Source organism: Rutidosis leptorrhynchoides, chromosome 6 (assembly GCF_046630445.1).
Source record: "Rutidosis leptorrhynchoides isolate AG116_Rl617_1_P2 chromosome 6, CSIRO_AGI_Rlap_v1, whole genome shotgun sequence".
In the NCBI taxonomy this organism is placed as follows: Eukaryota; Viridiplantae; Streptophyta; class Magnoliopsida; order Asterales; family Asteraceae; genus Rutidosis; species Rutidosis leptorrhynchoides.
In genome coordinates, this window is record NC_092338.1 from 428,000,033 (window position 1) to 428,072,121 (window position 72,089).

The following is a 72,089-nucleotide window of genomic DNA, read 5'->3' on the forward strand; positions in this document are numbered from 1 at the left end:
TATTCAATTTTAAATGAATTCTAACATTTTGGGTTGTTTCTCAATTTATGTCTTTTTCGAGGTAACAATAATTTCGGTGTTAACACCTAGTTTTATCGTTCATAAATATGTATAAACATGATTTTGAATTCATTTATTTGAAAATTTTACTAGAATTGGGTAGTTAGTATATAAGACTAGGGCTGTTCTTTATTATCAGAGAGCACTAGATTCTAATACAACTACTGCGTTACTAGTATTTCTAATGGTAACCAAGTGTTTAAATTAAAATTTTTTAAAATCCGAAAGAATTTAACCCCTTCCCACACTTAAGATCTTGCAATGCCCTCATTTGCAAGAAATCAGTAGCAATTTAAATTATTGAGGGTGAGTAGCGTAGAAAAATGATTAAATTTTACCAAAGTTTCCAAACATATTGGCGTTTTTTTTTGTCATACTTTAGATCAATAAGATTAAAAATAATGATAATAAAATTTCTCGTCCCGCCCTCGGGTAAAGTAATTTCGGTTCAACGACCTAGTTTTCAACTCACGACGAATTTTAAAAATTATATTTTTAACTTAGTGAAATAAAGTAAATTTTTGTTTTTAAATTCACACCAAACTTAAAAAAAAATGCATAAAATTAAAAATTCATATTATTAAAATTAAAAATTCTCACCAAACTTATATTATATTGTTGTTTTTATATATACAAACATATATTAAAATATTAATTTTTCAAATATTTATAAACTTAAATATATTGATTTTAAAAAGTTTACAATAATAATTTAATATTAATATATTAATTTTAAAAACAAAGTAAAAAAAATAAAATTAAAAATCTTTTTGGTCTTTTATCCCACTTTAATCAATCAAATATTATCAAAAATATACGCCCCTCTTTTCGGTAAAGTAATTTCGGCTATATTACCTAGTTTTACTCCTGACGAATTTTTAAAATATTTTGGGTTGATTGATTTAAGATATTTATACCTTAAGAATAAACGGTAAATTTCGCAGTGATGTAATAAATTTTTGTATGATATCAATAATTTCGGTTACGCATACCTAATTTTATTGAATACCAATTTAATACTTTATAGCGAACGATTCAGCGTTTATTATCAAAAGGTTAAAAGCAATAAAAATAAAAATAAAAACTGTACATACTTACCTGTGAGAAAGAATTCTCAGAGACCTGCTTTAGCCGACTCATAGGAGAGTCGTGTGATTTGATTTTCCATAGCTACGTAAGCATAACCTCGATTCTTCAATATCTTTTCTTCTAAACATATGAACGGTACCTCTTTGCATAGAGTAACAAATTCGGTATTTGAATATGTTTGATTATTTGAACATTTACCTTCGTGTGATCATTTTCCGCATTTATAACATCTTTCAAGGTGTCGTGCTCTTCTTTTTGTTGCGGATTTTGATTTTCCTTTACCAAAATGTATCTTATGATGATCTTTTCTGAGTTCTTTTCTTACTCCGTCCATTTTGCCTCTTATGAATGATACCCGTTCACTCGGAAGTGTGTCATTATTACGTTTAGTAATCATAGCGTGTAGCATTAGACCATGGTTCAGATCAAAGGAATTCTTCATCTCGTAAAACCTAAAAAAATAAAAATTCAGAATGGGGGAAGAAGACTATTTCTTTAGGGTCTGCTAGGGAAAGACCATTCGGATTCCATTCTCGAGAACTACACAAAAACAGAATATCTAACTCTAACAGAAATATATATTACCCTAAAAAGATTAGAACCTTCCCACATTTAGTTAGCTGTGGTGTCGAAATTGTGATTAACTTCATCTTCAACTTCCATTGGATTATCTATGTAATGTTTAACTCTGTGACCATTAACTTTAAATTCAATCCCATTTGAATTTATTAATTCTACTGTTCCATATGGGAAAACTCTTTTGACTATGAATGGTCCAGACCATCTTGATTTCAATTTTTCAGGAAATAGCTTGAATCGTGAATTGAAAAGAAGAACTCTGTCTCCTTCTTTAAATTCTTTTGAACTTCTGATTCTTTTATCATGCCATTTATTTATTCTTTCCTTATAGATTAACGAATTTTCATATGCTTCATGTCTTAATTCTTCTAATTCGTTTAGTCGACTTAACCGTAGACGTCCGACTTCATGTAAATCAAGATTACATGTCTTCAAAGCCCAAAATGCTTTATGTTCAATTTCTACTGGAAGATGACATGCTTTTTCGTAAACGAGTCTAAAAGGCGTGGTTCCAATTGGAGTTTTGTAGGCTGTTCTAAAAGCCCAGAGTGCATCCTCCAATTTTATGGACCATTCCTTCGGATTTGATCCTACGATTTTCTCTAGAATACGTTTTAAAGCTCGGTTGATATTTTCAACTTGTCCACTTGTTTGTGGATGATAAGCAGTTGATATTTTATGAGTTATTCCATATCTTTTGAGAACTTTCTCAAGTTGATTATTACAAAAATGAGTACCCCGATCACTTATTAAAGCTTTCGGTGTTCCAAACCTTGCAAAAAGATGTTTTAAGAAGTTGACTACAACTCGTGTATCGTTAGTTGGGAGAGCTTGTGCTTCCGCCCATTTAGATACATAATCAATGGCAACGAGAATGTAGAGATTATTATGAGATTTTGGAAATGGACCCATAAAGTCAATACCCCAAACGTCAAATACTTCACATACTTGAATGACATTTTGTGGCATTTCATCACGTTGACTTATTTTTTCGGCCCTTTGACATGCATCACACGATTTGCAAAGAAGGTGTGCGTCTTTGAAAATTGTAGGCCAATAGAATCCAGCATCGTAAACTTTTCTTGCTGTAAGTTGAGGCCCATAATGCCCTCCTGTTGGTCCTGTGTGACAATGGTTTAAGATTTGACTGGCTTCATCTCCGAATACACAACGGCGTATTATTCCATCGGGACAACTTTTAAACAAATGTGAATCTTCTCAAAAATAGTGTTTTATATCACTAAAGAATTTCTTTCGTTTTTGGTACGACAACCCTTTTTCAAGGAATCCATATACTAAGTAGTTTGCATAGTCTGCAAACCATGGAATTTCACTATAATCTATCTTCAATAGATATTCATCAGGAAAGTTGTCTTATATGGCCGATTCATTCAGAACTTCTAATTCGGGATTTTCAAGACGAGAAAGATGATCAGCTGCGAGATTTTCTGCTCCCTTTTTATCTCGGATTTCAATATCAAACTCTTGTAAGAGTAAGATCTAACGGATTAATTGTGGTTTGGCATCTTGTTTCGAAAATAGGTATCTAAGAGCAGAATGGTCGGTATAGACCACCGTTTTAGCTAGAACGAGATATGAACGAAATTTGTCAAAAGCAAAGACAATAGCAAGGAGTTCTTTTTCAGTAGTTGTGTAATTCGTTTGTGCTCCTTGTAACGTCTTACTAGCGTAATAAATAGGTTGAAATCGTTTTTCAATCCTTTGTCCTAAAACGGCTCCCATTGCAAAATCACTTGCATCGCACATTAGTTTAAATGGTAGATTCCAATTTGGAGTTATCATGATCGGCGCATTAGTGAGTTTTTCTTTAAGAATATTAAAAGATTTGATGCATTCATCTGAAAAGATGAATGGAGCATCCTTTTCTAGGAGTTTATTCATAGGAGTGGCAATTTTAGAAATATCTTTTATGAAACGTCGGTAAAAACCGGCATGCCCTAGAAAACTCCTAACTCCTCTAACATTGGTGGGATGTGGAAGTTTAGCAATTACATCTACTTTAGCTCTATCCACTTCAATTCCTTCCTTTGAAATTTTATGACCAAGAACGATGCCTTCTTTAACCATGAAATGACATTTCTCCCAATTAAGAACTAGATTTGATTGTTCGCATCTAATAAGCATTCGTTCAAGATTAACTAGACATGTTTCAAAAGTATCACCGAAGACTGAAAAGTCATCCATGAAAACTTCCATGCATTCTTCTATCATGTCGTGAAAAATTGCCATCATGCACCTTTGAAAGGTTGCAGGGGCGTTGCAAAGTCCAAATGGCATGCGTTTGTAAGCAAAAGTACCATAAGGGCATGTGAATGTGATTTTCTCTTGGTTCTCGGGTGCTATTGGGATTTGAAAATATCCGGAAAAACCATCAAGAAAACAATAGTAACTATTCCCAGCTAACCTTTCTAACATTTGATCAATGAAAGGTAAGGGAAAGTGATCTTTTCTGGTGGCGTCATTTAATTTTCTATAATCAATACAAACACGCCATCCTGTTACAGTCCTAGTAGGAATAAGCTCATTTTTTTCATTTGTGATGACAGTCATGCCACCCTTATTAGGTACGCATTGAACTGGGCTTACCCATGGACTATCAGAGATTGGATAAATTAAACCTGCATCTAGCAGTTTAATAATTTCTTTCTTAACAACATCTTGCATATTAGGATTTAGTATTCGTTGGCGTTGCACATACGTTTTATGACCTTCTTTCATAAGGATTTTATGTGTGCAATAAGAAGGACTTATTCCTTTAATGTCATGAATCTTCCATGCAATAGCTGGTTTATGAGCTTTTAGCACAGAAATGAGTTGAGATTTTTCATTTTCAGTAAGAGAAGACGATATTATTACAGGTAATTCAGATTCACCATGTAAATATGCATATTCCAAATGGTTTGGAAGTGGCTTTAACTCTAATATCGGTGGTTCTTCTATCGATGATTTGTATCGATATCTGTCTTCCTCTTTTAGCATTTGAATTTCTTCTGTTGTTGGTTCATATCCATTAGCCATAAGTGTAGCTAACATTTCAGCTTCTTCAATTGGTTCAGTTCCTTCTCCTAAAGAACATTCTCATGTTCCTTGTAATTCTAGAAATTCTTCTAACAATTATGCATGTGAATCTATAGTTTGAATATAATAACATGTATCATCTGCAGATTGCGGTTGTTGCATAGCTCTATCAACAGAAAAGGTAACACTCTCGTCCTCTATACTTAGGGTCAGTTTCTTACCGAACACGTCTATTATTACTTTAGCCGTGTTTAAGAATGGTCTTCCTAATATTAGAGGAACTTGAGAATCTTCTTCCATGTCCAGAATAACAAAATCTACTGGAAATACTAAAGTTCCGACTTTAACTAGCATATTTTCCATTATCCCTCTTGGATATTTTACTGATCGATCTGCTAGTTGTATGCTTATTCGTGTTGGTTTCCATTCTCCAAGGTCTAGTTTAGCGTATAGTGAATACAGCATTAGATTTATACTAGCACCTAAGTCTGCCAATGCTTCTATTGAACTAAGACTACCCAGAAAACATGGAATTGTGAAACTTCCTGGATCAGATAATTTTTCTGGTATCTTATTCAACAGCACTGCAGAACAATTAGCATTCATAGTAACAGCCGAGAGTTCTTCCATTTTCTTTCTATTTGTGATTAGATCTTTCAGAAATTTAGCATATCTAGGCATTCCTGAAATCACATCAATGAAAGAAAGATTTACATTTATCTGTTTAAACATATCCAAAAATTTGGATTGCTCGGCTTCAAGTCTTTCTTTTCTCATTTTACTCGGGTAAGGAAGTGGTGGTTGGTATGGTTTAACATAAGGTTTAGCCTTAACTGTGTTATCTTCATTAACCTTTTCAACTACCGGTTCTGTTTCCTTATCTTGCTCAGATTGTGGTTCTTGTGGACTAGGAATAGCTTCATCAGAGATTACAGGCATTTCAGGTGGTTTAAGTGTAATACCAGTTCTTGTGGTAATAGCTTTAGCTGTTTCATTCCGGAGGTTAGCATTTGTATCACTCGGTAGACTTTCCGGTTTTTTTTCACCTATCAACCTTGCTAGGTTGCTTACTTCTTGTTCCAAATTTTGAATAGAAGCTTGTTGATTTCTAAATGCTTGAGCATTTTGTTCATTGTTTTGTTTCTGGGATGTGAAAAACTGCGTTTGAGATTCAACTAGCCTTGACATTATATCTTCTAAATTTGGCTTTTTATCATTAGGTTGTGGTGGTTTGTTTTGAAAAATAGGTCTTTGCTGATTGTAAGTATTGTTGGATACTTGTTGATTGCTAGGACCTTGTTGATTGTTGTATGGAACATTTCGGTTATAATTCTGATTTTGATTGTAGATCTGTCTAGGCGGTTGATAATTATTCTGATAATTATTTCCAGGCCTTTGGTTCATGTATGAAACATTCTCTCTTTGTTCCATTCTTTGTTCAATACTGAGACCATCTTTTGTCAAATGTGGTCCTCCACACTGCTCACAACTAATTCGTATTGAGTGAATATCCTTAGTCATCTTTTCCATTCGTCTCTCGACAGCATCTATCTTTACGGAAATGGAATCTAAGTCATGGCTAGAATCGGCTCTAGCTGCTTTAGATGATCTAATGATATCTTTTTCTTGATGCCACTCATGTGAGTGGGAAGCAGTGTTATCAATAATTTTGGAAGCGTCAGTTGCGGTTTTCTTCATAATGGAACCACCAGCTGCTATATCGTTGTCTTTTCTTGTAGTGATGTCGCATCCTTGGTAGAATATTTGTACTATTTGACAAGTGTCTAAACCATGTTGCGGACATCCTCTCAATAACTTTCCAAATCTTGTCCACGCTTCATATAGAGTTTCATTTGGCTTTTGTGTGAACGTAACAATTTCTCCTTGAAGTCTCACGGCTTTAGATGCCGGAAAGAATTGTTTAAGAAATTTTTCAACTAAAACGTCCCATGTATCAATCGCCCCTTCAGGTAATGATTCTAACCAATCTTTGGCTTTTCCCTTTAAAGTCCAGGGAAATAACATGAGATATATCTGTTCATCCTCCACTTCTCTTATTTTAAATAAAGTACAAATCCTATTAAAGGTACGAAGATGTTCATTTGGATCTTCCTTCGGCGCACCGCTAAATTGGCATTGATTAGTTACCATGTGTAGGATTTGTCCTTTGATTTCATAATCTGGCGCATTAATGTCTGGTTGAGTAATTGCGTGACTTTGGCCAGTGCGTTTAGCTCGCATTCGGTCTTCCATACTTAGAGGTTCCAGATTTTCCATGATTGAATTTGTTGAATCTGAATCACTAGAGGATTCTGATTTAATGGGTTGTTCCTCTACAATCTCTGTTTGAATGATTGGTGGTTCCGGAGGAAAGATTAGTGGTTCAGGATCTCTGAATTGTCCCTGAATATCCTCCAGATTCTCAATTGTGAGGTCGGGTTCAAAAAATGGATTATCGGAAATTTGAATTGGAGTACTTGGTCGACTTGATGACGATTCTAAAGAAAAATCAACGGCGACAATATTGGCTAGATGTCTTGATCTGGTTACATGTGGTGAACGAATAAAAGGTGGTGAACGTTTTGCTCGGTGCATTCACTGAATATCCTATTAGTTATAAAAGATAAAAATTATATAAGTTATCAAATTAATAGACTTTTCTGCTATTGCTCACGTTTCGAATAGCCAATAGATGCAGCAGGGAGCCAGAACCCTTTAAATCGGAAGCTCACAACTCAGCCACTAACAAATCCAACTATTACTACGAAGCAGAAAATTTTGGATGTCTATCAATTTAACCACTTAAAATAATTTTTCGTTGAAATTTAAAGAAATTTTAGAGAAGAAATAGAAAATTCTATGTCCTAAAAACTAGAGCGTCGAAAAATAAGAAAGAAAAAGAGCGCGTCAGAAAAACGTCGAAAAATAAATGGTCAAAAAATAATAAAAAGAACATAGCGTGTCGAAACTTAAAAGTCTAAAAATTAAGAATTAAAAGTTGCGTCTAAAGATATTAAAGCTTAAAGAAATTCTATATCCAAAACGGTAATAACTTAAAAAGTACTAAAATCTTATAACGGCGTCGCAAAATTCTAAAGCACTTAAATCTTAGTCTATAGAAAAAGCACTTAAGGGATTTTACGGCAAAGCCTAAAAATCTAGAAATAAAAAATAACTATGGCAAAAACTATAACTTAAAACTAAATACGAACAAAAAATACAAATATTACGCTAAAACAAATAAAAAGTTATAAAATATAAAAATAAACTTAAAGTTGTAAAAAGTACAATTTTTATAAAAATATTATTTTTATATTACTTATTTGTAAAAGTATTAATTTTTATAACTAATAAAACTAATTTAAACTAAATAATACAAATTAAAACTAAAAACTAAATTAATTAATTAAATAAATAACCCTAATTAGGGTTTATAATAATAATAATAATTAATATTCCGTAATTAATGTTGAAATAGGTCAAACTGTGGCGTGTCAGATCAGGCCATACGATCGCATGGTCTTTGCGTTATAAATCCATGCGATCGCATGGTGTAGGGTTTCGGGCCAGATGTTGGGCTGCTACAGTCCTCGGCCCAATTACTTATATATATATATATATATATATATATATATATATATATATATATATATATATATATATATATATATATTTTATATAGCGTTTCGCTTTCGGCGTTGTTTTTCCCCGGCAGCGGCGCCAAAAATACTTGATGTTGTGCAGAGGTGTATACAAAATAGTTATATTTTTGCTACAAAATACTATTAAATACGATATAATTTTACACAAGTTATTTATTTATTTATAGAGTGGATATACCTAAACCTTGCTACAACACTTATAGGTAGTGTACCTAATCGTACAGTAGTGTAGTTTCTAGTAAGTCCGGTTCGTCCACAGGGAACTCGGCAAGTTTAACGCTATATTTTTAAAACTATATTTGTAAATATATAAATATATATAAGTAGTATTATTATTATAAAAAGGGGTTTTTACCTTTTAATGACCGGTTTGTCGATTTTAAAACTTAAGTCGCAGTTAAAACCTAATTTAAATATTAAAAATAAAAATAACTTAATTTAAAGCGTAAAGTAAATAACGATAATGAAATTGCGATAAATAAAATGACAATAAATTAAAGTGCGATAATTAAAATGACAATAAATTAAAGTGCGATAATTAAAAGTGCAATTAAATATGAAATAAAGGAATTATGCTTATTTAAACTTCCGTAATCATGATGTGTGATGTGTTGATTTTTAGTTTATTCCCATGGGTTAATTGTCCTTTGTCCTGGATTATTCAATATGTCCGTCTGGTTTTTGTCCATAACAGTCCATCAGTCATAAATATAAAGTGCGAGTGTCCTCGTCAAATTATCCTTATATCCGAAGTCAAATATTCCAACTAATTGGGGATTTAAACTGTAACAAGGTCTTAATACTTTATTTAATAATTACACCAGGATATCGACTGCGTGTAATCCAAGGTTTTAATACTTTGTTAACAATTACGCCAAGTGTCCTTGTACATAATTCACCCCTGTTTTAATGAGTCCATTGACTATTAATCCATTCCCGTATCCGGTTAAATGAACGATTATTAGTACTTATAAATATCCCGCCCATCGTGTCCGATCGAGTGTATGTGGTTATTTATAGGTACGTCCAATTGTAAATCTTTAAATTAAATTAACAAACTATCATTTAATTAAACAAATATAAAGCCCATTAATAGCCTATAGTCTAATTTCCACAAGTGTCGTTTTTTTGTCCAAACCCCAATTATGGTACAAAGCCCAATTATCCAATCTTTAATATTTTAGCCCAACATCACGATTACTTCGGCTTAAATAAGAATAATAATAACTTAGCTACGAGACATTAATTTAAAAAGGTTGAACATAACTTACAATGATTAATAATAGTGTAGCGTTACACGGACAGAATTTCGACTTACACCCTTACAACATTCGCTAACATACCCTTATTATTATTAAAATTAAATTAAAATTAAAAATATATATATATATATATATATATATATATATATATATATATATATATATATATACACACACGTGAGATAGAGAGATAGAGAAAAAGATGTGTTTTTGTTCGCTGAACTCGTTGCCTTTTATAGATGTGGCCACCATTTCAGGGCCATGCGATCGCATGGATTTTTCACTTCTCGGCCATGCGATCGCATGGCCTGCTTTTCCAGCTCACATGATTTTGTTTGCTTCTTTTGCTGACGTTTTAATAAATAAATATAATATATATATAATTTTTAAGAATTATTTATATATTATATTATATTTATGTGCATAGTTAACTTGTAATTTTAGCTCCGTTGCGTCGCGCATTGAGAGTTGACTCTGGTCTCGGTTCCGGATTTTCGAACGTCCTTGTGTACAATTTAATATCTTGTATTTTGCGTTTTGCGTCTTGTACTCTTGTAATTTTGAGACGTTTCTTATCAATAATTTGAACCTCTTGGATTGTACTTTGTACTTTTGAGCTTTTTGGTCGTTTGCGTCTTCAATTCGTCGAATCTGTCTTTTGTCTTCACCTTTTATTATTTAAACGAATATCACTTGTAAATAGAACAATTGCAACTAAAAGCTTGTCTTTCTTGAGGGATAATGTTATGAAATATATGTTCGTTTTTAGCATTATCAGTGGAAAACCCCAAAAACTCCGAAACACATACGCCAGTTTTTAGGACTAGCTGGTTACTACAGAAGGTTCATCCAAGACTTTTCCAGAATAGCAAAACCCTTGACTGCATTAACGCATAAAGGGAAGAAATTTGAATGGAAAGATGAACAAGAGAAAGCATTTCAGTTGTTAAAGAAAAAGTTAACTTCGGCACCTATATTGTCATTACCTGAAGGGAATGATGATTTTGTGATATATTGTGACGCCTCAAAGCAAGGTCTCGGTTGTGTATTAATGCAACGAATGAAAGTAATTGCTTATGCATCTAGACAATTGAAGATTCACGAACAGAATTATACGACGCATGATTTGGAATTAGGCGCTGTTGTTTTTGCATTAAAGACTTGGAGGCACTACTTATATGGGGTCAAAAGTATTATATATACCGACCACAAAAGTCGTCAACACATATTTAATCAGAAACAACTGAATATGAGGCAGCGTAGGTGGATTGAATTGTTGAATGATTACGACTTTGAGATTCGTTACCACCCGGGGAAGGCAAATGTGGTAGCCGACGCCTTGAGCAGAAAGGACAGAGAACCCATTCGAGTAAAAGCTATGAATATAATGATTCACACTAACCTTACTACTCAAATAAAGGAGGCGCAACAAGAAGTTTTAAAAGAGGGAAATTTAAAGGATGAAATACCCAAAAGATCAGAGAAGCATCTTAATATCCGGGAAGACGGAACCTGGTATAGGGCTGAAAGAATTTGGGTACCAAAATTTGGAGATATGAGAGAAATGGTACTTAGAGAAACTCATAAAACATTACATCCTGGAACGGGGAAGATGTACAAGGATCTCAAGAAACATTTTTGGTGGCCAGGTATGAAAGCCGATGTTGCTAAATACATGGGGGAATGTTTGACGTGTTCTAAGGTCAAAGCGGAGCATCAGAAACCATCAGGTCTACTTCAACAACCCGAGATCCCAGAATGGAAATGGGAAAACATTACCATGGATTTTATCACTAAATTGCCAAGGACTGCAAGTGGTTTTGATACTATTTGGGTAATAGTTGATCATCTCACCAAATCAGCACACTTCCTGCCAATAAGAGAAGATGACAAGATGGAGAAGTTAGCACGACTGCATTCGAAGGAAGTCGTCTCCAGACATGGAATACCAATCTCTATTATCTCTGATAGGGATGGCAGATTTATTTCAAGATTCTGGCAGACATTACAGCAAGCATTAGGAACTCGTCTAGACATGAGTACTGCCTATCATCCACAAACTGATGGGCAGAGTGAAAAGACGATACAAACGCTTGAAGACATGATACGAGCATGTGTTATTGATTTCGGAAACAGTTGGGATCGACATCTACCGTTAGCAGAATTTTCCTACAATAACAGCTACCATTCAAGCATTGAGATGGCGCCGTTTGAATCACTTTATGGTAGAAAGTGCAGGTCTCCGATTTGTTAGAGTGAAGTGGGGGATAGACAGATTACGGGTCCGGAGATAATACAAGAAACTACCGAGAAGATCATCCAAATTCAACAACGGCTGAAAACCGCCCAAAGTCGACAAAAGAGCTACGCCGACATTAAAAGAAAAGATATAGAATTTGAAATTGGAGAGATGGCCATGCTTAAGGTTGCACCTTGGAAAGGCGTTGTTCGATTTGGTAAACGAGGGAAATTAAATCCAAGGTATATTGGACCATCCAAGATTATTGATCGTGTCGGACCAGTAGCTTACCGACTTGAGTTACCTCAACAACTCGCTGCTGTACATAATACTTTTCATGTCTCAAATTTGAAGAAATGTTTTGCTAAAGAAGATCTCACCATTCCATTAGACGAGATTACAATTAACGAAAAACTACAATTCATTGAAGAACCCGTTGAAATAATGGATCGTGAGGTTAAAAGACTTAAGCAAAACAAGATACCAATTGTTAAGGTTCGATGGAATGCTTGTAGAGGACCCGAATTCACCTGGGAGCGTGAAGATCAGATGAAGCTGAAATACCCTCACCTATTTCCAGAAGATGCGTCAACACCTTCAACAGCTTAAAATTTCGGGACGAAATTTATTTAACGGGTAGGTACTGTAGTGACTCGAACTTTTCCATGATTATATATTAATTGAAAACTATATTTGCATGATTAAATGTTTCCAACATGTTAAGCAATCAAACTTGTTAAGACTTGATTATTTGAAATGAGTTTCATGTAGACAATTGACCACCCAAGTTGACCGGTGATTCACGAACGTTAAAACTTGATATTATGATAAGTAAGTATCTCATTAGTTATTTTAACAATGAGTTATATACATAAAATTGTGTTTATTGAATTAAGAAACTCGAAACGATATATATAACGGTTATCGTTATAACAACGTCTTACTAATTACATATGAATCATATTAAGATATTGTTACACTATGTTTAATCATCATAAATGATAAGTAAACATGTCATTATGTATATTAATAATGAACTACATATGTAAAAACAAGACTACTAACTTAAGGATTTCGAAACGAGACATATATGTAACGATTATCGTTGTAACGACATTTAAATGTATATATATCATATTAAGATATATTAATATATCATAATATCATGATAATATAATAATTTAACATCTCATTAGATATAATAAACATTGAGTTAACAACATTTAACAAGATCGTTAACTTAAAGGTTTCAAATCAACATTTACATGTAACGACTAACGATGACTTAACGACTCAGTTAAAATGTATATACATGTAGTGTTTTAATATGTATTCATACACTTTTGAAAGAATTCAAGACACTTATCAAAATACTTCTACTTAACAAAAATGCTTACAATTACATCCTCGTTTAGTTTCATCAACAATTCTACTCATATACACCCGTATTCGTACTCGTACAATACACAGCTTCTAAATGTATGTACTATTAGTATGTACACTCCAATGATCAGCTCTTAGCAGCCCATGTGAGTCACCTAACACATGTGGGAACCATCATTTGGCAACTAGCATGAAATATCTCATAAAATTACAAAAATATTAGTAATCATTCATGACTTATTTACATGAAAACAAAATTACATATCCTTTATATCTAATCTATATACCAACGACCAAAAATACCTACAAACACTTTTATTATTCAATTTTCTTCATCTAATTGATCTCTCTCAAGTTCCATCTTCAAGTTCTAAGTGTTCTTCATAAATTCTACAAGTTCTAGTTTCATAAAATCAAGAATACTTCCAAGTTTACTAGCTCACTTCCGATCTTGTAAAGTGATCATCCAACCTCAAGAAATCCTTGTTGTTTACAGTAATATATCATTCTAAATCAAGGTAATACTCATATACAAACTTTGATTCAGTTCCTATAACTATAACTATCTTAATTCGAGTGATAATCTTACTTGAACTTGTTTTCGTGTCATGATTCTACTTCAAGAACTTTCAAGCCATCCAAGATCCTTTGAAGCTAGATCATTTCTTGTCACTTCCAATAGGTTTACCTACTAAACTTGAGGTAGTAATGATGTTCATAACATCATTCGATTCATACATATAAAACTATCTTATTCGAAGATTTGAACATGTAATCACTAGAACATAGTTTAGTTAATTCTAAACTTGTTCGCAAAAAAAAGTTAATCCTTCTAACTTGAATTTTAAAATCAACTAAACACATGTTCTATATCTATATGATATGCTAACTTAATGATTTAAAACCGGAAAACACAAAAAACACCGTAAAACCGGATATACGCCGTCGTAGTAACACCGCGGGCTGTTTTGGGTTAGTTAATTAAAAACTATGATAAACTTTGATTTAAAAATTGTTCTTCTTGGAAAATGATTTTTCTTATGAACATGAAACTATATCCAAAAATCATGGATAAACTCAAAGTGGAAGTATGTTTTCCAAAATGGTCATCTAGACGTCGTTCTTTCGACTGAAATGACTACCTTTACAAAAACAACTTTTAACTTATATTTCCGACTATAAACCTATACTTTTTATGTTTCGATTCATAAAATAGAGTTCAATATGAAACCATAGCAATCTGACTCACTCAAATCGGATTTAAAACGAAGAAGTTATGGGTAAAACAAGGTTGGATATTTTTTTGATTGTTTTAGCTACGGAAAAATATTGTAACAATTCTATACAAATCATATTCTAGCTAACTTATATTGTATTATACATGTATTCTAATATATTATGTAATCTTGGGATACCATAGACACGTATGCAAATGTTTTGACATATCATATCGACCCATGTATATATATTATTTGGAACAACCATAGACACTCTATATGCAGTAATGTTGGAGTTAGCTATACAGGGTTGAGGTTGATTCCAAATATATATATACTTTGAGTTGTGATCTAGCCTGAGACGTGTATACACTGGGTCGTGGATTGAGTCAAGATAATATATATCGATTTATTTCGGTACATCTAACTGTGGACAACTAGTTGTAGGTTACTAACGAGGAGACCTGACTTAATAAACTTAAAAAAGTAAAAAAAGTATTAAAAATGTTGTAAATATATTTTGAACATACTTTGATATATATGTACATATTTGTTATAGGTTCGTGAATCGACCAGTGGCCAAGTCTTACTTCCCGACGAAGTAAAAATCTGTGAAAGTGAGTTATAGTCCCACTTTTAAAATCTAATATTTTGGGATGAGAATACATGCAGTTTTATAAATGTTTTACGAAATAGACACAAGTAAATGAAACTACATTATATGGGTAAATGATCGAAGCCGAATATGCCCCTTTTTGCTTGGTAGCCTAAGAATTAGTAAACCGATCTACTAATTGACGCGAATCCTAAAGATAGATTTATTGGGCCTAACGAACCCCATCCATAGTTGCGGATGCTTTAGTACTTCGATATTGTTTTATCATGTCCGATGAATTTCCCGGAATGATAGGGGATATTCTTATATGCATCTTGTTAATGTCGGTTACCAGGTGTTCACCATATGAATGAATTTTATCTCTATGTATGGGATGTATATTGAAATATGAAATCTTGTGGTCTATTATTATGAATTGATAATATATAGGTTAAACCTATAACTCACCAACATTTTTGTTGATGTTTTAAGCATGTTTATTCTCAGGTGATTATTAAGAGCTTCCGCTGTTGTATACTAAAATAAGGACAAGATTTGGAGTCCATGCTTGTATGATATTATGTAAAAACTGCATTCAAGAAACTTATTTTTGATGTAATATATTCTTATTGTAAACCATTATGTAATGGTCGTGTGTAAACGGTATATTTTTGATTATCATTATTTGATAATCTACGTAATGCTTTTTAAACCTTTATCGATAAAATAAAGGTTATGGTTGTTTTAAAAATGAATGCAGTCTTTGAAAAATGTCTCATATAGAGGTCAAAACCTCGCGACGAAATCAATTAATATGGAACGTTTATAATCAATATGAACGGGAAATTTCAACCTGGGCTACTGGAAAGTTAATTTCCAGTTAGTTCGTTTTGATTAGATGATTTTCCATTTATGCCTCGTCTTAATCCGAGTTACGGTTTAGGATTTATAGCCTTCCGAAAATCACTACGCCCTTTTAACGTTGTTCTAAAATTTCTGACCTACTCGCACTTAAACAGTTGCCACGGTCAAATGAAGACGAGTTTAGTTCTGGAAATTGTTCAGCAACTAGGGGACTCATATACGGAGCCATGGACACTGGTCTCACCTCATTTCAGTTTGTATAGAGGTCGTGGCGACTAAACGAAGTTAGCCTTTGTTTCGAACTCTATTCTTGATTGAAACTTACTTTACCCTTTTTGACTTATGATGAATGATGATGATACTTAAGACTAAATTTACATACTTTTAAACCTTTGGGAATGATTTACTGACTTAGTAACTTTTGACTTAGGTTGAGGACCTTTCGAACAACTACTTGCTTACTTATCTCGTACCGACTTTACTACTTTTCACAGTGAGTTATAGCATCCCTTTTTACTTTAACTATTTTGGGAACTGAGAATACATGCGCTTTTTACGTTTTACATACTAGGCACGAGTACTTAAACTTTATATATGTGTGGGTTATACAACGGCATAAACTTTCCCCTTAGCTCGGTAACGTTTAGTCTTTGGTCTTTGAACCGGTGAACGCGAATCTTAGATATGGATCCATAGGGTTTGACATCCCCACTCAGGCTAGTAGCACTAGCATTTAACGGGTGTTTAATACTTCATAATCTTACGCACTCGCCAAGTGTACTTTTAGGGGGTGATATTACGTTAAGTTAGTTACCAAGTGCCCACGGTTGAACATATACTTTTCATACTGTTTTGAAATACTGAAATCTCGTGGCCTACCTTACACTACTGTTATACTTAAACTATAGCTCACCAATATTCGTGTTAATGTTTTTAAGTATGTTTTCTCAGGTGCTTAGAGGTTTGATGCTTCCGCTGTTGTAGTATTGCTGTGTAGACACCCGCTGCTTCTGTTAGAGATGTCTCCGCATGAAACACTTATTTTGCATTCAAACTATGTTACTTTTGAAACAATGAATTTGTAATGACCTAAGGGTCTCGTACTTATGTTAATTGCTTCTATTCATAGAAGCATACTTTCGTTTGTAAAACTTATGACGTTGGTTATGACGTCACCCTTTCTTATGAATGCAAACTTATTTTAAAACAGCGTATAGTGTTTGACCTTGTAATGATCCTGTTGTTGATGATCTGTACACGTTAATTTTGTACGGGGTATCACATTTGGTATCAGAGCGTTGGTTGTAGGGAATTAGGTTGCATTAGTGAGTCTAGACAAGACCGAGTAGGATTCACTAATAGGACTAATCTACAACTTGCTAGTTTACTTATTTCTGCGGAACTTGCTGCATGCTGCTGCTTACTTTTACTGCTATATGTCGTATACTGCTACTTGTTTTCACCACTGCATGATACTATCTGCTTTCGATTGCATGATACTTGTTATTATTGTCATGCTACTTACTGCTATAGATGATCAAGACTGTCGTAGTTACTTTGCCTAATACGTGCTTGCTATATGACTTACTGACATGGAAAAAATTATTTTTCCTTGTTCAGATGTCGGATATTCTTCCCATCATCATTGACTTGGACAGCTACTCAGATTCGTCTGCCACCTCACCTGCAGCTGTTGCTGACTCATTGATCCCGTCATCGCTACCCTCCAGTGACTCTGGCGATTCATCTTCTGGGGACTGTAGCCACGCACCTGACTTGATGATCATCTCCGACGGCGACGAGGACCCAGAGGAGGTTCCAGCTCCACCTAACCCAGGACTCCCGGAGCCACAACACCATTCCGGTGGTGCTGTGATTCCTGGCGAAAATGGAGACGGTACTTTCCACAATGAGCATGGACATTAGGCTAGACGCCTTCCTGATGGACGTGTCGTGCCGATCCCGCCTAGCAGATACCGACTAATGACTACCGGTCAGGCACATCCACCTTCAGATGATTCAGACGATTCATCATCCGACGACTCCAGCCAGGAGGATTCCGACGAGGACCCTGAGGAGGCGCCCGTGCAGTCACCCTCTATCCCACCGAAGAAGTGGTATCGTTTCGATGGTACTGTTATTCCGGGGTTTAACGGAGGTAGACCGTTCGTGAACGCACGCGGACAGTTGGTTAGGGTTACCGCCCGTAAGCGGGTTGTGCCTTACCCTGCCGATCCATTCGTGCGTAAGGCTTCCTGTGATGACCCAGAAATTTCTGACCAAATTTAAACTTAATCTTTGTATGAGTAACATTTTCGACACGATAAACAAAGTCTGTAAAAGTGAATCTCAAAATTTTTGAACTATTTTCATATATTCAAATACCTTTCGGTTGTTCTCGACAATTCGCGAACAATTATATGTATATAGATACATATATATATATATATATATATATATATATATATATATATATATATATATATATATATATATATATACTATAACTTGAAAACGTAACAATGTATTAATTTTTTTGATACAGTACATTAAACTTATTGGTTTAAATATTTATTTGAATATATATGATAAGTTGGAATATTAATTGTATGAATAACTTACGACGTATATTTAAAACGTGTTTATGAATGTTGAAAATATATATTAACTTGGTGATAAAATGATTTGTTATATATATATATATATATATATATATATATATATATATATATATATATATATATATATATATATATATATATATTAACAAATAGCGAGACAATGATTTATAGAAGTAAATGACCAAAACACTCGAAAGTTTAAGATACACTTTGAATGATATAGTTTATTGATAATTTAAGACTATATTTTGACAAAAGTACGAGTCACAAAACATAAATTGTGAGTTTTCTAAGCGTACGAAAATGCGTTCGAGAAACCGAAACCGGGACATAAGTCGAGTGATAACGTACGAGTCATCGGAACGAAAATTACAAGTCAACTATGCACATGAATTTAATATAATATATAATTAATTATTTAAATTATATATATTATATTTAATTATGTCGACAAACAAGAAAAAAAAATATGTGAGCTGGATCTGACGGCCATGCGATCGCATGAGAAATAGGCATAAAACCCATGCGATCGCATGGGCATCAGAATCAGGAATTATGGCTATAAATACCAGGTTTCTTGCGCATTTTTTTTACACATATTACTCCGTAAGTATTTATTTATTTATTTATTATTATTATTATTATTATTATTATTATTATTATTATTATTATTATTATATTAAGATTATTATTATTATTAATCTTAATATTTTTAGTAATATTATACATAAAATATTACGACGAGGTCATGAGCGTGTCACTTTCAAAACAAGCTTCAAGTAAATGAATCCTTATATAAGGCACGTCTCGTTTTGTTGAACAATTGTCAAAATTGACTTTTTGAAATGACTTTTGATAACTTTTGTATGTCGATCTCGAGCATTAGGATTGTGATACACTATAACCCAACCTAGTTTATTAGACATGTATTGACCAACATATGTTCTCTAGGTTGAGATCTACGGTTAATCTTGCATTCCGAGTTATGGTCACTTTTTGATGAATGACCTTATGTGCTGCTAAGGTGAGTTTCATTTGCTCCCTTTTTAATTGCTTTTGCAATCTATATTTTTGGGCTGAGAATACATGCACTTTATTTTAAACGTAATGGATACAAGTACATACTAAATTCTACACCGAGTTTGAACCGAAAATCCCTTAGCTTTGGTAACTAGTAACTGCCGATTATAAGAACTGGTGGGCGCGAGTAGTAGTATATGGATCCATAGGGCTTGATATCCCCGTCTGAGCTAGAGCACTAGCCTTTTAACGGACGTATACTATTTGAGAAGCGTACACATTGGTTTGCGTGTATTATTAAGATGATTATACAAAGGGTATAAATTATATATACGTTAAGTTTAGTTACCAGGGTGCTCAATTTCGTAGAATATTTTGATAAACGTTTCGGATGAAACAACTGAAATCTTGTGATCCACCTTTATATACAGATTATGCGAAACACTAAAACTATGAACTCACCAACCTTTGTGTTAACACTTGTTAGCATGTTTATTCTCAGATTCCCTAGAAGTCTTTCGCTGTTTGCTTATATGTTAGACAAGCTATGTGCATGGAGTCTTACATGGCATATTTATCAAGGAAATGTTGCATTCATCAAATCATCACCATGTATCTTATTTTGACTGCATTGCTAACTCAATTACTATTGTAAACTTTTATTTACGGTGATTGTCTATATGTAGAAATCATCAGATGTCGAAAACCTTTGATTTAAATATTCATTTATGGTGTGCCTTTTCAAAAGAATGCAATGTTTACAAAACGTATTATATAGAGGTCAAATACCTCGCAATGAAATCAATGAATGACGTGTTCGTCCATATGGATTTGGAGCAATCGTCACAGTTGGTATCAGAGCGTTGGTCCTAGTGAACCAGGTCTTGCATAAGTGTGTCTAACTGATAGTTGTTAGGATGCATTAGTAAGTCTGGACTTCGACTGTGTCTGCATATCAAAAGTTTTGCTTATCATTTCTTGTCAGAAATTACCTGTCTATCATCTTAAGTCTAAATGCGTCTTATTGCATTGATTGCATAGATAGTGTATAGACAAAATTCATATCTTGGCATATCTATTACAGTAAACTTTGACTGCCATCTTCCGAAAATTTCTCCGTAATTTACGGGATTTTGGTATTATATATACATATGTAAATTATGTATTGAAGAGTACCAATCAAATTCTATAATCTATTTCATATCAAAAATTATCTCTCTAATTATACAAGATGGATCCCGTATCTAGTTCAAATTCCTTAAATTCCGATAGCTATTCCGATATGGATATTCACCTGAACTCTGAAGAAAGTGTAACCGGAATTGATCAACCCATCAGCCATCACCTATTCTGGATGAATTGGGGATGGGTTCGTAGCCTACTTAATCATTGGAGACAAGAAGAATGTGATCCCTTCCATCCACCACATTCACCTCTTGGCGAAGAACCTGAAGCACTTACCAGCGAACCTATTCGTAATACTATTTTCTCTCTCATTTCCAGAGTATCTCATCATGATTATATACTATCCCATATTATAAATCTTATTTATCCGATCGTCCGAACCACCGATCATCCCGGTATAATAGAAGAAGTCAACGAGCTTCGTGCTCGAGTAGTGGCTTTGGAGAATATGGTGCAAGGGTTACGAACACCAGCAGTAGCACCCGTAGCATAATCGGTACCACCATCATCCACACCAACAGGATCATTACCACCACCAACAACCACATCCGTATCACACGCCTCAACATCACAATTTGTACCTCGGATATTAACATCATATGCACCATAGGTACCAAGAAGTACCAGCAACGACAAACGATGAAGTATGGATTCATAACTTCATCGAAGAAACATTCTACGGCGATTATGTAATTTCTAAAGTTTAGAGATTATCTATTCTAGCCTTAACCCTAAATCAGATAGAGTATAAACCCTTATCCAAATGCTGTAAGATACAAGCTAGACTTGTTTTACCAACAGCATCAACAGTACCCTTAGCCTCACCAGCACAGTCAGTGCTGTCAACATCGTCAGAATCAGCAGCACCTCTAACATTACAAGCTCCGTCAGTTCAAGAAAGCACCGTGGACATCATTACGAGTCAACAACGAGTATATTGTATCAATGAGTTATGAAGTAATAACTCAATTCATCTAAAGAATTTATATGTATATCTTATATATATATATTTTAAAACCATCATGAATCTTTTCGTACTAAGCTATTACGTGTGAATTTTAAGGGGTAGATACTACTCGGTTAATTCATATTACTAATATGCTATGATGTACATCCTTCGTTAACAACTTAACCATCGTTAACTACAAATATCTGTTTCAACTCAATGAATTCCATTTCATAATGAACTTAGTGTATTAATCAATTACATGTTTGATTTTACACTTTTATCTTCGATGTAGTCGAAACTTTCTAGAAAACATCATTTATATCTTATGAAGTTCATAAGAATTCCACGAGCATCAACATCCTTCACCGAGGAATAAGAATAAATAATGAAGTATTGATTTCATTTGTGAAATACTCCGCGAAGATTATGTAACCCTTAATGTTTTAGAGATTATTCATTCAATTCAAAAATCAAATGAGCTTAATATGATATTAACTCATCAAATCTGTATTACATCTGAAGAAAATATACATGCATATATTTTCATAAAGACGGTAATAAAAAAATTCTTTTGTACAAAGTATTAATTGTGAAATCTTTAACGGATAGGTAATACTCGGGAAATATATAAGTTCACAATTAATATGTTATACTGTACATTCTTCAACTTTGATTCAAAAATTATTAACTATGCTCACAGCGATATACAATCGTTTCCATACAAATTCAATTACATATTCTGATTTTGAAAAATCAGAATCCAAGCCAAGATTTAACAGAAAACATCACTCTTAGATTCTTACATCTTTCAAATGCTATACTTTGACTTCAAAACTGTGCTAGAACATCACTTCTATTCATAAACTCAGAAAAAAAAGAAAAAAAAAATTTTGTATCGTTCAAAGTTCTAGAACATCATATGTATCTTGACAACTACAATCTTCATGCAAACCCTTCAAACTTTTGAAAACACCTCGGATTGATAACCAACGATTCGGTTATGATAACTTTGAATGCTGATGAAGCAGCAAAAACTGTAAACGACCTTAACAGCCAAAAGTTTGATGATAAAGAATAGTGTGTTGGCAAAGCTCAGAAAAAGAGAAGGTTTGGAACTGGAAAACGGATTGAGCAAAGTATGAAGGAGGCTGTGGATAAATCACAAAGACTAAACTTGCCTTCAAAGAATCCAAATTATTTAGTATCTGCTGAAGCCATTAACGAATACCTTGCTTCCGAATCTAAACCCTTGCGGACAATATTCTTCATCATCTTCTGATATTAGAAATTCTAAGATATCATCATATCTTTCATTATAAATATCCTCCATATTTCTGGAGATAATTCCATAATCATTCTCATCGGAAATCAATTTTCTCCTTGCGATATCTGTGTAACATCATAAAAGAAACTATTTTAGTTTCTAAATTCTGAAACCTTCGAGTTTAAAATATGAATATTTTTGAAGTGGTGTTGGGAACTGAAGCATGAGTTAGTATAATATAATGACACTTGATCAACGTGATTATATTACAGTAAGTCATGCTGAGTTTCTAATGGAATGTGATAAAGGTTCACAGATCATACCCTCATTATAAACCATGTTACATAACTCTTTCATTCTATTTAACCTCTAAACTATCAAGAAAATATTTTCTTAATGATTCGGTCTTTTTCGAGGTATTCTGGTAATTTGACAAGTCAGATTGTGCTATTACCGTTTTTTTAGAACATTAATTATGTTCATTCTGAAATTCATACCTACGAATTCTGGACCATTATTCGCTTGATTTAAAGTCAGGAAGATAAAACAAAAGCATGAAGCTTCAAAATATCAATGGGAGTATATATAAATCACAGTAAATTGGAGAGAGTATTAACTGTGGATGTCAATGATTATGGAAAGACAGAAGCAGAGACATCAAAATATAAGGGAAGATATAAAACCCAACAACCACCCAGAAATTACAAACCGTGTATATCAATGCGTATAACAATATAAAGACACGGGAGAATGAAAAACACTATAACCCCAAGGTAATGGTAGAAGAAAATAACTTCCTCCTGTGGTAGATGAAAAAGAAGAATGACAGATATGAAAGTTAGGAGTATATCAAGAATCAGAACTGGATGAAGCATTTTTACAATCTTTTGAAAATAGGAAATGAGGAAGAAGATGTAAGAGTGATGAAAATAATGAAACGGAAGAGGTCAATTTATAGCGAAATATCAAACATAGCAATCGAGGCAAATTACGCTTTTAATCAAAAGAAATCTTAATTTCCTTAAATTTCGAAGAATCAAATCTTATTTAGATTATGAAGATTTTCTATTCCTTAAATTACGGAAATCAATCGTTAATACGTCAAGAGTTAAGACGAATCTCTATTCTCCATTTTACTCTTTTACGATAACTTCTCTCATACGCTCCGAATAATCGGATTGTTTTATCCATATTATTCAACGGTGATAAAACTCTATTTATCAACACATATACGGCATGAAAACATTTTTATTGTTAGTCATGACGACCTCATTCAAATTTCGGGATGAAATTTCTTTAACGGGTAGGTACTGTGATGATCCGGAAATTTCTGACCAAATTTAAACTTAATCTTTGTATGAGTAACATTTTCGACACGATAAACAAAGTCTGTAAAACTGAATCTCAAAATTTTTGAACTATTTTCATATATTCAAATACCTTTCGGTTGTTCTCGACGATTCGCGAACAATTATATGTATATAGATACATATATATATACTATAACTTGAAAACGTAACAATGTATTAATTTTTTTGATACCGTACATTAAACTTATTGGTTTAAATATTTATTTGAATATATATGATAAGTTGGAATATTAATTGTATGAATAACTTACGACGTATATTTAAAACGTGTTTATGAATGTTGAAAATATATATTAACTTGGTCATAAAACGATTTGTTATTATATATATATATTAACAAATAGCGAGACAATGATTTATAGAAGTAATGACCAAAACACTCGAAAGTTTAAGATACACTTTGAATGATATAGGTTATTGATAATTTAAGACTATATTTTGACAAAAGTACGAGTCACAAAACGTAAATTACGAGTTTTCTAAGCGTACGAAAATGCGTTCGAGAAACCGGAACCGGGACATAAGTCGAGTGACAACGTACGAGTCATCGGAATGAAAATTACAAGTCAACTATGCACATGAATTTAATATAATATATAATTAATTATTTAAATTATATATATTATATTTAATTATGTCGACAAACAAGAAAACAAAAAATATGTGAGCTGGATCTGACAGCCATGTGATCGCATGAGAAATAGGCATAAAACCCATGCGATCGCATGGGCATCAGAATCATGAATTATGGCTATAAATACCAGGTTTCTTGCGCATGTTTTTTTACACATATTACTCCGTAAGTATTTATTTATTTATTATTATTATTATTATTATTATTATTATTATTATATTATTAAGATTATTATTATTATTAATCTTAATATTTTTAGTAATATTATACATAAAATATTACGACGAGATCATGAGCGTGTCACTTTCAAAACAAGCTTCAAACGGGACAGAACTAAGAAAATTATGGGTTATAGCTATGGAGGTTATGGGTAATGTTCATGGGTATTGTTCGCAAGTCAAACTTAGTATTTATCATCTCTGTTGCGTCTACGTACTTTCCTGCAATATTGAATCTCAATATTGATACGTGAGCATTCATATCTTATCTTTTATATATTAATAGTGTATACATGTCTAGTGCTCGAGTATATATTTATGCATGCTTGTATGCTAAATTTCGTCGTTAAACAGTTTATAATGAATCACGAATTAAATACATATATTACTGATAAAAGGTATATGATATACATGTTTTCGGAAAGCTGGCGAAAAATCAATAACTTTTCATTTAGAAATCGTGTAATTTCGATGAACGAATCAAAAGATATGGTCAACTGAATTATAATTGACGTTAATTGGAATTGCTTTTGAATCTGCAATTAATATTTAAACAACCTGTTTATGAGATTGATAAAATACTACTAGCCAAGTAAATGAATCCTTATATAAGGCACGTCTCGTTTTGTTGAACAATTGTGAAAATTGACTTTTTGAATTGACTTTTGATAACTTTTGTATGTCGATCTCGAGCATTAGGATTGTGATACACTATAACCCAACCTAGTTTATTAGACATGTATTGACCAACATATGTTCTCTAGGTTGAGATCTACGGTTAATCTTGCATTCCGGGTTACGGTCACTTTTTGATGAATGACCTTATGTGCTGCTAAGGTGAGTTTCATTTGCTCCCTTTTTAATTGCTTTTGCAATCTATATTTTTGGGCTGAGAATACATGCACTTTATTTTAAACGCAATGGATACAAGTACATACTAAATTCTACACCGAGTTTGAACCGAAAATCCCTTAGCTTTGGTAACTAGTAACTGCCGGTTATAAGAACTGGTGGGCGCGAGTAGTAGTATATGGATCCATAGGGCTTGATATCCCTGTCTGAGCTAGAGCACTAGCCTTTTAACGGATGTATGCTATTTGGGAACGTACACGTTGGTTTGCGTGTATTATTAAGATGATTATACAAAGGGTATAAATTATATATACGTTAAGTTTAGTTACCAGGGTGCTCAATTTCGTAGAATATTTTGATAAACGTTTCGGATGAAACAACTGAAATCTTGTGATCCACCTTTATATACAGATTATGCGAAGCACTAAAACTATGAACTCACCAACCTTTGTGTTGACACTTGTTAGCATGTTTATTCTCAGGTTCCCTAGAAGTCTTCCGCTGTTTGCTTATATGTTAGACAAGCTATGTGCATGGAGTCTTACATGACATATTTATCAAGGAAACGTTGCATTCACCAAATCATCACCATGTATCTTATTTTGACTGCATTATTAACGGAATTACTATTGTAAACTATTATTTACGGTGATTGTCTATATGTAGAAATCATCAGATGTCGAAAACCTTTGATTTAAATATTCATTTATGGTGTGCCTTTTCAAAAGAATGCAATGTTTACAAAACGTATTATATAGAGGTCAAATACCTCGCAATGAAATCGATGAATGACGTGTTCGTCCATATGAATTTGGCGCGATCGTCACACTTCCCGTTACACACCATCTACTTCTGTTGCTGGACCGTCTGCACCACCAGCTCCACCAGCATCGTCTGCACCACCAGCTCCACCTGTACCATCTGCACCGCCTGCCCCACCAGCATCCCCGTCGTCGAGGAACTGACGAGGGAAGTGCATATCCTCCGTACTCGGGTAACTGAGCTCGAGGACCAGGTGTCCCACATGATGGACATCCTTTACCCACCGTCACCATAGGGCTATTGTATTAGATTTCATTATGTAATCTCGTTTGTAGTTTCATGTTTTACTCATGTATTGTACGAACCGTATGCGGATGTATGCAACTTTCTTATTTAATGAATGGAACTTGGTGTTGTTAAATTTCTGTACGGTGTTCTATTTACGTTACTATATGATGATTTTGTGGTATCTGTATCTAGTTGCATTATTTAATTAACATGCGATGTGTTGATTCCATGTTGGTTACCATATACCGTATTACTATTTATTGAATGCTGGATTTTGACTTAAGTCGAAATTTCTGTTTCGAAGATCAATGGCAAACGGAAGATCAACGCCTACAGCAGCACAGATTGAGGAGATGATAACTGAACGAATAGCCGCTGCAATTGCAAATGTCAACCCCCAAGCTCCACCTGTTAACCAGCACAATCATAACGGTTGTTCCTATAATGAATTTCAAAGCTGCAAGCCCCACAATTTCAGTGGTACTGAGGGGCCGGTTGGACTGACGAGGTGGTTTGAGAAATTGGAAGGTGTGTTCCGTGTGAGCAACTGCTCAGAAATGAACAAGACTAAGTATGCCTCCTGTACACTGTCGGACGGCGCTTTAACCTGGTGGAACACACTTTCTCAGGCTAAGGGTATTGACGAGGCTTATGCTACACCGTGGGAGGAATTTAAGGGGGCTATGATAGAGGAGTACTGCCCCAGAACAGAGATTCAGAAAATGGAAGCTGAGTTTTGGGAGTTGAAGGTTGTGGGAACCGATCTCGATGGTTATAACCGAAGGTACCTGCAATTAGCTCTGATGTGCCCCACGATGGTTACCCCAGAATTTAAGCGAATGGAACGGTATTTGTGGGGACTTCCCAAGTCCATCCAGGGAAATGTCACCTCTTCAAAACCAGCTGATGTCCCGGAAGCTATGCGCATGGCGCACACCTTGATGAACCAAAGAACCAGAAAAGGGGAAATCCGAATCGGGAGCTAGTAATGAGAAACGTAAGTGGGACAACAACAAGGGAAGGGTCTTTGATCAAAACCCAGCTAAGAGGCATGAAAGTTTCAAGGGAAACAACTCCAACCCGAACCCTAGCTCGAACTCTAACTACAAGGGTAGTCTCCCGCAGTGCAAGAGATGCTACAAGAATCACACCGGGTACTGCAACGTGGTATGTGAAAAGTGTAAAAGGACTGTGCATATTTTCAAATACTGCAAGATCACCACCCCAACTGTGAAGACAAACCCTACTGGACCAAGGAAGTGCTATGAGTGCGGCCAACAGGGCCACTTCAGAAATGAATGTCCCAACAAGAGAAAGGACGGCGGGCCATCGCGTGGAAGAGCTTTCAACGTAAACGCAAGGGATGCCCGTGAGAACCCCGACTTGGTTACAGTTATATTCACTATCAACAATCTATTAGCTTCTTTCCTATTTGATACTGGTGCCGATAGGAGTTATGTATGTAGACACTTTTACTCTAAGATAAATTGGTCGTTAGTTCCTTTAAAGGAGAGTATGCTTGTTGAGGTAGCCAATGGAAAACTTGAGAGAGTTGACCAAATTAGCCGAGGAGGTATTATCAACGTAGCTGGTGTGGATTTCGAGATTAATTTGATAGCCATCAAATTGGGAAGTTTTAATATGATTGTCGGTATGGACTGGTTGACCAAGGTAAGGGCCGACATTATCTGTGGAGATAAACCTATTCGTATACCACACGGAGATGGTGAGCCACTGATTATTTACGGAGAGAGATGTAACTCGAAGCTTAACCTCATTAGTTGCATGAAAGCACAAATGATCATGAAGAAAGGACGCCTTGCTGTTTTAGCACATGTGAAAACATTAGAAACCGAGGTGAAGAGCGTGGATGATGTACGAATTGTGAACGAATTTCCCGATGTCTTTCCAGAAGAATTTCCGGGATTACCACCAACGAGGGCAGTGGAGTTTCAGATTGATTTAGTGCCAGGACCTGCACCTGTAGCTAGCGCACCTTATTGACTCACACCTTCCGAAATGCAAGAGTTACAGAGTCAACTACAAGAACTGCTAGACCGTGGATTTATCCAACCAAGTTCATAGCCTTGGGGCGCACCTGTTTTGTTTGTGAAGAAGAAGAACGGATCTTTTCGCATGTGTATCGATTATCGTGAGCTGAACAAATTGACGATCAAGAATCGGTATCCCCTTCCCAGAATTGACGATCTTTTCGACCAGCTGCAAGGATCAAGCGTTTACACTAAGATCGATTTGTGATCAGGTTATCACCAGCTGAGGGTGAAGGAGAGTGATGTGATGAAAACTGCATTCAGAACCCGTTATGGTCACTATGAGTTTCTCGTGATGCCATTCGGTTTAACCAACGAACCTGCCATGTTTATGGATCTCATGAATCGTGTATGCAAGCCATACCTGGATAAGTTCGTTATCGTCTTCATAGATGATATCCTCATCTACTCCAAAAGCGAAGAAAAACATGAGCAACATCTTCGACTAGTGCTTGAACTCTTGAGACAAGAGCAACTTTATGCCAAATTCTCCAAGTGTGAGTTTTGGTTGAAGGAAGTCCAATTCCTAGGTCATATTGTGAGCGATCAAGGTATCAAAGTTGATCCCACAAAGATTGAAGCTATCAGCAAGTGGGAAACCCCCACTACTCCGACTCATATCCGCCAACTTTTAGGTCTCGCCGGTTACTACCGAAGATTTATTGAAGGTTTCTCTCTGATTGCGCGTCCTTTGACCGCGTTGACTCACAAAGGGAAGATGTTCGTTTGGGAAACCGAACACGAATCAGCATTTCAAACCTTGAAGTAGAAATTGACCACCGCGCCTATCTTATCACTCCCTGAAGGCAGTGACGATTTCTTCGTATACTGTGATGCCTCGAAAAATGGTTTTGGATGCGTATTGATGCAAAGAATGAAGGTCATTGCTTATGCTTCTCGTCAACTGAAGATTCACGAGCGAAACTATACTACTCACGATCTCGAACTTGGAGCCGTTGTTTTTGCACTCAAATTATGGAGACACTATCTTTATGGAACTAAAAGTACTATCTTCACCGACCAGAAAAGCCTCCAACACATATTCGATCAGAAACAACTGAACATGAGACAGCGATGATGGATCGAGACGCTGAACAACTATGATTGTGAACTTCGTTACCATCCTGGCAAGGCAAATGTTGTAGCCGACGCTTTGAACCAAAAGGAGAGGATGACACATCTTCGTGTCCGCGCCCTGAACATCACCATTCATTCGAATCTCAATAACCAGATCCGAGTAGCCCAAGATGAGGCTCTCAAGGAGGAGAATATTTCTCATGAACACTTGAACATTCTCGTCTCTCGATTCAAGGTTAAGGAGACTGGACTCCGATACTTCGCCGAAAGAATTTAGGTGCCTAGTTATGGGGATTTGCGAAGCCTCATTCTAGACGAAGCCCACAATTTAAGATATTCGATTCATCCAGGAGCCGGTAAAATGTACCACGATCTCAAGGAACAGTATTGGTGGCCTAATCTTAAGAAGGATGTTGCAACTTATGTTGGGAAGTGTTTGACTTGCTCGAAGGTTAAGGCCGAACATCAGAGGCCCTCTGGGTTACTTCAGCAACCGGAAATCCCGCAATGGAAGTGGGAAAGGATAACGATGAACTTCATCACGAAACTACCAAAGACGGTGGGCGGATACGATACCATCTGGGTTATCGTTGACCTTCTTACCAAATCTGCACACTTCTTAGCCATGAAGGAAACGGACACGATGAAAAAACTCGCTCAACTATACATAAAGGAATTTTTATCTCGTCATGGTGTGCCCTTATCGATTATTTCAGACTGAGATGCCCGTTTTGCTTCTAGATTTTGGCGTTCTTTGCAAGAAGCCTTGGGGACTCGTCTCAACATGAGTACTGCGTATCACCCACAGACCAACAGACAAAGCGAACGCATGATTCAGACTTTGGAGGACATGTTGCGTGCTTGTGTTATTGATTTCGGAAAGGCCTGGGAAAGGCATTTGCCGCTAGCCGAATTCTCTTACAACAACAGTTATCATTCGAGTATTAATGCCGCACCTTTTGAAGCATTGTATGGTCGCAAATGCCGTTCTCCTATTTGTTGGGCCGAAGTAGGCGAAAAGCAAATCACCGGACCCGAGTTAGTCCATGAAACAACCGAGAAGATTGTTCAAATTCAAGCGAGACTCAAGACGGTCCGTTATTGCCAAAAGAGTTATGCCGACCTTAAACGTAAAGACTTCGAATTCAACGTGGGTGACCGTGTAATGTAGAAAGTCGCACCTTGGAAAGGTGTAATCCGTTTTGGAAAATGTGGGAAGCTCAATCTGCGATACATTGGTCCTTTCGAAATCTTGGAGCGTGTTGGACCCGTTGCTTACCGTCTGGATCTTCCGACTCAATTGAGCTCAGTTCATCCTACCTTTCACGTATCGAATTTGAAGAAGTGTCTTGCTGAACCGGAACTTGTCATACCACTAGAAGAACTTACGATTGATGACAAACTCCACTTCGTGGAAGAACCTGTGGAAATTATGGACCGTGAGGTCAAAACTTTGAAACACAACAAGATTTCGATCGTCCGAGTCCGATGGAATGCCAAACGAGGACCCGAGTTTACCTGGGAACGAGAGGACCAAATGATGCAGAAGTATCTTCACCTTTTCCCAACTCATCCATCTACCTCAACTTAAAATTTTGGGACGAAATTTTCTTTAACAGGTGGGTAATGTAACGACCCTGGATTTTCCGACTTATATTATTAATATTTATTATTAATACTTGCGCTTTAATAAATGTATGCTTATACATTTTACTTGTTACCGTATTTGACTTTCCATGTCCCGACTTGTCTTTGTGACACACACTTTTCATGAATAATATTTCGAATATTATTTACATTCATAATTAATTATTATTAATTATTTCTAATTAACTAGTGTAAGTAGTTAATTACTTGGGCTTTATTTATTTAATTGTTGCATACTTACATGGACTTATGTTAATGGACTTGGACTTGGGCTATCAAGGCCCACCCTACATACTTGTTGGACTAACTAGTAAGCCCATTATTATGCTAATGATTCATTAAGGATAAACTAGATTAATTAGTTTAATGAGGAGACAAAATGTTTCAAGCATGCATGCACCTCTTTCCCATATCTTTAACCTTATACTCTTCCTAGCATACACCACTCTCCCACATTAGAAAGTTGAAGTTGACTACCCTCTTTTGGGACCTCCTAACCGTCGGCCATATGGGGGGGGAGTTCCATTTTCAATTTTTTTTTTTTTTTTTTTGTTGTTGTTGTTGTTACTTATATGCTAGTATCATCTCATTTTACACATACCTCATTACACTACTTCTTACTCCAAACTTTTACTCTCAACTTTCTCTCTAAAATTGTAAGCAATATATCTTTTTCTTTCTTCTTTTCTTTCCTTTGAAAACCGAAACTATCATCATCATTCTACTAGTTTGTTGTTTGTTGTTCAAGATCAAACTTTATAGTTTGTATCTTCATGAATCTTGTTTCTTCCATCTTTGTTTGATGAGAAATCAAGAACAAGGATCTAAGTTTCTATAACTTATGGTTCTACACTTAAGATGTTATAAGGATCTAAAGCTCATAAGCTTTGAGATCTTACTTGTGTTCATGTTTTGTAAATTTAAGGTTTATTTTCTTAAAGATCCAAGTTTTGGCTTGAATCTTCTTAAGTATGAAACAAACATAAGCTTGCTACTTGTAACTTTAATTTATTTTCTTTCTTTTGTAAGTATTTAAATTCGTGATTGTTATTATTTTGGTCAAGTATTACTACTTAAACTTGATCTCATTATTCTTGAAACTAAAGTTAAACTTGTAAGTTCAAGAACATGGAAGTTAAACTTTCTAGTTATAACTTCATACACTTATGTTGGATCTAAGTTTCTATAGCTTATGGTCTTCCAATTTTGTCTAAAACAATATCTTATAAGCTTACATACATTTTTCTAGATGAAAATCTAAGTTTCATAACTTATGGTTTCATTAAAGTAAATATCCAAGTTCTATACCTTAGGGTTTTACTTAAGAACACTAGATCTAGACTTTCTAGTCTAGGATCTTCAAGATCTAACTAAGATCTAAGTTCTACAACTTAAGATCTTGTTTATTTAGTTTACTTTGAAGTTTATAGCTTAATGTTACTATTAGGACTCATGTATGTGTCGGATCTAAGATCTTGATGTAACTTTGGTTCATCAACCTACTTACAATCCTTAAATGAGTTGTGCTACATATCTTAGACATACACTAGTGTTATGATGGTCAAAACTTGGTTAATATGATGCAAACACATCAACGAGTTGTACACTTGAAGCTATAGGCATCAAGGATGAGAACCGTGATGAGCATCAAGCACTAAGAACCCACCGGAGCACTTTGTTTAATGTTTTCTGGGTCTGATAAGGTTACCTGGGCTACTGGAAGTTGATTTCTAGTTAGTTCGGTTCTAGTAGATGATTTTCCGTTTAGGCCTCGTCTTAATACGAGTTACGGTTTAGGATTTATAGCCTTTCGAAAATCACTACGCCCTTTTAGCGTTGTGCTGAAATTTCTGACCTACTCGCACTTAAACCGTCGCCACGGTCAAATGAAGACGAGTTTGGTTCTGGAAGTTGGTCAGCAACTAGGGGACTCATATACGGAGCCATGGCTACTGGTCTCAACTCATTTCAGTTTGTATATAGGTCGTGGCGACTGAACGAAGTCAGCCTTTATTTCGAACTCTATTCTTGATTGAAACTTACTTTACCCTTTTTGACTTATGATGAATGATGATGATACTTAAGACTAAATTTACATACTTTTAAACCTTTGGGAACGATTTACTTAGTAACTTTTGACTTAGGTTGAGGACCTTTCGGACCAACTACTTGCTTACTTATCTCGTACCGACTTTACTATTTTTCACTGTGAGTTATAGCATCCCTTTTTACTTTAACTATTTTGGGAACTGAGAATACATGCGCTTTTTACGTTTTACATACTAGGCACGAGTACTTAAACTTTATATATGTGTGGGTTATACAACGGCATAAACTTTCCCCTTAGCTCGGTAACGTTTAGTCATTGGTCTTTGAACCGGTGAACGTGAATCTTAGATATGGATCCATAGGGTTTGACATCCCCACTCGGGCTAGTAGCGCTAGCATTTAACGGGTGTTTAATACTTCGTAATCTTACGCACTCGCCAAGTGTACTTTTAGGGGGTGATATTACGTTAAGTTAGTTACCAAGTGCCCACGGTTGAACATATACTTTTCATACTGTTTTGAAATACTGAAATCTCGTGGCCTACCTTACACTACTATTATACTTAAACTATAGCTTACCAACATTCGTGTTGACGTTTTTAAGCATGTATTCTCAGGTGCTTAGAGGTTTGATGCTTCCGCTGTTGTAGTATTGCTGTGTAGACACCCGCTGCTTCTGTTAGAGATGTCTCCGCATGAAACACTTATTTTGCATTCAAACTATGTTACTTTTGAAACAATGAATTTATAATGACCTAAGGGTCTCGTACTTATGTTAATTGCTTCTATTCATAGAAGCATACTTTAGTTTGTAAAACTTATGACGTTGGTTATGACGTCACCCTTTCTTATGAATGCAAACTTATTTTAAAACAGCATATAGTGTTTGACCTTGTAATGATCCTGTTGTTGATGATCCGTACACGTTCATTTTGTACGGGGCATCACAAAATCAACCGACTATTGATCTTTGGGACGAATCTTACATTCCTCAAGATCCAAGCATAATTCAAGTGTCTAACCACGAGATCACAAATACCTACGATATCAAGAGTACTCCCATTCGCAACTCGAACCCTACCGGAGTAAACCTCAAAAATTACCATCTCGTTCATGTAAGGAGTAGCATGATACGATGCACCCGAATCTAAAACCCAAGATTCTTCAAGAACCTCTTCTTGGCACATCAACGCATCCTCGATCACCGTAGTCACCATGCTCCCACCCGACTTAAGGCTCGGGCACTTTGACTTTTAGTGACCAACTTGTTGACAATTTCAACACACAACATTCTTTCTCCTCGATGGACTCTTTGACCTAGCTCATCCCCGACTAACACTTAGAACCGAACCCGAACTCCCATTCGAATCTTTCCTACGAGTAATAATCAAATTACGGATTCCTTCAAAAGTGAGATTAGTAGTTCCGGATGAACCACTAACCGCCGTTACCGTTCCTGCCCAACTATCGGGTAGCGAAGATAGAAAAAACAACACTTGTAGCTCATCATTGAATTTAACATCAACCGACATCAAACGAGTCAAAAGTAAATTAAATTCGTTAACATGATCCGCTGCTGAAGAATTCTCCTTCATCCTAGCATTCACCAATTTTCTTATCATGAAGACCTTGTTCAAAGCGGCCGGCTTTTCATACATGTTAGATAAAGCCGCGAGCAATCCCGCTATTGTGGTTTCACCCACAATGTTGTAAGCAACGTTCTTTACCAGAGAAAGTCGAACAACTCCAAGGGCTTGCCTATCCAACAACTCCCACTCGCCTTGAGCCATCTCTTCCGGTTTAACACCGGTTAATGGCTGATAAAGCTTCTTTTGATAGAGCAGATCTTCAATTTGCATCTTCAAAAGCTAAAAACGGTCCCATCAAACTGATCTATTTCACTTTTATCTGCCATTGTTCCCGAAAATATTCGTAACCCGATCTCTAGATACCACTTGTAAGGAATTAACGTGAGCCTCAACAAGAACTTGATAACCCCAAGTTACCAAACCCACAAATAATAAACAAATAATTCAAGTGAACAAAGAAAATAAACTGCAATAACGTAAATAAACACAAGAATATAACGTGGTTATATCAAATATTACTAGTGGGGTTTAATCCACAGCCAATCAAAGAGAAATTCTCATTAAAATTCGTAGGTGATAACTTAAAAGTTACATGAGGGTTGTATTTATAGTGTAGGACTTAGGGTTAAAACATAATAAAGAGTTCTAGAATATTCTTGGACTAATTCTGGACGTAACTTGTAAAACAATTCATGTGTGTAAAAGACCTCAAATTTGGTGAGCCTAAGTCCCAAACGTGACATTTAAACTTTTCCAACATATTCAAATTGCTCGATTCATTTAAACACGTTATGAACCTCTTTCTCACGTAAAAAGCATTTGAATTATTTGTTTCACTTTTTACCTTTAGTACATCATGTCACCAATGGTGACTTCAAGTCATCAAATATGACCCTTCCCAATTCTTTTGTTTAAAACTCTTCTTCACAATTGACAGATAAACGACGAACAGGAATAAGATATTTAATGATACTAGAAACATGGAGTATATTATGTAAGAGTAAAGGACGGGGTGTCTAATTAAAATAAGTGTGATCAAAACTTTAAATTGGAATAGTTTAGCCATTTCCTATAAATATTTGTTTAGATCCACTCAAAGAAAAATATTTTCCAAGACCAATATTTTAACTCATCATAGTTATAACTTAGTTTGATTATTTATAACTTGGTTTGATAGTCGATTTTTTCAAAGTAAGCATAGATTTAACAAGCATAGCTATGCTATAAATTTAATAAGTCAACCATATGCCTTCAATTTTTGAGTATTCAACTTTAGTGGACATCAAACACCACCTAATTAATGTATTTCCGTTGACTTATTATAATCAAGGTTTACATTACTTCCCTATACTCTATAAAACCACAATTTCACTAATCACTTCCATTCAATCAACCACACCATTTTCTTCACAATGGCATCTTTCCCATCTTGCTCTCCAGCAGAGCTCACCCCTCTCCTCGGCTTCACGCCCAACGCCACATCAGCAGCAGAGTACATATGCAACCGTTTCACTGCCACGTTAGACAAATTCACTGACACCACATATGCCATTGACAACACATATCTTCTTTTTTCAGCCTACCTTGTGTTTGCCATGCAACTCGGGTTCGCTATGCTTTGTGCAGGCTCTGTTCGGGCTAAAAACACAATGAATATTATGCTTACAAATGTTTTAGATGCAGCTGCTGGAGGGATATCTTATTATATATTCGGGTTTGCTTTCGCGTTTGGTGGGCCATCGAATGCGTTTATTGGGAAACATAATTTCGGGCTGAAGTCGATCCCTTCGAGCGTTTATGATTATAGTTTCTTTCTGTATCAATGGGCATTTGCAATAGCAGCTGCTGGTATTACTAGTGGATCTATTGCTGAAAGAACTCAGTTTGTGGCTTACCTTATTTACTCCTCCTTCTTAACAGGTTATCTCCTTTAGTAATAACTGTATATTAAATGATATTCATTTTTTCTTTTTTGGAATTAGTTGTTACGAATATCTTTTTTTTTTTTTTTGTTTATTTTGATGTTTCCAAATGAGAATTGTCACTTTTAGAAGATGTAGAGGAGTTTTAAATTTAAATTCTTATAATATATTATTAATTAATTAGTAATTATAATATTGATAAATGTTGAAATAAAACACATTTGTGGCCCCATTTAACAACTAATATGAAATATGATGCTTGTATCCATGTCAGCAAGACAATTAAGTATTTAAAAGTCAAATATATTTTGTCATTATCGCTACCTTAGAATTAGAATAATACATTAATACGGATTAGATTATTACGAATTACTAAATATTTTAGGTATATACAAATATATAAACACTAAAATATTTATAAGATATATGTCCTACATAGTTTGACTAGTACTTGAGTTAACTAGCATATAAATATGTAAAAAGGCAGGCCATGTTGTGAGGGGTTGGCTTGATTTTAATTTATTAAGATATGAGAATATGAGATGTTTTTAATTAAGGACCACTTTGAGTTAACTAGAATAAAAAATTGTAAAAGGCGCTGCCGTTTACTCTTTTTTGTTACATGTTCAAAATGGTAATTACCCCAGTTTACACATTTCTCACATATTCACAAAACCATCTCTAGCGATTGGGTTATCATTTATCATTAACTTATAAGATTACCTCACTAGCAGTATACCCGTAGGCTGAAAAGAGAAAACTTTATCTGCTATACAAAATTACATTTACAAATATCTTAATTGCTTATGAAATAGACTAGAAACTAACATATTGATTTAAATGATCACAGGTTTTGTGTATCCTATAGTCTCACATTGGGTGTGGTCAAGTGATGGTTGGTTGAGTGCCACACGATCACCAACAAGTGGTAGTCTCTTGTTCAGCTCAGGAGCTATCGATTTTGCTGGCTCGGGTGTGGTCCACATGGTGGGTGGGATTGCTGGTCTTTGGGGTGCCTTGATTGAAGGTCCACGAATCGGTAGATTCGACCGCTCTGGACGCTCTGTGGCCCTACGAGGCCATAGTGCATCACTTGTCGTATTAGGTTCTTTCCTTTTATGGTTCGGATGGTACGGGTTCAATCCGGGGTCTTTTCTCACAATCTCAAAGTCATATGGTACTACAAATGCTTATTATGGTCAATGGAGTGCGGTTGGACGGACAGCTGTCACCACCACATTGGCTGGATGCACCGCAGCATTAACTACTCTGTTTGGCAAACGATTACTAGTCGGTCATTGGAATGTGACCGACGTGTGTAACGGATTACTAGGAGGTTTTGCAGCTATAACCTCGGGTTGTGCAGTAGTCGAGCCATGGGCTGCAATTGTTTGCGGGTTTGTTTCAGCTTGGGTTCTCATAGGATGCAACATGCTAGCAGAAAAGTTTAAGTATGACGACCCACTCGAGGCAGCCCAATTGCACGGCGGGTGTGGGTCGTGGGGTCTTTTATTCACGGGCTTATTTGCTAAAAAACAGTATGTCCACGAGGTGTACGCCTCTGGGCGCCCTTATGGGCTTTTTATGGGTGGTGGTGGAAAGTTACTAGCAGCCCAAATTATCGAAATCTTGGTGATATTTGGGTGGGTGAGTGTAACTATGGCACCACTTTTTTATGGTTTGAAAAAGCTTAACTTGTTAAGGGTATCCGAAGACGATGAAATGCAAGGAATGGATGTGACTCGACATGGTGGGTTCGCGTATATTTATCACGACCAAGATAATAGTTCGCACCCACCACCCGGGTTTATGATGAGAAAGATTGAGCCTACAAGTGCAACTACATCTCCAATATAACCACGCAATGAACATTGTTGTGTAACTTTTGTTATTTAATGTTATTAATTATAAAGTGGCTTGTATATCAGTAAGCAAGTAGTTGTATTCATAAAGGTTTGTCAACTAAGATGTTGGTTATAAAGGCAGCAAAGGGGCTTCTTTTGAGATCCGAGATGCACCCAAGATAAGTGAGATGGCTTGTTTTTTTTTTGTTCACTGGTTAACTAATTAATGTCTTGTTTTGAAATTAACATATATTGTATTTTGGATAATTATATGTTAAAGTATGTTTGTTGTATCCAATGTTATATGACACATATTGTTTTGTTTAGACAGTGTATCAACGAAAAAATTCATTATATGATTCCGATACGTTCACTCATTGTTTAACCATACTAAGATTGCCTAGTGATTGAGGTCGATCTTGATACGTTCACTAAAGGTCAAATATTTAGACCTTACTATAATCATATACGGAGTAACAGTTACAAGATAATCTATTAGGCTATATATATCTGCGCTCTCTACGGTTTATCAGAAAAAAACATCATCCTTTTATTTATTTGTTCATTTAAAGTTACTACATTTTATCTGTTATAAATTTGGGTGGTCCTCAAGCCACATCACAATATTGTGGTGCACAATTTGTTACCCAAAATGGTTGACTAGGCGTTGACTTTAAATGTGTCTCAGCCTCACAACTTACACATAAAAAGACTTGCTTTATCATTCTATAAAACCACATAACTCATTTACCTCATCACCACCATAAACCACCCTCAGCCATGGATTCTTTCCCCACTTGCTCCACAACAGACCTCACCCCTCTCCTCAGCAACAACGCCACGGGGGCAGCCAACTACATATGCAGTCTCTTCAATGCCACGTCAGACAGATTCACTGACACCACTTATGCCATTGACAACACATACCTTCTGTTTTCAGCCTACCTTGTGTTTGCCATGCAACTCGGGTTCGCTATGCTTTGCGCAGGCTCTGTTCGGGCTAAAAACACGATGAATATCATGCTTACAAATGTTTTGGATGCAGCTGCTGGAGGGATATCTTATTATATATTCGGGTTTGCTTTCGCATTTGGTGGGCCATCGAATGCGTTTATTGGGAAACATAATTTCGGGCTGAAGTCGATCCCTTCGGCTGTTTATGATTATAGTTTTTTCTTGTATCAGTGGGCATTTGCTATTGCAGCTGCTGGTATTACTAGTGGTTCTATTGCTGAAAGAACTCAGTTTGTGGCTTACCTTATTTACTCTTCTTTCTTAACAGGTCACAATATATTCTTACCTTTTATATAATATAATAATAATAAATTAATTAATAATTAATATAAATTTTACTCCATATATTCGATATAATAATTATAATTATAATTATAATTATATTCTATGTATGTATAATAAAATACCTACAGGACACATTAACTCAGTTTGTATGTATGTACTATTTATTTATGGTAATTAACAATATCTTTTTTTTTTTTTTTTTTTTTTTTGTATGTACGGCATATTACTTTGGGTGTTAACATGACAAGAAGTCATGATCAAGTACATGTTTGTGGACTACTGCTTATTAATATTGTATAAGCAACCTTAGATTATAATTAACTAATTAATTAAATTTTAACTGTCGCTCCAGACTGGTTTGAAAGTTTATTATGATTCCAATTGTCTGACCCATCAATGTCAACAATGGGACAAAAAGACAGTTAATAATTTGTATCTAGTTAATTATCAAATTTCGTCATATACCATATACGGAGTATTTTATTTTATTAGTTTATGTTACAATACAATACATACAATATACAGTATTAGATTAAATTATAGTTGAACTGTTGTTCAATTAGAAAATCCTTTAACCTTTTTTTATTTGTAAATAGTTTCTAACAAAAAAAATATATTGTATGTTCACTAAATTTGATTAGTAATTGACTACTCCGTAATTGTTAGAAATATGTGGTTGTAGTGTTGTATGTCTGGTAACATGTTTTGGTTTAAACGTTACAGGTTTTGTGTATCCTATAGTGTCACATTGGGTGTGGTCAAGTGATGGTTGGTTGAGTGCCACAAGAACAAGCGGTAGTCTCTTGTTCAGGTCAGGAGCTATTGATTTTGCTGGCTCGGGTGTGGTCCACATGGTGGGTGGGGTTGCTGGTCTTTGGGGTGCCCTAATCGAAGGCCCACGAATTGGTAGATTCGATCGATCTGGACGTTCTGTAGCCCTACGAGGCCATAGTGGTTCACTTGTTGTGTTGGGTACATTTCTTTTATGGTTTGGTTGGTATGGTTTTAATCCAGGTTCTTTTCTCACCATCTCAAAATCATATAATACTTCAAATGATTATTATGGTCAATGGAGTGCGGTTGGAAGGACAGCTGTCACGACCACATTGGCCGGATGCACGGCCGGGTTGACCACATTATTTAGCAAACGACTACTAGTTGGTCACTGGAATGTGTTCGACGTTTGCAACGGGTTGTTAGGTGGGCTAGCCGCTATTACTTCAGGGTGTTCTGTAGTTGAACCATGGGCTGCAATTGTTTGTGGGTTCGTGGCCGCTTGGGTTTTAATAGGCTTTAACAAGCTAGCAGAAAAGTACAAATATGATGACCCGCTAGAGGCGGCCCAACTACACGGTGGATGTGGGGCGTGGGGCCTACTCTTTACGGGCTTATTTGCCCACAAACAATATGTGCATCAGATATTTGAGCCAGGTAGGCCATATGGGTTATTCATGGGTGGTGGTGGAAAGTTATTAGGAGCTCAAATAGTTCAGATACTTGTAATAATTGGTTGGGTGAGCGCGACAATGGGCCCACTTTTCTATGGGTTGAAGAAGCTCAAGTTATTGAGGGTTTCGTCAGAAGATGAAATGGCGGGAATGGACATGACGAGACATGGTGGATTCGCGTATGTTTATCATGATGAGGAGGTTAGTTCGCACCCACCAACAGGGTTCGCGATGAGCAGGATCGAGCCATCAAGTGCAAGCCCGTTGCCTAGCAACGGGTCAACGAACAATGCGGTGTAGTATACCATTTCCTATGTGTTTTCGGGTTTCTGTATCATACTGGGAAAATTTACATTAAATTGGAATTAGTATTAGTGATTGTAACTAGGGATAAAAATGCTTATATTTTGGTTTCGATGCCATCCTTATTTCTATGTACATGTTTATAATTTGGTTCAATTGATCTAAAATAATTATATAAGACCATAGATAATGGTGACGCCTACGTGGAGTGAAAGAGGTGCACTTTTTGGGGCATGTCAGTTACTGGACCATGCCATTTTAGGAGGGAGCTGTTATGGGGGGATTTTGTTATGGGATGACAGTGACGTGACATTTACTTTTTATTTCTTTTTTAGTTATTTTAATTAGTTTTTATTTATTAAATAATATAAAATGTAACATTTTTCATATATAAAAAAAACAAGTTACATAAAAAAAAGTTACATTAATAAAAATAAAAGTTACATTAATAAAAAAAATAAAGCTTACATTAAAAAAAAAAACATTACAAGAATTGAAAAAATAAAAGACTAGTTTGTAGATCGAAAGTTCGGTGGGAGGTCCCAAATATGAGCTTAAATCTTCACGTAGTTGATCGTGTACGGCTCGATCACGAATTTCCTTTTCTCGTGATCTTCGATCTTTGACTCTTCTCCTAATATTACGACGGGGCCTGTTTTCGGGTTTATCTAACCATTCTTGTTCCCAAGTACTCAAGGCAAAACTGTTATCTTCTTGTATCATGTTGTGCATAACAATGCAACTGTATTTTATCCTTCTCATCTTGTTAACGCTCATAACTCATGCCGGAGTTTTCAAAATTGCAAACCTACCTTGTAAAACACCAAATGTACGCTCAACGTCCTTTCGAGCACTCGCTTGAAATCTAGTAAATTTGACTCGTGGCTCATCAATAGGCGTCGAGTATCCCTTTATTAACGTTGTCCAATCAGGATATATCCCGTCCGCTAAGTAGTAACCAAATGGATACACGTGTCCGTTTACTTCAAACGAAGATGGTGCAGTTGTATCCTTTTTTAGTGAATCAAACAACGGAGAGTGATTCAAAACATTTATGTCGTTGTTTGAACCAGCCATCCCAAAAAATGAATGCCATATCCACATATCGTATGAAGCAACCGCTTCAAGCATTATCGTAGGGTGACCGTGATCACCTCTAGTATACTGACATTTCCATCCAACGGGACAATTTTTCCAAGCCCAATGCATACAGTCAATACTACCCAACATTCCTTTAAAACCATGTTTCTCCTCGTGCGTCGAATACAACCGAGCAACGTCAGTTGCCGTCGGCTTCCGCAAATATTCTCGGCCATATAAATCAATTATACACTTGCAAAAATTATTTAAGCAAACATATCTCGTTTTCTCCGCCATTTTTATATATTCATCAAAAATATCAGCGGATGTTCCATACGTCAACTGGCGTAACGCACAAATTATTTTTTGATACGTCGTAAAACCAAGACGTCCGAGTGCATCCAGACGTTGTTGGAAAAATACAAAGTGTTTAGGAGCATTATTAGTATAAGAGTGATTGAGAATACCGTCTTTGATACGTAGAAATAAATATTTTCGCATCTGAAATCGTCTCTTGAAAACGTTGTCTGGATACGTCGGATTTTGCGAAAAGTAGTCGTTCCACAAAAGGAGACCCGCAGCTTCACGATCTCTATTAATAAAACGTCGTGGGTTCCGTTGCACCCGATTTCTTCTAGGTGGACTTTCCTCCGCTTCTTCGGACAAGGTGCTATCGAATAGCAAATCTAGACTAGCGGCTAAAAACTCCATTTTTTTTAAAACAACAAAAGTGTTTATGTAATATAAATTAAATTGCTAAAGTAGAGAGTATAAAGAAAGGTGTGAAAAAAATGGTTAAATGTGAATGTATTTATTGGAGGAAGAGGGAAAAAAAAGAAGAAAAAAAAGGCAACGGCTATATATTCCAACGGTTTAAAAACCCAACCAATCACCAACAGCCACGTGTCCAAGCCGCCCACCCTCATGCCCGTGATCCGGCGACAAACGCCCACCGCCGCCCAGTACCTGCGTTTGTGGTGGCGATTGTGGCGTGAAACGGCTCTACGCTGCCGCGTTATCTGTGGTCTAATGGTGTAGTGTACGTGAAGCAAAATGTATTTAACCTTTGTTGTTTCTTTGACTTCTATCATACCATTTAGACAATGGTTAAGCCTTTCAGATATAAAAATATTTTTAATATAAAAATTTAAAATTTTTGTGAATAAATTATTCTTATGAAATTAAAGGTAGAAAGTCCGTAAGTAATATAAAAAATTACGGAGTAACATTTTTAGTTAATGTTTAACCATCGCTTTAAAGACTATGATTAGCAATGTATTTTTTATATATACAAAAAGAATCTAATTAAGAACTATGGACACATTTAATGCTATTTTACTAAGAAAAATCGCCTTCAAATATGTTCAGGAGAACTTTGCACATACTATAATGGTACTTATTCTTACGAATATAAGGGACAATGAAGATGAAGTTTAGATATTTTCTAACCCAAAAAAAGGAAGTCGTCTCTAAAGCTAGAAAGACAAAGAGAGAACCATAGTTACTAGAAGCTAATTCATATGCATTATTTCAAACATAAGAAAAACAACCTACAAGGCACTGGACTTTTGACGGGCTAATCCTTTTTTATGCGTTGTTTTCTCAAAAAAGCTAGCGCTCCCGTGGTTTGTGAGAAGGAAAAAGGATTCATCCTTTAAGTCATCGTTAAGTTTTATCCGAAATTCGATTTCGAAGACCTTCAATTTTGACGTTTTCGAGGATTTTTTGACGTTTTAGTTGATTTTGAATTTTTAAACATACTTTGACAGCTCATAACTTGCTATAGAACATTCTAATCCGTGATCCGTTAGATTTATCAGCAATCTTGACTAAAAGTATACGAAACTCCTCAATCAATTTCAATAATCGTCACATTTCGCAATCGAACATTTTATACCCTAATTTATAAATCTCAATATCAGGTCTAATTTTAATTTGTCACTTCAGAAGCTTTCCAACGGATAGATCCCCAATAAATACACATTTAAAAAAACATTGACTAAGAAGCTACAATTCAATAGATACGTTCATTTAAAGTTATGGCTTAACAAACATCAAGCACCAAGCACCACGCCACGCACCAAGCACCACACACCGTGTGTGGTGTTTGGTGTGTGATGCGTGTTTGGGAGGACAAATGGTTGTCATGGTGAATATTTCGGTAACACGCATCACGCACTAAGCACCAATTGCAATTACAATTTTTTTGATAGCATATTTTTAAGGGATTTTATCGTATATACCCTTCTTAACTTACAAAATCACATATTTACCCACTTAAAAGAGATAATATCATATATGCCCATTTTGAATACTTAAACGCATTATATATACCCACAATATCATATATGTCCATTATAAACACTTAAATTCATCATATATACCCACTTAAACCGAACAAAATCATATATGCACTACTACACAAATGAAAATAGAAACCCCTAAAAGAAACCGGTTTTCAGAGAAACATGAAAAAACAGGTTTCTATAGTGAATGAGAACCGGTTTTAAAAAAGAAGGAAACTAGGAACCGGTTTTTCTAAAAAAACCGGTCTCTATTCCTAACTTTAGAAACCTGTTTTCCTAAAAAACCGGTTCCCATGTTTAGAGACCTGTTTTTTTTAAATAACCGGTCTCGTTTCTCCAAATTTTTTTGAAGTGATCTGGGCGGGAGATGAAAGTGTTAAAAAATTCAAAATCTTCATTTTATCCTAAAGCCTCTTCATTTTATCCTAAAGCCTTATCATTCATCTATTCCACTTTACAAGCTAGAAACCAAAAGCCTCATCATTCTTGCTGCAACTACGGTGATTAATTTCATTTTTCTTTTCACTTAAAAATATATACATATATATACAAGTGTTAAGTTTTGGGTGATCGAAGAAACTTAGACAAAAAACGTAAACAACAAATCTCTTTTTGCAGGTGACTAAAAGATGATTGCCCAATCATTTTTCATGACAACTTCATCTTCACTGAAGAAAAGGTCAGTTTAATTATATGGCACTATATATACAAGTGTTAAGATTTAGAATCTATTTTTGCTTTATGTGTTAGTTATATATATCAAAGCCTCAAGAATTGTCTCAAAAGATGATGGTATTATATTTTGAAATTTGCAGGTCGATGGAGCAATGGATTCAATGACTTATAAGACACAGGACTTAAATGACTACATAATGAAGAAATTTGTGATAACTTATGAGGATGTTTTAACCACCATATACTGACTTCAATTCGAAGATGTAGTTTTAGACATGAAATGGACGTATCTAAATTAGGATATATGGGCCTATTTGCATAATATATTTTTTTTTTTTTTTAAATTACAATAGAAACCGGTTTTTATTAAAAAAACAGGTTTCTATTCTGGAGAATAGAAACCTGTTTTTTTTTGTAAAAACCGGTTCCAAAAGTCAAGTTTCGGAACCGGTTTCAAAACCGGTCTCCACTTTAGAAACCCCTACCCATAGAAACCGGTTTTAAAACCGGTTCCTAAACCCCTAAAAACCGGTTTCCATTTCCCATTTTTGTAGTAGTGATGACCATTATAAACATTAAATCCATCATATATACACTTTCATTAAAAAAGAATAATCAAAAATACGAATTGAAGCGTTGTCAAAAAGCCTGAAATAAAATATGGCGTACCAAAATGTGATGCAAACCGCGAAGGTCACAACTAATTATTTATTTATTTCGAACTATTATAATTAATTTCGATGATGATGATGATGATGATGAATCTAAATATCAAATTATCAATATTTTTAATATTGAATATAATAGCATCTAAAAGAGATTCATCTGGCATATTTGCATATTACGGTAGATAATAGCACCTAACTAATTATCAAGTGATCGCAAGAGTCGTATTTGGCTTAATTTCATTTTTCCTTTTGTCAATTATATCCATTTTATAGAGATGAACGCTAGATTTGAAAACGATACAAGTGTTGTATGGCTTTTCAAGTAGGAAATTGATATCTTCCTATCACTTTGCTACATAAACAAACAACTCAATAAAACCGGTCACTTTTTTGAATCACATTTTTGTTAGTCGTATTTTGTTTCAGGGGTTTAGACAACCATTCAATATGCATGGTAGAGCAAATTGCTAGATTGTTATTATAAAAAATGTGTATATATGTATAAGATGAATTTAAGTGTTTAAAATGAGCATATATTACATTATCTTTTTTAAGTGGGCATATACGAGGAGTTTAAGTGTTTATAATAGGCTTATATGATATTACTCTCTTTAAGTGGGTATATATGATGTATTTAAGTGTTTATAATGGACATATATGATATTTTCTCTTTTAAGTGGGTAAATATGTGATTTTATAGGTTAAAAAGGGTATATATGATAAAACCCCTATTTTTAAACATTTTCGAAAATGATGATGACATTTTCACCGACTTCCGTTGATTTTATCTGCCATTAAAGATAGTTTTAATATAGTTTTAAGTAATAAAAGCCCAATAGCCCGAAGAATTGGTTTAGCTATTAAGTGGGCTTAATATTATTTACACAATGATAAAAGTGAGAATGGGCTTCGATGAATATAAGCCTTTGCTTTCGTAACTTAATACTCCGTAGATACATAGATTTGAAAGTCGTCCATATACACGAACGGATGTCGAACATAAAACATTTATTGGACTATTTTTAAGTTTACTATTTATTTATATTTACTTATATTAGTATTAGACAGGAGTATCTTGTTTAATCTATCATTGTTGGATGCAAACAAATTTTTTTTATAAGTGGTCAATAATTCTATCCAAACTGGATAATAGACCAACGTGGCAGCCTCGTATTGGCCAGTTCCAAACATGCAAATTCCATAAACCAATTACTGTAATCCAAAACCAAGACAAGATTGGCAAAAAAAGAAACAAAACAATTTTTAGGATCACCAACACTAGTATTATAATTCAGTACTTTGTTATTTGTGGATAAGATAATACAAAATTAGTAACTTAAAGAAGTAGCAAGTGATGGCCACATCCAACATGGCAGCTACTGCTAGTTTTCTACCTGTTTTTGCATCAAACACAAATGCATCATCTTCAAGAACAACAAGTACTGTTTCATTTTTTAACATTAATACTAATAAGAGTTTAAGAAAGCAGTTGGTTATTGTAAGGGCAGAAGGAGAAGCTACAGAACCGGCTGCAACCACCACCACAACCACCGATGAACCGATAGCAGAGGGTGCTGAGAAGGCAGCCGCTAAGGCTGCTAAGCCACCACCAATTGGTCCTAAAAGGGGTACCAAGGTAAAATCACAATTCTTACTTTTGTACGTATATGTAAAAGATGTTCAGTTAACTATTTATATTTCGTCTCAAAATAATTTTCTAAATTCAAAAAACAACTTATGTATCACTTATTTCACGAAGGATTGAGTATATTTTTTAGTGTCTAGTTATAACAAGTTTATATGATATATGATGATTAATTGAATATGATTGTATTAGATTAATTTTCGGTTATAATTTTTATGTTACTAATTGAACCTAATGTAGGTGAGGATTCTACGAAAGGAGTCGTATTGGTATAAAGGTGTTGGATCGGTTGTAACCGTTGATCAGGTTAGTTCTCTTTTCGAACAATAGAGGTGGTATACTAGATGAGTCGAATATTATAGTAACGAATTAAAATATTCATATTTTCAGTATAACATGTTGTTTATGATATATATAGGATCCAAAGACGCGATATCCAGTGGTGGTCCGGTTCAACAAAGTGAACTATGCAAATGTATCAACAAACAACTATGCGTTAGATGAGATTGAAGAAGTTGCATAATAATTTATGTCAATTTGTATAGTATAGTATTTTGTCATTTGTAACACATTTTCTTCCTTAATATATTATATATACTCCTATATATGATCATCTACACCAATTTTATTGGAAGAAGGTATATGCAAGTTTGTCCTTAAATACAGAGTAACTAACTCTTAACTTGTACTCTTAGAGCACTAGTTAGCTTTTTCCATGATTAAATATAAATTTATTTTATTATTAAGTTGAAATAAACGGATCTAATACTAAGGTAATGTTAGATGCTTATAAAACAGATACAAGTACATTTTTATTTTGCTAATAAAATTAAAATTTAGGGAAATTCGCTCAAATACACTTTTTTATAAAGTTTTATTTCAAAATACACTTTTTGGAAAAAAATTGTCTATTTACACCATTAGGTCAACCACCCTTTGGGTCGACTACCCCTTGACCTGGTCGACCACCACAAATTTCAATGTGGTCGACCAACATTCTTTCTAAGAGATGGCCGACTACTTCAAAAAACACGGTCGACCACGAGGTCGACCATATTTGCATTGTAGTCGACCAACATGTAGGTCGACTAAGCATAAAAGCACTCTTTTATTGGATAAGATATATCAGATAACATACCTAACTTATTATTAAACCACAAAGACTTAAACACACGAAACAGGAAACATACAAACACACATACATATCATCCATGACAGTTAAACACATTTAAAACTTAAAAAAAGAAGCTAATCATCACTCAAATTGTAAGTCGAGTCAAATTGTGTTGAGCATGAGTCTTCACGTTTTCCCTTCCCCTTCCCCTTTACCATCCCCTTCGGCTTTGCCTTCGTTTTTGACTTACACTTGGACTTTTGTGTACCTTCAGATAGATCATAATGTGCGGTGCAAGTTGATCTAGTGTGTCCTGGTTCCAAGCAACGACTGCATTTTCTTTTAGATTTGAAATTGTCTTTGTCTTCTCCTTGGGACGGTATACGAGTGTAACATCCCGCATTTTTCCGTTAAATTATTTTAACGCCTGTCTTTTTATTTTGATAATATCTTTCGCTATCTAAATTCGTATCCTCCGTTAGCTAACGTTCTTAATATTTTCGTTATTGGATTATAACATCTCCTGTTTACTCTCGCGTATTTAAATTAATTCGTTTGGTTAATTCACGCACCCGCTTTAAACCCGAGGGACCAAAGTTGCCAAGGGGCCTAACTAGTTCACTAGGTCAACTAGTTAAACCCCACCACTGTGACAACCCGGAAATTTCCAACCAAATTTAAACTTTAATCTTTATATGTTTCCGACACGATAAGCAATATTTGTTAAGTTAAATTTTAAGAAATTTGAACTATGTTCATACATTCATTAAACCTCGACCAAGTTCCAACGATTCACGAACCATTAAACGAATATGATTATATATGTATATGTGTATATATATTATAACTTGAAACGTAAATAAAATATTAGATTAAATACTTTATATGATTGTATCTGTTTCAAAATGTTTATCAATGGAATTAGAAGATAAGATCAAATGATTGAATTATCAGATATATTGAATTATGATTACAAGTCTCTGTTGAATGGCCCACGTTGATTTGAGAAATCTTTCCATTTTAACAATATTCAGAAAATGGTAAAGTGATTTATAAATAAGAATAAATTGTCAATCATTGAGAACTAGACAAAGGATAGTGGAATATTGAATCTCATAAAGACTCGATTGATCTATTTAGTTTCAAACGTACAAAAACGTTTTCAGTTTAAAAAGAACTTTATTATTAAAACGTATATAACTTTTATAAATATCTAGAACCACTTTTGACAACTCATTACTTAACTAGTATGATAAAGATAACGATATTTATATTATATTTTATTAAATATATATAACGATTTAAATTAATATTATATATATTTATACGCGTATTATACGTACATAGTTTTATACTTTTACTATATTTAAACTTTATCTTTACTTTATTTTTACTTTACTTTAACTTTAATAATTCACTTTAATAATTCATACTTTAATAATTCACTTTAATAATTCATACTTTAATAATTCACTTTAATAATTCATACTTTAATAATTCATACTTTAATAATTTATACTTTAATAATTCACTTTAATAATTCAAAAATCTATTATAAATAGAATTCAATAGGTTTCATTATTTCATAGAAACTTGAAAATATTTTTCTCTAAACTCTCTCAATCGATTTACATATATATATTTACTCCGTATTATTTCAAGATATTATTAGTATACATAAAATATTACGACGGAGTGCTGTCCGAGTGATTTCGAAATTGTTTTTCGAGTAGGATAGGATTAAGGAAATTATGGGTTATAACTATGGAGGTGATTGAGTATGGTTCATGGGTATGCTCGTGAGGTCAATATAGTGTTTATCATTTTCGTTGCGTCTACGCACCTTTCCTGCAATATTGAATCTCAATATTGATACGTGAGTACTCATAATTTAACTTTTACATACTAATAGTGTATCCCTGACTAGTGCTCGAGTATTTAGGATTATGCATGCTTGTACTTTTGATATTGTCCTTAGACAGGTTAGGTTGAATCTTGAATTAGTTACACTTGCGGTTGAGATAAGGTATAAGATATGCATGTCCTTGGAAAGCTAGCGAAAAATTAAGAACTTTTCCTTTAGATATCAAATGGTTTCGATGAACGGATTAGAAGTTATAATCAATTGAATTTTCGATATTTTTATTAAAAATGATTATTATTATCGTAGTTTTTATCGTCGTTCTAGTTTTATCTTATTATTATCATTATCAATAAAAGGGATTTATCATTAAAAATTGTTATTTTTTTATTATTACTATCGTTATTATCGTTAAAGTTATAATTAGTATTATTATTATTATCCAATTATTATTATTATTATTATTATTATTATTATTATTATTATTATTATTATTATTATTATTATTATTATCATTATTAATATATATATCATTATTTAAAAATGGTTATTGTTATTATTATTATTACTATATTATCATTAAGATAATTATTAGTATTATCGTTAATAATGTTATAGTAACTATCATTATTAATATTAGTGTAATTAAAACAAATATTTGTAACACCTAATTATTTTGATTACTATTATTATCATTATTATGAACACGATATAAAAGATGATTAAAAGCTATTAAACGAAACGATTAGGAAATAATGAGTAAGAGTATCATGATGAAATTAAAATATTATAAGATATTGATTTAGATAAAATTATCGTTCTTATTATTTTTATCATTACTATTATTATTAAAAGTATCGTTAGTATTAAAACTATCATTTTAACAAAAATTATCATTTTAATAGAAATGTCATTGTTACTATAAAATATCATTATTATTATTATTTTAAAGATAATATTAAAAATTATCGTAAATATTAAAGTTATCATAATTAGAATTATCGTTTTATTATAATGTCATCTTAGTATTTATAAATATTGATATTTTTATAGTAATAATTATTATTACAAAATAATACAACTTTTACTTACTATCATTATAGATATTATTTTATCAAATAAATATGTGATACAAACATATTTTACTACGTGTAATAACTTACTTTAATAATACCTATCATATTATCTTTACGATATTAAATTAACCCTATAAATTTTATTACTTAATATATATAAAAGTATATTTTATTATATAAATTTAATATAAAATTTTATTTATTAATACATAAATTATATTATTTACTCTAATAAATCTTTTAAAAATATTTAAAAATATAAAACGACGATATTTAAACTATATATTAATCATGTATAGATTTTTGGAAATTATTTTGAGTCAAATTTACTTTTGTTGACTTTTGCATATTAGTCTCGAGCATTAGGATTGTGGTACACTATGACTTGACCTAATTTGTTAGACAAATATTGACCAACACATAAATATATATAATTAATTTAGGTTCGTGAATCCGAGGCCAACCTTGCACTTGTTCAATGACGTTATATGTATTTTTACTACGAAATACAGTATGGTGAGTTTCATTTGCCTTTTTACCTTTATATTTTTGGGACTGAGAATACATGCACTTTTATAAATGTTTGACGAAATAGACACAAGTAATTGAAACTACATTCTATGGTTGAATTATCAAAATCGAATATGCCCCTTTTTATTAAAGTCTGGTAATCTAAGAATTAGGGAACAGATACCCTAATTGACGCGAATCCTAAAGATAGATCTATTGGGCCTAACAAACCCCATCCAAAGTACCGGATGCTTTAGTACTTCGAAATTTATATCATGTCCGAAGGAGGATCCCGGAATGATAGGGGATATTCTTATATGTATCTAGTTAATGTCGGTTACCAGGTGTTCACCATATGAATGATTATTTATGTTTCTATGCATGGGACGTATATTTATGAGAACTGGAAATGAAATTCTTGTGGTCTATTAAAATGATGAAAATAAATGATTATGATAAACTAATGAACTCACCAACCTTTTGGTTGACACTTTAAAGCATGTTTATTCTCAGGTGTTAAAGAAATCTTTCACTGTGCATTTGCTCATTTTAAAGATATTACTTGGAGTCTTTCATAGCATATTTCGAAGAACGTTGCATTCGAGTTATTGAGTTCATCAAAGATTATTGTTAAATCAATTTATAGTTGGATAGTGGATATTATGAAATGGTATGCATGCCTGTCAATTTTCGATGTAAAGAAAGTTTGTCTTTTAAAAACGAATGCAATGTTTGTAAAATGTATCATATAGAGGTCAAATACCTCGCAATGTAATCAACTATTGTGAATCGTTTATAATGTATATGAACGGGTCTTTTCAGTTGGTATCAGAGCGGTGGTCTTAGCGAACCAGGTCTGCATTAGTGTGTCTAACTGATAAGTCGATAGGATGCATTAGTGAGTCTGGACTTCGACCGTGTCTGCATGTCAAAAGTTTTGCTTATCATTTTGTGTCAAAAATTAACTTCTTATCATCCTCAGGAAATTACCTGCTTATCATTTTTAGTCTAAGACACGTCTTGCTGCATTGATTGCATGAATAGTGTATAGACAAAAATTCATATCTTAGCATATCTGCTAAATCATATCTTATCGTATCTGTTAGTTTAAACTTTGCCTAACATATCCCGCAAAGTCCTCCGTAATCTACGAAATCTTTTGATCTATATATATATATATATATATATATATATATATATATATATATATATATATATATATATATATATATTCTATGTAATTAGAATACCATCCGTTAGCCAAAATCATTTCATATCGGAAAAAAAAATCCTTTATCCAATCGTACGAAATGGAATTCGTCATCAGTTCAAGTCACTCAGATTCCGAAATGGAATCCCATTCAAGCTCCGAAAGCAGAGTGACCGGAATAGATCAACCAATCAGTCATCACCTATTCTGGATGAATTGGGGATGGGTTCGTAGCCTCCTCAATCATTGGAGACAAGAAGAAGGTGATCCCTTCCATCCACCACATTGCCCTCTTGACGAAGAACCTGAAGCACTTACCGGCGAACCTGTCCGAAACACCATTTTTTCGCTCATTTCTAGAGTATCTCGTCATGATTATATATTACATCAAATTTTAGATTTTATTTATCCGCTCGTCCGAACCGACAATCACCCCGGTGTAATAGAAGAAGTCAACGAGCTTCGCGCTCGGGTAGTGCCTTTGGAGAATATGGTGCAGAGATTACAAACACCAGCAGCAGCATCAGCAGCATAACCAGTACTACCATCATCAACGCCAACAGTACCATTACCACCTCCAACCACAACCGCGTCGTAAACCTCAACTTCATAATCTGTCCCACGAGCATCAACGTCATACGCACCATAGATACCAAGGAGTACCAACAACAATAACTGACGAAGTATCAATTCATAACTTCATTGGAGAAACATTCCGCGGCGATTATGTAATCTCTAAAGTCTTAGAGATTATCTAATCTAGCCCTAACTATAAATCAGTTAAGCGAACCAAAAATGATAGAAGGAAGAGTAGAAACCCTGACAAAAATGGTGTGTGATTAACAAGCTAAACTTGCTTTACCAACAGCATCAACAGTACCGTCAGCGTTACTAGCATCGTCAGTAAAGTCAACATCCGAATCAACAACACCAATAACATCACAAACTCCGTCAGTTTAAGAATCACTGTGGACATCATTACGAATCAATAACGTGTATATTGTATCAATAATATATATATATATATATATATATATATATATATATATATATATATTGAAATAAATCTTTCCGTGCTAAGCTATTGTGTGTGAATCTTAACTACTCGGTTAATTCATATTACAAATATGCAATAATGTACGTCCTTCGGCCGCAACTTAACCAGCGTTAACTACAATCTCTGTCGCAATTCAACAAATTCCAATTCATAATAAATCAAGTATATATTTGATTTTACACTTTCATCATCGATGTACCCGAAACTTTTCAGATAACATCATTCGTACTTTGCAAAATTTACAAGAATTCCACGAACCGAACATCATACATCAACAAATAACGAAGTATTGATTCATAATTTCAATGTCATTAAAGAAATACTGCGTAAAAGTTATGTACTTTTTAAAACCTTTAGGGATTATTCAATTCTAGTTTCAACCGTAAATCAAATGAGTTTAATTTAACATTAACTCATTAAATCTATGTTACATCTGAAGAAAATATACATATATATATTTTCATAAAGACTGTAATAAAATTCTTTTGTACAAAATATTAATTGTGAAATTTTTTTTAACGGGTAGGTAATACCCGAGAGATATATAAATTCACAATTAATATGTTACATTCTTCGAATCTGATTCAGCAAATCATCCATTATACTCCATACTTTCACAACAATATACATTCTTTTATAGAAATCAAAACAACCATACTCATTCAAAATTTAATTACATATTCTGATTTTGAAATCTCAAAATTCAACTCGAGATATGACAAAAATCATCACTCTTAGATCCTTACATCTTTCACAAGCTATATTTTGACTTCAAAACTGTGTTAGAACATCAAATGTATGTTAACGATTACAATGTGTGTTCAAACCCTTCGAAAATTTCTGAAGACACTTCGAATGATGAGCAATCGAAATGATGATCCAACCACATGTTACCCACAGTTATGTACCCGAAAAACTCTTGAAACCAAAGTAAAAGTTTAAACAACGTATCCGCGTCAGATTCTTTGGCATTTATTAGCAAAAATAACTTTGCGACTCCTATTCAAAGTAGCCAGTTTTGTCACAGCTCCAGCAAGTCAACTTCGACTTTTCAGTCAGACTAACCTTATTATAAACTTGAGATATACACCATCGTTACCAGGGAACCTTTTACATTCCACCACATTATTAGCAGATGTACCAACAACTTCATTACCCTTTGACTTTAGCCTCTCCAAAAAGTCATTATAATTATTCATTGAAACCCCATCATTTACTCATTCGCATCTTGTAATGAGAATTGCCATACGAATCATTGGGAATTAGCAATCAGTATTTTGAAATCTCGCAGCATGTCTACGCTAACAATTATATGTGTATATATAACGTCTATCTTCTGGACTTAATTTGAATGTGAAGTTTCTGAAAAACACTCCGAACTACGAATTGGTTCTCCGAAAATGGAAAAAATGCTGATGAAGCAGAAAAACTATAAACGACTTTAAACGGTAAAAGCTGGATGATAATGATGAAGTGTTCTGGCAAAGCGCAGAAAAAGAGAAGTTTTGGAACTGGAAAACGGATTGAGCAAAGTATGAAGGAGGCTGTGGAAAAATTACAAAGACTGAACCTGACTTCAAAGGATCCAAATGATTCAGTACCTGCTGAAGTCATTAATGAATACCTTGCTCCTGACTCTAAACCCTTGCGGACAATATTCTTCATCATCCTCTGATATTAGAAATTCTAAAATATCATCATATCTTACATTATAAATATCCTCCATATTTCTGAAGATATTTTCTTAATTTTTCTTATTTGAAATCATTAACCTCTTCGCGCTATCTGTATTACATCATAAAAGAAACTATTTTAGTTTCTAAATTCTGAAACATTCAAGTTTAAAATAGGAATATTTTGAAGTAGTGTTGGGAACTGAAGCATGAATTAGTATAATATAATGACACTTAATCAATGTGATTATATTACAGTAAGTCATGCTGAGTTTCTAAATGGAACGTGATGATTCACAGATCATAACATCATCATGTGCCATGTTATATGACTCTTGTATTCTATTTAACCTCTAAAATATCAAGAAAATATTTCTTGATGATTCGGCCTTTTCTAAGGTATTCTAGTAATTTGACAAGTCAAGATCGTGCCATCACAATTTCCTTCCTAAAACATTAACAATGTTCATTCCGAAATTCATATCTGTGAATTCTGGACCATTACAAGAGGTGCTTAATCGCAAGAAGAAGAAACGAACGGACAAAACTGCGAAATAGAAATTGGGGTATAAATTGAAGCAAATAAAAGAGAGCATTAACTGTGAATGATAATGATTATAGAAGACAGAAGCAGAGACTTTGAAATATAAGGGAACATATAAAGCCCAATGATAAACCAGAAATTATAAACCATATATATCGATGCATATAGCAATATAAAGACACGGGGGAACTAGAAACACTATAAACCCAAGAGTATAGTAGAAGTAAATAGATTCTTTTGGCGGTAGATGAAAAAGAAGAATGACCGATATGAAAGTTAGAAGTATATCGAGAATCAGAACTGGATGGAGCATATTGATGAATACTTTAAAATATGAGTTGAGGGGGAAAGAATAGAAGGTGATGAAACATGACTAGGAACTTAGAAATCAACAGATTTAACTCACACAATGGCGGAATAAGTGAATCAAACCCTCTAGTGAATAGGTTAAGTTTTTTTTTTTGATTAATTTAGTCAAACCACAACTAAATCAAGTGTGATTAGATCAACACCTAGAGCTATTATTCACCACTTGGGTGATTTGGACTGAGAGAGAATCAGAGGAGCTCACTAGATCTGAGTGTGTGTAACAAATGAGAGGCTTAACCTAAAATGAAGAACATAAGACTTTATATACCCCTGCTGTTGACTCACCCATACAATTCATTCATCACACGTACGAGTTGGCTTCATCAACCGTACGGGTGATCATTCACTCGTGTCTTCTCATTTAGGTTGTAATTGTGACTTAGCTCAGCATCAACTGTGCGTATGAGCCTGTCAGCCGTACTAGTGAGGCTTCACTCATACGTCTGACTAAGTCTAACATAGTTAAACATCTAAATCTCGTTCCTGCAGTTCCTGTAACCACATACAAACACGGATAGGATAATAACGAGCAATCATGGTGGCCTGTAAACTGTTGTACCTGCAATGGACGTGGGTAGATGTCTAGGGATTTGCATAAAATGCATCAACAGAAGGTGTGAGTTGTAAGGAAATGAAGGAGGTGAATTTATAAGAAAATCTCCGACAGAACAATTAAAATGGACGATCGCATTTAAAGCGGATCCTAATTCCCTTGATTACCGGAGAGTCAAATCTTATTAAAAAGATTTTCTTCAAATCCCTTGAAATCTGGGAATCAATCATATCTATGTCAAATGATAAGATGAATCTACACTTACTCATTTCACTCTTCTATGTTAGCTTCATTCGTACTCTTCATATAAATGGATTGTTTATCCAAATTATTCGCTGATGATAAAACTCTAATTTTCAGCCCGTATGCATCATGAAAACATACTTATTATCATTCACGACCTTTCCACTCAAATTTCGGGACGAAATTTCTTTAACGGGTAGGTACTGTGACAACCCGGAAATTTCCAACCAAATTTAAACTTTAATCTTTATATGTTTCCGACACGATAAGCAATATTTGTTAAGTTAAATTTTAAGAATTTTGAACTATGTTCATACATCATTCAACCTCGACCAAGTTCCAACGATTCACGAACCATTAAACGAATATGATTATATATGTATATGTGTATATATATTATAACTTGAAATGTAAATAAAATATTAGATTAAATACTTTATATGATTGTATCTGTTTCAAAATATTTATCAATGAAATTAGAAGATAAGATCAAATGATTGAATTATCCGATATATTGAATTATGATTACAAGTCTCTGTTGAATGGCCCACGTTGATTTGAGAAATCTTTCCATTTTAACAATATTCAGAAAATGGTAAAGTGATTTATAAATAAGAATAAATTGTCAATCATTGAGAACTAGACAAAGGATAGTGGAAGATTGAATCTCATAAAGACTCGATTGATCTATTTAGTTTCAAACGTACAAAAACGTTTTCAGTTTAAAAAGAACTTTATTATTAAAACGTATATAACTTTTATAAATATCTAGAACCACTTTTGACAACTCATTACTTAACTAGTATGATAAAGATAACGATATTTATATTTTATTTTATTAAATATATATAACGATTTAAATTAATATTATATATATTTATACGCGTATTATACGTACATAGTTTTATACTTTTACTATACTTAAACTTTATCTTTACTTTATTTTTACTTTACTTTAACTTTAATAATTCACTTTAATAATTCATACTTTAATAATTCACTTTAATAATTCATACTTTAATAATTCATACTTTAATAATTCACTTTAATAATTCATACTTTAATAATTCACTTTAATAATTTATACTTTAATAATTCAAAAATCTATTATAAATAGAATTTAATAGGTTTCATTATTTCATAGAAACTTGAAAATATTTTTCTCTAAACTCTCTCAATCGATTTACATATATATATTTACTCCGTATTATTTCAAGATATTATTAGTATACATAAAATATTACGACGGAGTGCTGTCCGAGTGATTTCAAAATTGTTTTTCTAGTAGGATAGGATTAAGGAAATTATGGGTTATAGCTATGGAGGTGATTGAGTATGGTTCATGGGTATGCTCGTGAGGTCAATATAGTGTTTATCATTTCCGTTGCGTCTACGCACCTTTCCTGCAATATTGAATCTCAATATTGATACGTGAGTACTCATAATTTAACTTTTACATACTAATAGTGTATCCCTGACTAGTGCTCGAGTATTTAGGATTATGCATGCTTGTACTTTTGATATTGCCCTTAGACAGGTTAGGTTGAATCTTGAATTAGTTACACTTGCGGTTGAGATAAGGTATAAGATATGCATGTCCTTGGAAAGCTAGCGAAAAATTAAGAACTTTTCCTTTAGATATCGAATGGTTTCGATGAACGGATTAGAAGTTATAATCAATTGAATTTTCGATATTTTTATTAAAAATGATTATTATTATCGTAGTTTTTATCGTCGTTCTAGTTTTATCTTATTATTATTATTATCATTATCAATAAAAGGGATTTATCATTAAAAATTGTTATTTTTTTTATTATTACTATCGTTATTATCGTTAAAGTTATAATTAGTATTATTATTATTATCCAATTATTATTATTATTATTATTATTATTATTATTATTATTATTATTATTATTATTATTATTATTATTATTATTATTATTATTATTATTAGTATTATTATTATTATTATCATTATTAATATATATATCATTATTTAAAAATGGTTATTGTTATTGTTATTATTATTATTACTATATTATCATTAAGATAATTATTAGTATTATCGTTAATAATGTTATAGTAACTATCATTATTAATATTAGTGTAATTAAAACAAATATTTGTAACACCTAATTATTTTGATTACTATTATTATCATTATTATGAACACGATATAAAAGATGATTAAAAGCTATTAAATGAAACGATTAGGAAATAATGAGTAAGAGTATCATGATGAAATTAAAATATTATAAGATATTGATTTAGATAAAATTATCGTTCTTATTATTTTTATCATTACTATTATTATTAAAAGTATCGTTAGTATTAAAACTATCATTTTAACAAAAATTATCATTTTAATAGAAATGTCATTGTTACTATAAAATATCATTATTATTATTATTATTTTAAAGATATTATTAAAAATTATCGTAAATATTAAAGTTATCATAATCAGAATTATCGTTTTATTATAATGTCATCTTAGTAATTATAAATATTGATATTTTTATAATAATAATTATTATTATTACAAAATAATACAACTTTTACTTACTATCATTATAGATATTATTTTATCAAATAAATATGTGATACAGACATATTTTACTACGTGTAATAACTTACTTTAATAATACCTATCATATTATCTTTACGATATTAAATTAACCCTATAAATTTTATTACTTAATATATATAAAAGTATATTTTATTATATAAATTTAATATAAAATTTTATTTATTAATACATAAATTATATTATTTACTCTAATAAATCTTTTAAAAATATTTAAAAATATAAAACGACGATATTTAAACTATATATTAATCATGTATAGATTTTTGGAAATTATTTTGAGTCAAATTTACTTTTGTTGACTTTTGCATATTAGTCTCGAGCATTAGGATTGTGGTACACTATGACTTGACCTAATTTGTTAGACAAATATTGACCAACACATAAATATATATAATTAATTTAGGTTCGTGAATCCGAGGCCAACCTTGCACTTGTTCAATGACGTTATATGTATTTTTACTACGAAATACAGTATGGTGAGTTTTAATTGCCTTTTTACCTTTATATTTTTGGGACTGAGAATACATGCGCTTTTATAAATGTTTGACGAAATAGACACAAGTAATTGAAACTACATTCTATGGTTGAATTATCGAAATCGAATATGCCCCTTTTTATTAAAGTCTGGTAATCTAAGAATTAGGGAACAGATACCCTAATTGACGCGAATCCTAAAGATAGATCTATTGGGCCTAACAAACCCCATCCAAAGTACCGGATGCTTTAGTACTTCGAAATTTATATCATGTCCGAAGGAGGATCCCGGAATGATAGGGGATATTCTTATATGTATCTAGTTAATGTCGGTTACCAGGTGTTCACCATATGAATGATTATTTTTGTCTCTATGCATGGGACGTATATTTATGAGAACTGGAAATGAAATTCTTGTGGTCTATTAAAATGATGAAAATAAATGATTATGATAAACTAATGAACTCACCAACCTTTTGGTTGACACTTTAAAGCATGTTTATTCTCAGGTGTTAAAGAAATCTTTCGCTGTGCATTTGCTCATTTTAAAGATATTACTTGGAGTCTTTCATAGCATATTTCGAAGAACGTTGCATTTGAGTTATTGAGTTCATCAAAGATTATTGTTAAATCAATTTATAGTTGGATAGTGGATATTATGAAATGGTATGCATGCCTGTCAATTTTCGATGTAAAGAAAGTTTGTCTTTTAAAAACGAATGCAATGTTTGTAAAATGTATCATATAGAGGTCAAATACCTCGCAATGTAATCAACTATTGTGAATCGTTTATAATGTATATGAACGGGTCCTTTCAACCACCACCACTCATTCATTTCAACCTCCCTCATCTCTTTTTCTCTCTAGTTCATGAAACCCTCATTTCACCAAATTCATTAAATCATCATCTAATTTCGATCTAGCAAACAAACATCAAAACAAATTACATATTCGGAATCCTTGCATCTTCCTCTTCGATTCCATACCAACTTCATCTATTTTGGGTAACTTTCTAAAAACACTAGATTTCTTGTTCTTGATGTTTTTAACTTAAAAGTGTGTTAATTAGTGTCTATGGCTCAAGTCTAGCATGAATATATGAATTGTATGCTCGATCTTGTTGTTTTAGTGTAACTAGCTTGAACTTAAAAAGTGTGTGTTTAATCTTGAGTTTTGGATGAGTAAATATTGTTGTTATGTTAAAGTTCATGTATTAAATGCATTACTAGCATCATTAGCTTCAATTTGATGTGTAGGTTGATTAAGAAAACTTCACTAACATGATTATTGATTTTTGTGATTTTGGTTAGGGTTTGATAGACTTAAATATGAATTTTTAATGCATTGAATGCTATGAAATATTGTTAGTAAGTGTTTAGTTGTATTGTATGTTTAATTACCTTCGAAACGGCATATCATATGTGTAAATTGGATTCCCGAATCATGAAATGCATTTTATGAACTTGAAACTTGGATAATGAACTTTTAACGATCATTCGATGGGGTTTTTGTTTTTGTAAATGATGTTTTAGTTTGATGAAATGTGTTTAGTTATATTCCTCGTCAAAATACCTTTCCAACGATATAAGATACGTGTTTTGAATGTTTACGGTTCATAAGTTATAGTTGTTTGAAGTTGGATTCGTGCATTAAGTGTTCAAACTGCCCAGATTTGCTGAACAGATAGTCTGAGCGCCGCTCAAGGGCTTGGAGCGCCGCTTCAGGCCCCGGCTGTCCATAAATGCACATTTTCGTTTAATTCTAACTATGCTACGCACCCCCGATTAACATGAAACTTGGCCAACATGCTTATATATGATTAAAAACCACAGAAAAATTGTCCGAGACCCGACCCGAACGTGTTGACTTTTTCGTTGACTTTGACTTGACCAAAGTTGACTTGTGTTCAAACTTAACCAATCCTTGTTTAAACCGTTCTAATCTTCTTGTATACTTGATTCTTGCATGAAACTTGACAACTTGATTCACATGCTTTATAATCGAGTCGTAATGAGCCATAGGACTAATTGAACAACTTTGACCAACCGTGTTTACCGTTATTGATACAACCTACTTGTTTAGGTCAAGACTAGCATTCGTTCTTGCACACGTTTACTTGTGAAGTACTTTTATACTCTTGCACTCAAGGTGAGATCATAGTCCCACTTTTACTCTTTTATACTTACATTTGGGATGAGAAAACATAAACGTTTCGTTTTACAAAGTGAACACAAGTACGAAAACAAGCATTCTACGTACGAGTTAGAACAAAAATGCCTCAATTCAATTATCATTAGTTACACTTGCAGGTTGTAAGCGAGAACTTATGTTGTGTGACCATACGGGTTTGACAAACCCTCATTCAGACGGTTCGCTACCGTTAAGCGAATGAAATATATTTTCGGGTATAAGTGTAGGTTCTAACACTTTATTTATGGGGTTCGTGGAAAGTTAAGCCTTGATAATTGGGTGCTCGTGATAACAACTTTTATAATGGTTTACTATTATTTCAACGTTATAAATCTTGTGGTTCAGCTTACTTACTTACGTACTCACTTACTAAACCTATGATTTCACCAACGTTTTCGTTGACAGATTTTCTATGTTTTTCTCAAGTCCTTGAACGATATGTGTTACATGCTTCCGCTCACTATTTTGATACTTGCTTGGATGTCGAGTATACATGCATACATGGAGCGTCTTTTGACTTTACTTTAAACTGTGTCGCATAGGTTTCATTTGTACTTTAAAACGTTGTAACGTATTAGTCGTCGAACTACTTTGTAAACATTGAAACATCTTTACATTTGAAATGAATGCGACATATTTTTGGTCAAACGTTGTTTTAAAGACTTATGACCACGTAACGGGACCTAAGTAGACGGCGCCGTCAATGACGATTTTGTCGGGTCGCTACAACGAGCAGTACTCTTCGGTCTACACATATACATATACATACAGTGACCCATACATACATATACATATATACACATATATACACATACAGATACACTAACATAAAGATACACTAACGCGAATTAGGTTTTACCTCAATATCTGTCATCTTTGCCTGACGATCGATTTAGGGTTTATCTGCAATTGATTGAATCTGCAATGAATCATGGTTGATGGTTCGTATCTAGGGTTTGTGGAGCGAAATTTTGTTAAAGTTGTAATTTGAATTGTGTGAACTCGCTATTTCATTGTCTTTTTGTATACTCGACCAACATTAAGGTCGCCCGTGTTTTTTTGGGTCGAATATAGTGGTCAACTTATAACACATGGTAGTCGACATTTTCAGTTATAAACGAAGGTCGACACCATTGAAATTTGTGGTGGTCGACCCGATAAAGGGGTAGTCGACCCCTATGGTGGTCGACCTAATGGTGTAAATAGACAATTTTTTTGCAAAAAGTGTATTTTGGAATAAAACTTTATAAAAAAGTGTATTTTAGGGAATTTCCCTAAAATTTAAGTTTTACATAAATAAAAGCTAATGTTTGATGCCGATAAAACAGATACAAATGTACTACTTTTTTGTTTTCATTTAACCGCTTATATATTTAAAATTTAAATAAATAAATTATACGTAAATATAAGGTAGTGTAGATGCCAACATACGTGTCGAGTTTAGACCGAATATTTTGGTGTACGAAGATTAAAATAAATATGATCGTGGGTCAATCATTTACCATGGTCATGTCAGTAGGTGCAACTATGACCCATAATGAGGCAACAAGTAATTTAAAGGTAGTTGAAAGCCGTTTTAGTAGTTCAAAATTTAACCCGTTCTACCCTACAAATTTATGTAACAATGTACCATCTACTTTTCCCACTTTTATGCAACACAATCTTTTGTGTACTATAGGACATTATAAAACAAAAATAAATATGATTAGGAGTACGAATATGAGTATATATAAAAGAAAAGACATTGGAGAGGACTAAAAGGGGTGTTAGATTTCTTGGTATAAAAAATTAAAGGCATATATGAGTTTACGACCAAACGATTAAAGGTACTAGTTCTAAGGCCATTCAAATAGGGGCGGGTGCCCACCTCTACTCAAAAGTGGAGCCACCATAATGTAGTATGGATCAATCGTTCTCGAGGATCGATTTTTTTATATGCTTATAGGCAGTGTTGTAAAAGTCGTCCGACTTGACCGATGCGTCATTTTTTTGGGTTCTCCGTCCCGTTTTTTCTAAAAACGACTCAAAAGACGGTCAAAGCTAAAAGTTCGGTTAAAGTCTGTCAAAGACGGTCAAAGTTGGTCAAAAACTGTCAAAATCAGTCAAATTTTCGTCAAGATCTGATATGTTTTTAAAAATTAGGTTTTGTTTTGATTTTTTGGGCCACTCTTTTCTCTGTGTCCTTACTGATTATGTACTCGGTAACATTAATTAAGTTTGAAGTTCGATTGTTTTTAAATTCAAGTTCTTATTTAAGAAATTTATGGTACATAATCAACTATTTTATATGTATATAAATATATATTTAAGAAATTATTAATAAAGTCAATGTTGGTCAACGACCGATGCGTCATCGATGCGTCACCGACTCGGCCGACGCGTCCTTTTTAGGTCTAGACCGATGCGTCCCCGACTCGTGACTTTTACAACCTTGCTTATAGGATAGTATTAAATTTTTTAAGTAGTCATGTTGCCCATTTTGGAGGTTGGGGGAGGGGGCGTGGTTGAAAGACATTCTACTCAACAAGGCTAACACTTCGGTTTGGACAAAACGAAAGATATTACAAGAATAAAAGTACGTCTTGTTCGTTAACGTCTCGTAAATATTCTGCCATAGTTAGAGCAGTCAAACCAACTCTCATACAAGCTCCTGGTGGTTCATATATTCATTCATCTGACCGTAAACTAGAGCCACTTTTGATTCTGCAATATTATTTCACTAATTACTCTAGATTCTTTCATTTCCATGTAAATATCATTTTTTTTTTTCACAAGTCCATTCACCAACTCCTCCAAAAACAGATACGCAAATACCCGAAAAACGACAATTATTTTTCCACACCAACTCGCAACCGCAAGATTTTTCTCGATTTGCGCGTGTCATCCTTGCGCAGGAGCCATGCAATATATGACCAAAATGGTGAAGGCTCGCCGAATAAACTAAATCGGAATTCGTATGAAAAATATATGACCAAAATGGGCCGCTTAATCAACGAAATGTCACCGTTTTCATCATATCTTCTTCATATGAACGCCGATTTTGTTGATTCAAAAGGTCGGACGTTAGTAACTCAAAGGGCTACAAATTTCATTTTTATTGGGTGGTCAAAGCCCCTCCTTGCCCTCACTAAGCTCCGCCCTTTAGTGATTCCATATATAAATGTAAATCCAACTTGCAATAAATTTTGATCTTCTCATGGATATAGGAATTCATGTGTAAATCGAACTTAAAACAAATTGGAAAATGCTTACGTTTAAGCTTACCAAATTTAATTTTATTCCATTTATATAACACAATCCTGTCATGAATAACATTAATCCCCAAATTATATAAGGAAAATCGATACTAAAAAAAGAATATTTTTACTTTGTAATTAATTAACCAGAGTTTTTAAACCTAAATTTGGTAAGCTTAAACGTAGTCATAAGGGCTACGTTTAGCATTGTCCAAACAAATTATTGACGGTTATTTATTGTAAATAAAAAATTTAACAAACAACAACAAATGTCAATAAAAGCTTGTAATTATTAATTTGTGTATCGCTCTCTTTAATTCACACATATACTCAAATGATCATGTATCACTAACTTTTTATGTCTTAGTTTATGTTATATTTTTGTTTTGTTAAATAAACCATGTATATGAATTGGAATTGACATCTATAAATGGAGATATAAAGTAGTTAACATCAATATGTCAAAATCAAAATTTCATTTCTAAAAGTCATTAGATTCATGTATTCAATATGGTGTTTGGAACATTGCTCTTTTGCCAATTGGTGATAACCTTAGAAGTATCAAATGCAAAAAAAATGATGAAAATCTTTGCCATTTTAATCATGTATCTTGGTTGGGAAGTCTTTAAACATTCTAATTATTGATTATTTCCTTACACATGTTATTGTGAGATCATTACCAGTCAATTTTATCCTTTTTATATTAATTATTAAAATTGAAATAATGTTATGAAAATTTTCAAATGGACACGTACATCCGATAACAATAAAATTATCCAATAGCGTCGAGAATAAAATAACGAGCATGACACATATTCAACAAAACTTTACTTAGAATTATTAAATATTAATTTAATTATTAATATTAATCATCAAATAAAGTTCATATATAGTAATTGTTGGTGCATAAATCCCGAGTTCTATTACGTTTATTGTTCTATTTGTTATGTACTTGATATTTCAGTCATATATGTACGTGGACATTTATACTTTGTGTTTATGATGCTTAGTATAATGTCGTGAATAGGTCAAGCAGTTGGTTGGCTGCTCAAGACCATCGACCGATGGTAGGGACCATCGGTCGAGGGACTGTCACCATCGGCCGAAGGTCCCCGACCACCGGCCGATGGTCACTGTATTTAGTATAAATACGGGTTTCGTGGTTTTGTGATAGGTTACACACCAAAAACCCTTAGGCCGTCGAATTACTTGCTGCTAATCGTCCCAAAACCCTTACCAACCGAATACACAGTCTTAGGCATCGATTCTATCAATTATTCATTGGTTAATTCGATCCCGTTAGTCTAATACGTATTCGACTCATTCTAGTTAGTGTTTCCGCCATTAATCTAGATACAACGTATGATCTAAGGTCCGAATTACATCTTCAAAGTGGTATCAGAGCGATGTGTTGCTGATCCATACGTTATTTGAGTCGAATTTTTTATTTTTGTGATTAGGGTTTGTGTCAAAACGGGTTTCAATTAAAAGGTTGGAACTTTTACGTTTAAATCCAGTGTTTTCGAGTGTTTTTGTGTTCAAAGGTGTTTTTGTGAAGTTTTCATCGGTTTTGTTTGAGTCCAGAACGTTAGAATCAATCAAAATTTGAGTTTTGGCCAAAAACCCTAGTTTTTTTTCTGCCCAGATACGTAAGAACTACCCTCGGCCGTTCGTCATTGACCATCGACCGAGTGTCTTGACCTTCGACCGATAGTTACTCACACTCGACCGACCGTCTTAAGTTGAACCGGAGGACAGTTTGTGATAACCTTGAACCGTTTGTCTAGACCATCGACCGTTCGTCCTTAGACCATCGACCGATTGTCTCAGTCCTCCGACCGATCGTCTCAGTCCATCGGCCGATCCACTTTTAATCCAGAATAATTTATCCATAATTAATCACTTAATCAGTTAATAATGTCTGATACAAACGAGAAATTAACAAACGAATACAGTGCACTTGTTATTGCACCCGGAATTCAAAGACTATTATTAAGCGAAAGTGAATCAGGATCTAACAATAAAGTTCCGAGGCTTGAAAACTTAAAAGACTTTTTAGAATGGAAAGTTAGGTTTGTGATTTACCTTAATGGACAAGATTCTCGACTTTGGGAGTGTATTGAGACTCCTTTTGTTTGGCCATCAGGGGCTGACGGTGAACCTAAAGAAACTCATGATTTTGATCCCGCAGAACGTGAAGGGTATAATCTTGAGTGTCGGTGTTATGCTCAGTTAATGCAAGCCTTGTCTAAGGAAATCTTCGGTCAGTTTAAGAACCGTTATAAGACATGCTATACTCTTTGGCAGGCTATTGTGTCCGCAACTGAGGGTACTGCTACTTATAAAGCAACTAAAGGTAAAGTATTGAAGGATGAGTGGAAGGTGTTTGCAGCACTTCCAACAGAAACTTTGAGCCAGACCTTAGAAAGGTACAGGTTATTGGTTGCCGAGATGACGGATTATGGGATTGAGGTAAAAGATGATAAGGCAATAAAAGTGTTGGCACTTGGTCTTCCTGAGAAGTGGGATTATGAAGTAGAGAAGATCCAAAACCTATATGTTGCTTCGGCACGTCCTTTGACATTGACTGCATTTACTTCAAAGTTAATGGAGAAGGATATTCAGGTTGAGGCCAAAAGGAAAAGGCTTGGTACTGTAGCAGCCAATGTCACATCTAGTGCTTCTTCTTCTGGTCATGCTCCATTGCAGACGGCGTACATCACAGCAAATGCAAATCAGATATCTGCACCAAAGTCACAATCTGGTTACTTTAATGCCAAAATACAGAACTCTACAATTAAGATGATTGAGGACGTTCCGACTCAGCAGACTCAGATTCCACCTCAGACTCAGACTCAGAGTCCTATGTTTCAAACTGACAATATCAGGAAAAGGTCTATTGAGTCCATTCAGGAGGACATGGCTTTAGCTGCTATCGTTGTTAACTCTTACAACGATATGATTAGTGGACAGGTTCTTAACAATCATCTCGAGAATGAAGATTATGATCAGATCGATGAAGATGAGCTAGAGAGGATGGACATTCTGTACTGTATGGGTAGCATTGTTAGGCGTGCAAGGAAGTATTTAAAGAGAACTGGACAACGATCTTTGAGTTTAAACAGGGATTCTAAGTTTGGTTTTGACATGGCGAAGGTTAGATGTTATAACTGTGATGAACTTGGTCACTTCAAGAACACTTGTACTAGACCACCAAAGGCTGGTTATCATGATCCTTTTCTTAGTACAACCATCTCAGTGACTCCCCAACACGTCATTGTTGAGAAGGAATCATCTGGTTCTGCTCAACCTAAAGCCTTAACTGGTTCCACAATATATCCTGATGAAGTTTGTGACTGGTCTATTCCAGTTGATGCTCAGAAAGCTAATGTTGTATTTGTGGGAAAGAGTCCGGCTGAAATTGAGGAAGAAAGAGTAGTTCGTAGAAGAGCAGGTTGTAAGGGTAAAGATAATCCAAACTGCACATGCTACGTGTGCAAGTGTGATGCAAGGTTAAAGAGAGCTGAGGAGCTTATGAAATGGTGTTTCAGAAAGAGGGTTAAGGAACAGCTGTATGATAAGTTCCGGAAAGCCAAGGATTTGTCAGACATTGAGTTTACTACTGATCCATCCGATGAAGAAGAAGGTAAAAGTTGTCATGAGGGTACTTGGTTCAGAGAAGTGTTGGGTCATTTGCTCAACCGTGATTTTGTGAGTGGTGATAATAAAGTTGTGACGGTTCAAAGTCAAGTTAGTTCAGATAATAGTGAGGGTAAGGAAGGTTATGAAGCTGATTATTCGGACAGCACAAGTTCGGAGTACGAATCAGAGTCAGATGCAGAATCACAGGATGGAAGGCATAACTATGCTTTTATGGCTAATACTTCCAGTAACGATAAGGTATGTACTGATTCAATTTCTAAATGTGCTTATTGTTTTGGTTATGAACAGGAAATTGAAAGACTTGGATGCGTTATTTCTAAGCTAAGTGAAATACCTGTTACTTGTGAGACCTGCCCTAAACTTAGGACTGACCTTAAGAACCTAAGCTTAGAAAATCAGACCAACAAGAAGAATTATGAAGATGCCCTTTTCTACCTTAACAAACAGAAAGAATATGTTGAGGTGATTAAGTCTCTAGAAAACCAAATAGGTCACATGAAATCAACGATTAGAGATGATGAAAAGGTGATCACAATGTATTTGGGGCAAATAGAGACTCTTAAGGCTGAAAAGGATTCTTTTAAGTTAAAATATGAGTCTGAGAAAGCTAGAATAGATAACTGGTAGAGGATGTCGTATGTGACACAGACTTTTAATCATTCTAATCGGGAGGGTCTGGGATATTCTGAGGTTGCACCACCTCTTATGGGTGAGTATGTTAATAAGCCCGTAGAGAAGTTTAAGGAACCAGTGGTGGAACCACCATATGGTAAACCTAAGGAGACCCCAGTGGTTAGTGCTAGTAAGGTTGTTGATTCTAAGAACCCTACAGAGGTTGTTTATGAGACTGAGTCTGATACTGACATAGACACTGAGAAAGATAGCAAACCATTTGTACCAGTAACTAAGCCAGTTACGATTCTTAAGAATCCAAAACACAGTGAGAATAGGAGTGAGAGTCTTAAGACGCC

The 72,089-nt window shown here is 34.0% G+C and overlaps 4 protein-coding genes across 4 annotated transcripts; 3 read left to right on the forward strand and 1 right to left on the reverse strand.

The window, feature by feature from the left end:
• The first annotated feature begins 36,977 nt into the window (after nucleotides 1–36,977).
• On the forward strand, nucleotides 36,978–39,621 carry LOC139852623 (ammonium transporter 1 member 2-like). The gene is made up of 2 exons (XM_071841934.1): nucleotides 36,978–37,485; nucleotides 38,338–39,621. The coding sequence occupies exons 1-2, from the start codon at nucleotides 36,978–36,980 to the stop codon at nucleotides 39,342–39,344; spliced, it is 1,515 nt and encodes a 504-aa protein (XP_071698035.1). The 3' UTR covers nucleotides 39,345–39,621.
• Nucleotides 39,622–40,059: 438 nt separating this feature from the next.
• Nucleotides 40,060–42,571, forward strand: LOC139856032 (ammonium transporter 1 member 2-like). Its single transcript, XM_071845267.1, has 2 exons — nucleotides 40,060–40,613; nucleotides 41,354–42,571. Exons 1-2 carry the CDS (start codon nucleotides 40,112–40,114, stop codon nucleotides 42,376–42,378), a joined length of 1,527 nt encoding a protein of 508 aa, XP_071701368.1. The 5' UTR covers nucleotides 40,060–40,111; the 3' UTR covers nucleotides 42,379–42,571.
• Nucleotides 42,572–43,161: 590 nt separating this feature from the next.
• Nucleotides 43,162–44,172, reverse strand: LOC139855216 (uncharacterized). The gene has a single exon (XM_071844455.1). It carries the CDS (start codon nucleotides 44,170–44,172, stop codon nucleotides 43,162–43,164), a length of 1,011 nt encoding a protein of 336 aa, XP_071700556.1.
• A 4,114-nt stretch (nucleotides 44,173–48,286) lies between these two features.
• LOC139852799 (photosystem I reaction center subunit IV, chloroplastic-like) lies at nucleotides 48,287–49,360 on the forward strand. Its single transcript, XM_071842130.1, has 3 exons — nucleotides 48,287–48,746; nucleotides 48,996–49,061; nucleotides 49,174–49,360. The coding sequence occupies exons 1-3, from the start codon at nucleotides 48,465–48,467 to the stop codon at nucleotides 49,276–49,278; spliced, it is 453 nt and encodes a 150-aa protein (XP_071698231.1). The 5' UTR covers nucleotides 48,287–48,464; the 3' UTR covers nucleotides 49,279–49,360.
• The last annotated feature ends 22,729 nt before the right edge of the window (nucleotides 49,361–72,089 follow it).

Coding starts and splice junctions, on each gene's coding strand:
- LOC139852623 (XM_071841934.1), top strand. CDS start 36,978: ATGGCATCTTTCCCATCTTGCTCTCCAGCAGAGCTCACCCCTCTCCTC. Junction 37,486..38,337: donor TTACTCCTCCTTCTTAACAG/GTTATCTCCTTT, acceptor AAATGATCACAG/GTTTTGTGTATCCTATAGTC.
- LOC139856032 (XM_071845267.1), top strand. CDS start 40,112: ATGGATTCTTTCCCCACTTGCTCCACAACAGACCTCACCCCTCTCCTC. Junction 40,614..41,353: donor TTACTCTTCTTTCTTAACAG/GTCACAATATAT, acceptor TAAACGTTACAG/GTTTTGTGTATCCTATAGTG.
- LOC139855216 (XM_071844455.1), bottom strand. CDS start 44,172: ATGGAGTTTTTAGCCGCTAGTCTAGATTTGCTATTCGATAGCACCTTG.
- LOC139852799 (XM_071842130.1), top strand. CDS start 48,465: ATGGCCACATCCAACATGGCAGCTACTGCTAGTTTTCTACCTGTTTTT. Junction 48,747..48,995: donor GTCCTAAAAGGGGTACCAAG/GTAAAATCACAA, acceptor AACCTAATGTAG/GTGAGGATTCTACGAAAGGA. Junction 49,062..49,173: donor CGGTTGTAACCGTTGATCAG/GTTAGTTCTCTT, acceptor TGATATATATAG/GATCCAAAGACGCGATATCC.